General features: G+C 37.2%; 2 protein-coding genes across 2 annotated transcripts; both read left to right on the top strand.

The window, feature by feature from the left end:
- Positions 1-17,047: 17,047 nt before the first annotated feature.
- LOC309408009 (5'-3' exoribonuclease 1-like) lies at positions 17,048-19,444 on the top strand (the record flags this gene model as incomplete). The annotated part of the gene is made up of 5 exons (XM_082003712.1): positions 17,048-17,260; positions 17,477-17,590; positions 17,672-17,789; positions 18,803-18,954; positions 19,154-19,444. Exons 1-5 carry the CDS (start codon positions 17,090-17,092, stop codon positions 19,442-19,444), a joined length of 846 nt encoding a protein of 281 aa, XP_081859838.1. The 5' UTR covers positions 17,048-17,089.
- A 9,594-nt stretch (positions 19,445-29,038) lies between these two features.
- GK5 (glycerol kinase 5) lies at positions 29,039-53,971 on the top strand (the record flags this gene model as incomplete). Its single annotated transcript, XM_082003330.1, has 16 exons — positions 29,039-29,170; positions 30,247-30,340; positions 33,393-33,468; positions 33,894-33,987; positions 34,926-35,057; positions 36,604-36,679; positions 37,357-37,418; positions 37,507-37,580; positions 37,915-37,975; positions 39,132-39,258; positions 42,548-42,652; positions 45,257-45,342; positions 49,537-49,640; positions 50,783-50,842; positions 52,379-52,512; positions 53,835-53,971. 16 exons carry the CDS (start codon positions 29,039-29,041, stop codon positions 53,969-53,971), a joined length of 1,554 nt encoding a protein of 517 aa, XP_081859456.1.
- Positions 53,972-54,595: the final 624 nt, after the last annotated feature.

Genomic DNA, 54,595 nt, shown 5'->3' with positions numbered 1-54,595 from the left:
TTTTTGTTGCCAGTTTCACATACACTAATTTCTTTAAAATTTAGAAACGACTGCTGCAGGCCATGGAATCTTGTAATAAGTGCCTAAAAGAAGAGGAGAAACGAAGAAATACTCACAGTGCTTGCTTAATGTACTGGTATGACAAAGATGCAGAGTTCCAGTACATGTCACCGTGGCCAGAGAAATTCCCTGCAATAGAAAGATGTCATACGAGGTAATGCTGGCATAAGTATTTTAGAGTAAACTAAAAGTAGTTTGTATATGCCAATATATACACTGGAAAACCTAAGATGTTGAATTAGATGTTACTTGTTGTGGGTAGCATGGTAGAAGTATTTGTCCCTTTTCTTCAATGTTACTTTGCAAGACAGATGAACCAATGCTAAGTCAGCAAGAACACTGGAGAATTACAAAACTTTGTATGACACAGAGGGTGAAAGACTGGTACAAATATGAGATGATAGTGATGATTTATTCCCAACCATTTGTGTATTTAAAAAAAAAAAAAAAAAAAGGCGTTTGGATCCAGTGCAGATTGTTGAACACAAATGCGTTGTGAACTTTCCTCTCACTGAAAGTGCCCAGCTTCCCAGCTTTATTTAACACAGGCTGAGGTAGTCAAATTGGAAGCAAAATAGGGCAGGAATGCCTGTTGCAGGATTACACTTAGTGAAGAATGAGTAGTTGTGAAGACGAATGATACTGTATGGAACCGTTGCTAGTTTAGAATTTGACAATAACAATGAATTAAAATAGTGAGATTGGGACATACCATGGCTTGAAGTTTTGTCTCTCTTAATGAGTAGTCTCTTTGTAGCAAGAGCATGGGGTTTTTTCATTGTCCTTTGTATAGTTTCCAAGTGGCTTAAATTAACTGCCACTTTGCAGGAAAGTCAAAGGGTTTGTCAATGAATGTTGGAATGAGTAATGACAGTTTCTAGAGTTGACGGTCAATCTGCGTGAGCAAGTGTTGTGCAATTTGTTTTTTAGGTATAAGACAATACCTTTGGATGCTTGGCACGTAGAAATAACCCACAATAAGATAACTAAAATCAACAAGAGTGCATTATATTTTTGTGGATTTCCTACTTTAAAGCACATTAAACATAAGGTAAAAGATTTCTCTTCTGACATCTTCAATTGTATTTAAAAGATGACTGTTTAAGAATTCAAGTAAGTTTTATGTGCTGTTTTGTTTTTACCCAGTTCTATCTTAGAAAAAGTGGCGTGCAGGTGTTTCAGCAAAGCAGCCATGGAGAGAACATGATGTTAGAAATCATAGCTGATGAGAACTCAAAAGAACAGGTAAGCATTCAGCTCCTAACAAACAAACAGAAAAACCCCAGACAAAAAACCTTGTCAAAAAAAGACTGAATTTGTTAAATAGTCAGATTTGAAATGTTGGTTAGTGTATTATAGGAGAAAAACATTTACAGTAGTAATGAAAAAGTTTTTTTTTTTAAATTTAAAACCCAAATATTTCTTAAAAAAGAATAGTTAAATATATTGAGCAGTTCATATAAAAGAATATCTTTAGATGTTTTTTAAAGTTTATTTAACTAGTAATGCTTTGACTTAAAAATGAACTTTATGTATAAGTTGTTAAGACTTGACTAATAGAAAGGAAGGTGAAATACAGCTATTCACAGGCCATAGAATTAACTGCTGGAGTAGGAACTCTGGAATTCTTAGCTCCCAGACCAAAACTGAGACCATTAGGTGGTAGTATTCTTGGTATATCTTTTGAAAACACCAGCTGAATCAGTACACTGAAAACATCAACCGCATTAGTTCACACTGAAAGCTTTTGTTGACTATTGGAGTCAATAGTAAAAAAGAAAGTTCACTAGGATTGAAATGTTAAATTCATGCAGGGAACAGTCTAGAATTTTGGGAATCTGCTGAAAGATTTAAATTTGTCCTGCCTTCAGAATACTAAATGTCAGTCTCCTTAGTAGAGTTTCTGGCATTTCTCTGTGGTAGCCATCAGATGTTCTCAGGTAAGGAGTTGGTGAGACTCACTCCTGACTAATAGTTGGAAATTGTATAAATGCAAGGAAGCAGAGTCTCCAGACCAGTGCCCATGGTCTTTTGTGTAGCTGAGTATATAGACACTTTTTCTTTTTTAGTCCTTTTTCATCAACAAAGCAAGCTTACACCTTCCACTTAAAAAAGACTGTTTGACAGGGAAATTATAGGAAAGAGTTGATGCAGAGACACTAAGCAGCAAAATATTTTTTCTAAATGCTTTAAAGGCCAGCTCTGTATTGTAATCAAAAATATCAGGTAGCAGATGAAATCCAGGAAAAGAAAAAAGTTTCATAGATAGATAAATAAATAAATAAAACCAGGAAACGAGAGAGGAGGAAAACAACAAGATGGGATTTTACAGAGAGATAGGGAGAGTCTATATTCCAGATACGTGGCAAAGAGAATTTAATAAGCCACAAAAACAGATTAAAAAATAGCAGAAACTCATTGCATATATAGAACATAATGTGAAACTAAAATTACAGATGCTAGCAAAGTGCTGGACATAAGTGCTCTTTCTTTATTTCAGTGAGAAACAAAAGTAAACTCAATGGTACAAAATATTTCATTAATCTGAAATTGTCAGTTTGATTATAGACACATTTTGTGATTTAACAAAAAAAAGTATGTAATAAGCTTATACAAGAAATTTAAATCAATCCGGGTCTTACAATTAACATATGCTAAAGACCCACACTTGGAATACAATACTTTGTCCATAAAAAAAAGAAATATGATTCTCCGTTTCTAAATAGAGGTAATGCAATATGTTCAAAATTTAGTAAGCTAAAACGAGTTTTTCATTCTGCAAGACAACCTGTTCTATAACTAGAGTAGTTTTTATTGCAAAAACAGTTTGAAAATATTTTAACAAAAATCTTTTAATATGTTCAACAATTAGTAATAGTAACTTCAGCATTTTTTCAGATGGTCGAAAATGTTGCCAGTTTGGTACTTGGAAAGCGTGTTTTTATTAACTGGCCACACCTTGAAGAAGCCAGAGTTGTTGCTGTGTCAGATGGAGAAACTAAGTAAGAGATATTTCCTAGATAGTTGTTTGTCGTCTTTATTGTTTTATTCAAAATAAGCTCCTTAGACTGTACAGAAGTTTGGGGTTTGTTGTAATTGTTGCTAACAGCGAATTAGTCCAGGTGTATCAAAGGCGGCTTGGTGGAAGAACCTTTGCTTAACACTGTTCTGAGGTTTGGTTCTCTCTGTAGAAGTCTAGTCCTTCACTATTTTGCTATAGATTTAGAAGTTTGGGAGAGGTCATTCTTAACTTTGAGGGAGAAATGCATGCACAGAAATCCACACAGAATAATGTAAAAGAAAACATTTCTGTACAATCTTCCTTTCAGCACATGCAGTGGTAGTTTTTATTAAAAATATGCTATGACCTGTTGTGGAAGGGGTAGAGAAAACAGTGCTGCAAGTTTTCCATGTCCTTAACAAGTAATTTCTAACTATTTTAAGTTTTGCTCACAATTGGTTATATCTAGATTAATCTTATTTGATTAAATTCTTATCTGTCATAATATTTTCAAGGTTTTATTTGGAAGAACCACATGGCACACAGAAGCTTTACATGGGAAATGCAGTGCCCCCAACTAAAGTGGCATACGTTGGAGATAAGGAGCAAAGCATGTGGTTGAAAGAAGTTCAGGGCATTTCAGAGCAGTAAGTAACTTTGAAACTTAAAGTGTAACTTTCCATTTTGTAGTTTAGCTATGTTTCTTGCTGTATTACAGACCTAAGTAGTAGAGAAAAGCTGCTGGATACTTGATGATAAAGGTTAATGATTCTCTGCTGGAATTTTTAAAAACAACATAAAAGAGCATATGTGAAAATTTTGGAATATATGGAGTCGGTCCCTAGGTATTTAAAGTTAGATTGTGTTACAAAAGAATTCTCAGATGAATGAGTTTCAGTATTTACTCTCCCACTCAATTTTCTGTGCTGGTCTTAGTGATCTTCACTTGTAGGAAGTATATAGAATGGGTTCATACAGTATCAACTTACAACTTCAGTAGCTTAGCACTGTTAAACTTGAATACAGCTCTTGCTCTTCTAGAGTGTGCATGCTCAGTTGAACACAACTGAGTTACAGTAGCTTGCCATTTTATTATCTGTCATTTGAGTTAACTGCCTTAATTATTCCTAACCCTTCCCACTGTAAAGGGAAAATGTATCTAAACAAACATGCTTAGCTATGTAGTGATTGCTGTGCAACAATGGGTAAGAATTGGTTAAGCCATTTATTCTGGGTATTTTTTATAAAACAGGAAGCAAACTATTAGAATGCTTTTGTTAAGAGTAGTATTTTGTGGTTTTTTTATTTCAAGACATTAACTATACCCTCTTTTTTCAGTTCTGTTCATTGTAAATGTTCTGTTTTGTATTCAGGTACCAGAGAAGAAAAGGAATAATTATTCATGAAACGTCAATAGTTGTATATGCTCAGTTACTCACTGGTAGTAGATATCAACTAAACCAAAATGGGGAAGTTTACTTGGAGAAGCAGTGGTCAAAACAAGTTCTTCCTTTTGTTTACCAAACTGTTGTCAAGGTAAATATACAAGTTCAGTATCTTCTTGCACATAGCTCCTTATTCCATTGGGGCAGAGAGTGTTTGCTCCTTTAAAACAAAAGAATGAACAAAAATAAGCATCTTACTTTTTTTTTTGTAATACAATAAATTATATTAATTTAACATGCTCAGGCAAGTATATTGTTGCAAAATTTGGGACTCTTACACAGATGAGAGATCTCACTGAAAGAAAATGGCTTTTGTCATCTTTTTACTGATGATATTTTGAATGAAGTACAGTAGTGGTGCTCTATGAGGTAGCATAGTTGCTTGTGTAATACCATTTGTAATAACAGCATTAATTTCATTGCCTTTGAATTATTTCAGACTTAGTTAATGAGTTAGAATAAGCATTTGCTTATATGAACTTTTAAATTATTCTGCTGGAACTGAATGATATTTAACATTATCAATTTTGTCTTTTTCATGTAGGATATCAAAGCCTTTGACTCTCGTTTTTCAAACATCAAAACTCTGGATGACTTGTTTCCTCCTGGAAGTACAGCCTTTATGCTGGGATCTCCTTACTATGGCTGCATGGGAGAAGTTAGTTCCAATAATTTCATACTTTTTTTTCCCCTAGATTTCTTTATTTGCAAGCCTAAAATAATTGAAGATGTTGTGTGGCAGTAGCCATTTTCTAGCTCAAATTTTAAATCAAAGATTCCCTGATGATTTAGTCAGAGGAGGAGGAGTTCTTCTGCTCTCCCTATCACTGTTGCTGGCATGACAGGAAAAAGGTAGCACAGCTTGAATGCAGGATTATTTTTGTAAAATATTTGGGATAATTTGCAATACATAGAGTTCCCATTTTGGACCCTTTCCAGTTATAGGTTCCTTTGATTTGGTGCTGTTTGCCTCTATGAGGAGGCAGTGTACAGGTCATGGCAAGATGATGAATCTCAAAGCATCTCTGCCTACTGCAGCAAAATTATTAATAAAGTAGATTACAAGGTCTAGTATCCAAAGACTGCTGTTTTTAAATAATACTTTTAATATGTTGTGTTTCTCTCCAAGGTTCAAGATTCACGTGATGTGATCACAGAAGGTAGAATTCGTGTAGTTTTCAATATTCCATGTGAACCCCAGCTTGATCCTTTAATACAGAACCAGCATGTAAGTGCTTCTGGTTTTCTAGCAAAAGCTTAAACAATGTGTCAGATATATTTTGCAATGGTAAATGTCTTTAAGGGATGCTTCCATATTGTTCATTTGCCTTTTGGATAAAAATCCTTATACTTTGGGAATTGCCAATATTTTTTGTTTGTTTATTTTAAAGAAATATTCTGTGAAATACAATCCTGCATATATTTTGGCCAGCCGTCTGGGCGTAAGTGGATATCTTGTCTCCAGATTTACAGGGAGTATCTTTATTGGAAGAGGATCAAAGAAAAAGTAAGCTCTCTTTGTGAATTTGACTGTAGAGAAGCTTCTAAATTCTAACACAACTCTACAGAATTTCTGCTATGTTTAAATGCTGTTCTTATGAGGTGTATAACTGTTCTGTGATGTGAAGCTTTCTTTAAAGTATATTTCCTGTAAACTAAGTTCATTGCAGTGTTTTTTCTCTCCCATTATATATGTAGTCTTAATTTTTGTTTACTGGAGAGTTGTTCTGTTGGCATTAGTATTGTAGAAAGACATAAACTGACCTTCCTGATTAGCGATTTGCATAATTGAAGCAGGAGTTTGAACTGACTTTGCCACACGCAGAATAAAAAAAGGAATTGGGATGTAATTTCATTGTACTTATTATCTCTTTATACTAGCAGTAATAATTGTAAACTTTTTTTAAGAACTAGTTAAGACTAAAACTGCCTAAAATATATAAGGGAGGCAATCCCTTTATTTCTTTGAGTGTCAGAATTGTGGTTTCCTAGGACAGCTCACTAAAGAAGTGGTTGATTTATGGGCATCTTCATGTGATTTAACGTGTACGATTGTTCCCCACTGATTGTTCAGGGATTTCCGTCTACATCTTGGTAAATACCAGGTAGATTGTGGTTGATTAGATCTCATTAAGGAAGAAAGGCAAAATATTCCCTACCCTCCATGACAATAAGGTATGGGCATGCGTGTGGACAGCTGCTGTAGAACAGCTTATGTCCTGTAACATTTACAGCTCTTGCGATGCTAGCAAGTAAGCAATAAAATGAATTTAATTTTGCTGTGGTTTAAGGCTGAGGATGTATGTTTATGTGTTTTTTAATGTATGTACACACACACATGTATATAAAAAAATACATATATATTATTGCAAGTTAATAAACTTTTTCTTATTTCCAGTCCTCATGGAGATCACAAAGCAAATGTGGGGCTAAACCTGAAGTTCAATAAGAAAAATGAAGAAGTTCCTGGTTATACTAAGAAAGTTGGAAATGAATGGATGTATTCTTCTGCAGTAGAACAACTACTTGCTGAGTATTTAGAAAGGTAAATACTGGATATGAACTTCATCCAAATTACCCACGTTCGTATCAGTCTTCAGATTTTGTCCTCTGGACGCAGATCTTCTAAGAACTGATGAGTTTGCTTTTGGAGATTGCTTGATGGAATTGCTTTTATTCCAGTATTATCCTTCCAATAGTCTCTTTCCAAGAAGCAGCATGTTTTGGGATGGAGTAATTTTGTCAGTAGCTTACCCTTGACAAATTAATAGTATGACACTACACTCAGTAAAAAAATAGTCCGTCTGGGCTCTGGAAATTTTCAGCCTGTCAAAGTTCGTTTTGATGAGGCTTTTTTGTGGTCTATGCTAATGTGAAACTAAATTTGTCTTCCATTTATTCTTTTTTTTAGGGTCCCTGAACTATTTAATTATATAGCCAAGAATAGCCAGGAAGATATCTTCTATGAAGATGACATTTGGCCAGGAGAGGATGAGAATGGGTAAGCCATCTTTCTCTACCACCAACACCCTCCCACCCCCCACCCCTAGAATAAGTAGAATAAAGGCTGACACCACTGTGAAATTGGTGGTGATCGTACAGTGGCTGCTATGTAACTGAAACATTGCTGCCTCTTGAGCAGCATGATTATTCAGTGATGACTCTGAAAAAAATACCAGAATGTTGTACATTCCAGTTGTAGAGTCCAAGTATCTGTCAGACTCCTATCTCAAGTCCAATAAATGAGAAATCTAATTTTTGATGGGTACTTCATAATTCTTGCTTTTAAAGTAGCCTTCAGTAAGCAGTTACGAATAGTCACAGTCACCAAAAGATCATTTTTGGGAATAAGCGATAATTCTTTTAATTGTTTAAGATCACTTTGAATTTTAAAAATAACATGTACAGAATTTAAAGTACTTTGCACATTTTTAGTATACATTCAGTCAGTTTCATGGGAGACAAGGAGCAACCTTTGTTCCAGATCCAGTATAGTAACATTAAGAAAGCTTTTATTATTAGCTAGTAAGCCCTATTCACAGGCTTGAGTTGGTAAGTCTGCATGATGCTGCACTCTGCAGGACTCTTACCAGGCAGATATATACCATTGTGGGACTCTTCTGTTATAAGAATCTCAGATTTATGCTCCATTTTACCAGAGGCATGCCCTGAAGTTCACTGTGTTGTGAGAAACAACTGCTTACAGAACCTTTAATCACAGCTGGACATGGTTAGTTGGTTGGATGCAAACATAACTTACTGAATACTTTTAAATAATTTCATTTTTAAATTTTTTTTTTTTGGCTGAGACAAAACTTCAGGTTATAGTTTTGAAACAGTATTGCATGATTCAATTAGGGTTTTTTTTTTTTTAAACCCTTACTGTAAACTCATTCAGAAATCTTCAATTCTGTTACTTCATGAATGTATACAAGTGTTGTGCCTATATCATAAGTCGGGGTATGTGGTAAAATGCTTAGTTTATGCAGTTAAAAGTTTTAATTCATGTCCTTTTTTTGTTTGTTTGTTTAGAGCTGAGAAAGTTCAAGAAATTGTTGCCTGGTTAAAGGCACATCCTGTGTCTGCTTTGTCTCGCTCATCTTGTGACTTGCAAATTTTGGATGCAGCCATTGTTGAGAAAATTGAAGAAGAAATAGAGAAATGCAAGGTATGCAGCTTGACGACATTGTGAGCAGGAGTGAACCAGAAAGCAGCTGCTCATTATTTTCCAACTTCGTGAATTAGAATAAGATGATTGAAGATTACTTGTCATTCCAAAGAAAAAGAATACAGAATGTAATGTAAGACTGGAATTTGTAATGTGAATTGTCACATAAATTCAGAAGAGCTGATGATTAATCTCTTTAATTGACTCACTCTTTTTGATGCGATTCAGCAGCGTTAGGCCATACTCTGTCTTTTGGAGATTTCAGAAAGGAACACGTGTCAGCATATATTCTGAACTACTGAAGTGCTGTTTCTAAGTGCAATCCCATCTGTTCTTCCCTTGCAGTTTCTGTTTGGTTTGAGGAAAATCAGAAAAATGTCTTGTGAAGGCCACATATCAAAAAAGGGGCCAAGGAAATTACTAAAGCAAAAGGAAAAGCCACATGAAATAATGGGCTGACTTCTTTGAAATTACTTGCAAGGACATGATAATAAAGTCGGTGTAAATTCTAGAATTAGCCAAACCATGCAAAAGCTTTAGTAAGAAATCAGTCATGTTTTAAAAACTGGACTTAGTCATCCTAAACGCTTCATGAAAGCCATATACCTTTATCTAAAAGAAACAAAAGAATTCTGCATTATCTTTTGAGGTGTTTTGCTGTACCTGAAATCCACTGTTGCTTCCTATACTAGTTTTTAATGACTTTCTGTTCCTTTCCCTTAGCAGAGAAAGAGCAATAAGAAGGTGCGAGTAACTGTGAAACCCCACTTGCTGTACAGAGTAAGTGATGTGAAAAGTTATTGGGGTTTTTGGGGGTTTTTTTTGTTGTTGTTTTCAGAAGTTAAGTTGTCCAGATCATATTTGTTTTACCTAAGCTTAACAATTTAGGGCAGTATTGATGAAAGAATAAGTTTTATGATGCCTTCTAGAAAACCAATTTGAGAACAGAAGTCTGCCTTTAGAAGGAATTTCTACTAACTACAAACTCTGTCACGTATTATACTGACTTTCAGTTCTTTTCTGCCTTCTGTTCTTCACGCTTCTGTGACTCTTATTGTCTATATAATGAAGGCAAAATAAAATGTACTTTCCATTTGTCTCTTCCCTGTTTTGCTTTTTGTTCAGTTCTTGACATATAACCAACTGCTCATCTTGCGTTACTGATACAGACAGGTTACACCTGATGGTTTTATTTTGTCTAGATTGATCCCCTTGGTCTGTCTCGGATCATGTACAGTACTGCTGCTTCCCAGGCAGAAGCAGTGAGTGAGAGTTGCAAGAAAAAAGTTTGCTTTGGTCTGGGGAGGGAAGATTCTTTGTTTTTAAACTTTTTTTTTCCAGAAAGTTTGTTTTATAATGTGTTTCAGATACTGTTATAAATGCATTTTGATTGTAATCCATATTTTTTTGCAAACATTAACACAGTCCTTTGGTTATTGTCAGCCGTTAGAACAACAGAATGGGGTTGTTCCTGATCGAGATGCAGAGTATAGGCTGTTTGACCGTGTTGTCAATGTGAGAGAGAACTTTTCTGTTCCAGTTGGTCTTCGAGGTACCATTATAGGAATTAAAGGAGGTAATATTTCCATCATAATTGTAGCATTATAGTTATATAACAGCTCAGCTAGTGATGTGACAGCAGGCTTCAGAAAACTGTTTCATATAATGGTTGTGAATGCACAGAAATTTCTCACCTATGAAGCATATGCAACTTGAAACTGCTAGTGACATATTTACTGTTTTGAATTAAACCTACAAGTATTCTACTTTAATTTGTTACACAGCTGTACTTCAAATAAGAAATTACTTACCCTTTGTTCATCCTTAATATGAAGAAGGCAGAAAGATCAATGAGAGAGAGGACAGGCTGCAAAAAAGGAACAAAATGAAATTGTGGGAAGATACGGGCAAAGTTAAGAGTAGAGATAAAAACAAAAGTATTAGCCTTAATACTTACATTGAACATAAAATTTTATCAAATATGATTTGTCTCAAATTTTTTTATTTGGAATTTGTTTTTTACTCTGTGATACTTCATTTCTGTTAAACTGCATGGATTTATACTTTCTTTGGCAGGAAGATTATCCATAAATCTATTTCAGGTAAACACAAGGATTTACCAAATCACCTTGGTTGTAGCAGTTTGAGATCTAGTAATAGAAATTGGTTTCTTACCTGGCATTTAAGTAGTTGCTTTCTCAATCAGTTTGCATCCAGCAAAATCTTGAATAGGCTAGACTTGAGTGCAGCTTTTTTAGAGGGGTATTCTTTCATTATGCAAGAAGGTAATGCTGACTGTTTCTGTCTGCCTAAATGTAAAGATGTCTTTCATCTCTTTTCTGGTAGTTTCTGACAACTGTGACATGCTTCTGTAAGTTGCAGTTCTGTTAATGCAGGTTGATAAGTTGTCATGCATGGTACATTTCTATTAAAAGTATATCTAAAAGGGCAGCCATATATGACTTTGAGAAGGATTTCTGAGTTGCTGTTAATGAAATTACTTATTTAAGGCGTCAGGAATTTTTTGTTGCGAATTAGTTTTTTGTCTTTTAACTATTTGTTGCATAACTAATATAGATATTTACATAATTAAGATGAACACAGCTACTGTTACATATACGGGATGACATTTTGCTTCATTTTCCGTAGCCAGTAGAGAAACAGATGTGCTCTTTGAAGTTTTGTTTGATGAAGAATTCCTTGGAGGCCTAACTATAAGGTTTGTGCAGGCGTTTTTATAGTCATTTCATGCTGTTGGTATTGATGGCATGAAATTGTTGCCTTTAGTTTGGTCGAGTATTTTTAATGCCTCTTTTTAAAACTGATTCCTAATGGTGTTGATCGGTTGTTATTTCTTTTGTGTTTCTCTTCTGTCTTTGAGTAAGGATAATTTTTATGAAGCGTATTATGTTTTGGAAATGCTCTTTAGGCTTTTTTGTGTATTTAGAAGCTTCTAATTTGTAGAAAGCAAATATGAAACAGCAGAATAAAGCACTAGATCCAAATGTCTTTCTAAAAGAAATATGTAGAAAATAGGTTGTTACCAGTATGTCTTTAAAATCTAGATTAAAAATAGTCAGTAATCATCCGTTCCTCTGAAGGAGGGACTCTGAACTATCAATAATTGATACTTGGGCGCTAAATTCTAACTACCATTGAGAACCTAAACTGTTCTTCATGAGGTGGAGGCATGGTTAATGCTTTTGTTTTTAAAAGTGTGATAACTTTTCTGTATTTAAGCAAGCAGGTAAACTTCTAAGTGCACTAATTTTCCCAGCAGGCTTCATTTTACTTACTGTTCTTAGATAAACTAAGTTTTTTATGACAGAAATGAGAGAAGAATCTTACATAGTGTCTGCATTCAGCAAGCATAACACAATCTTATCACTTGCAAGAGTATGTCCTGTAACACAGATAATCATCAGTATTCAGAATGATGAAGGCAAATCAAAAACTGACTAAATGCTGCTTGACTTCAATTTATAATTCTGCTACTGGCTTCAATTTCTATCTCAGAAAAAGAAAATAATACTGTTTCCTGGTTCATAATTTTTTACAGAAATATTTACTACAGTGCTATGCTGTAACAATTCACTCATGTTTAAAATTTCTTTGAGCTCAGCACTGAGAAGTACAATATAAACTCAAGAGTAGTAGTAATTACTGTTGTTTTCTCATTTTGACAGCCAGAGGCCAAAGGGGAATACAGTGGGATTAACACTGTGTGTAATGGTACTAGATTTCAATATTGGATATAGTTTTCAGCCTCTGCTGTTCAAACTTGAATCATTATCTTTTGGGATAGAGGCAACAGTGTTGTTAAATCAGATATATTGAAATGTCAACAATTAAACTACATGAAACAACTATGTAATTTGCTTTTCTTAAGGTGCTCACCTGCCAGAGGTTATCGTCTGCCATCAAGTGCCTTAATTAACCTGTCTCATGGTAGTCGGTCAGAAATAGGAAATCAAAAACTGACGGCCATAGTTAAACCTCAACCAGCCGTGAAGAACTACAATTCATATGCATCTGACCTGTCATCTGTATGCTCACAAAAAGTGCATCTGGGAGGCCTCAACCATTCTCCTCGCTCTCTTTTTGTTCCTACTCAAGTAAGACTTCTCTTTCATTTGTACAAAAATGTTTTTCCATAGAAGCTGAATTATGACCATGGTTGTTATCTTCACTGATACAAACAAAATTTAATTTTAATGTCTGTGTATTAGAAGTGTGATAATCCTTATTTTGGAGAAATTAGTTAATCCAATAATGAAAGGGACCAAAAGTTTCTTAGTGACAGTTGTTTTGCTTTGGGTAGCTCCAGTTGCATTTCCAAGAGACAAAGATTTAGTTCAGATCAGTGACACCACATTTGGTGTCAACAAATGGGTTGTTTGAGCAGAGATGCAATTATTTCCTTAAAGCTGTGTTCCAAATAAAGCTTCTTGTAGCCTAAGCTTGTCCATTCTCAGAAAGAGAAGACATGATTTCCCTGTCAGTTTTGCTTCATGGTTATGATTTAATTTGAAAATACTATAAAGGAAGAAAAATGACATGTGAACTGGGGTTCTCATTGGTTTAATTAAACTTTATTTTTTAATAAGTGACTTCCTTAAAGAAAATCAGCTTAATGGGTAACTTCATGTTGCTGTAGGTGTGTTTGATTAGAATTGTTTCATGTTTCCTAAGTCTATACAAGAAAAACTACTTTCCAAAAGAAAATTTAAGGCAATGAAACACTTGTGATTTTTTTCTTTTTTTTTCCCCCCCCTTAATGATTTAGCAGCTGAATGGAAGACAGCATTATAATCTCAGGGCTGAAAATCAGGGCAACTCTAATTCACCCCAGAAAGGATCATTTCTGAGTGGCAATCAGAAAAATAAAGTGAGTGTTCTTATTCATTTAGTATTGGACCCAAATGTCTCAATATTTATTGTGGCCTCCTATTTAGAGTGTGTGTCCTTTTCTCATGATTAACAGATAGCTTTGTTTTAGTACATCAGATGTTTTAGTCTGGATACAGACTGGAGCAGAACTTCTCCCAGTTCTTGAATGAGTATAATATCCTGTGTTATCCTTGTTTAGATTCTAGATTTTCAAAAGTGTTGGTTTTATGTAGCTGGGCTTCAGTTCTGTGTAACATACCTGTAATGTTATGAAGCATAATATTGCTTCATAATATAAAATTGATAAGGCCTTACAAAATAAGGCAGTACTAGTAAAATTTAAGAATACTACCAGTATGAGAGCATGATTTTGAAACCATTTTGAATTATCATCTCAGTTTAATTCTACTCTGATCTTTCCTATGTTAATAATTTCTGTAAATAACAAACACAATCTCAAAACAAACTAAGCATGTTTCATTTTAATAGTGATTTTTAGGAAAATTTGTTACATAAATACAACCCACCACAGTAGCCTATTTCCTAAATTAAATACCTGCAAGACCTACTAGCGTCAGTATAAAAATTTCTGTTATCTGAGCACTGTGAAACTTAAACATTAGGAGTTTCACAATGTCTTTGTATATGATTAGCTGTTCAAAAGCTGAGTTTATAGCTGCTGAGCTTGTTGGAGGTGTTGTTTCTTATTTTGTCAGGCACAGAGTAAGCAAGATGATGAATTCTGCAGCATATGGCAATCACTGCAGAGTTCTGGGAAGTCTCACCACATTCAGCAAACCATGCATGAGAAGGTTAGTATATAAACTAAACAGATACCTAGGTTCAAAATATAAAGGTACTTAATTTTATACCTCAGTTCATTGCATCTGAAAACTTCCTAGTTAATGTTACAAATAAATCCTCTGGATGAAAGTATTGTTACAGAGGGTATGCATAGCTCTGGAAAGGGGTAATCATGTGGGACTACTATGTAAATGCTAGATATGTAGTTTTCTGGTTAAGGTTTGATGTTTGAAATCCTAGGGTTCAGTTCTACCTCAGGAAATCAAGCTGGGAACTGGCAATCAGTTCTATAAGCCAGGATTCAATGACAGCAGCTTTAAAGGTCAGCAAAGAAAACAGGACACATATAAAAAATGTAAGTACTATAATTAGAAACTTTGTTTAGGAAAACTACTTGCTTTATCTGATCTTCATTGAAATGCCTATTGAGTTTTTTGTAGTTGTCAATAGAAAATAGTTTATTATAGTTGTATAAACACTACATTGAACTTGTTATTGTCAAATAATGTTTCTGGTGTGCACATTAGGTTATTCCACACTTAATACTGAACCTTTTAATCAAGCTGTTCTGCATTATGTTGACTTTCCAACCATCTGATATAAAAACAAAACAACAAAAAAACCCACCTTGGCTTTGAAAATTTGCTTGTGATCATATTTGTAGAATGTAAAATTAGATATATTATTGCATATACTTCATTTTATTTTATCCTACAAGAAAAACAAATGACTTGTATGAATTCAACGTTCGATGCAACTATTGAAATAAATGCAACTCTGTGTACTTGTATGGAGTTGCTAATTTTTTTGAGTCTTGATTATTAGTACATTTTTTAAGAGCGTTTCAAAAGATTGCATTCTTTTATAGTTAAAGAAGATTCCAAAGTTACAAGAGGTGAAAGTCAGCCACCTAATAAAATGTCAAATAAACAGGTAATTTCTTCCGTACTGAGTAAATGTATTCTTTTCTTCTCATTTTACTCTGATCTGATTCATCATTTTACAGATTTCTTTTTAACTGGCATCTTAGTTCATTCTTCTACTAGACAGATTTTATTTTGGAGATGATTTTTCTTTAGAGATTTTATAGACAGAAAATGAGAGAAGGTGCATAAGATGTATAGTGAAGATACTAAATGATTTTCCTATTCCTCTCAGACTCTAAAAGCTATGCTGTAATAGGAGAACATAAATGCTAGGTTTTCAGTAAGATGGAATTCTTTAAGAATATTAGCTTGTGAAAGTTATTTGCAGATGCATTTCTACTGTCATTGTGTTAGAATGAGTAATGGAGTATTAGTATTCAATAATAAATGCTGTAGTTTATTTCAGAATTTTGCAGGTGTGAATAAGTACAATATCAAACTTTTGAAGAGGAATGAAAGTCCCAACATGCCTGTAATTCAGAAGGCTGTGGTTGATGGTCCCTGTACAGGTGTAAAGGTAGGATCTAGGTAGTTGATTTTCTTGTGCTCTTTCAATGACTTCCATTTCCAGTCCATTTTGTTCCAATTATTCCTGGCCACTTGTGTGCAAATTCATGGCTATAACAGATAAAAGACAAACCTGTATGACTTTGATTATTCTTTAAATCAATTCTCTATTGTTAAATACTTGCATCTTTTTAGTATGCAAAACTCAATTTAGTCTCTGGATATCTGTTCACGTGGAGCAGACATGACTGTCGTCTGCCCAAGCTAAAAGAAAAAAATCCTGAATGAGCATAAAATTAATCTCAAACTAATACACATTTTCTGTTGCATCTGCTAATATACTAAGTTGATGTACCTTTTTAAAATTTGTTTTAAGAAGGACAATGAAGTTGAAAGCCTTCTAGCTTCTTTGAACATTTCCAAAGAAAATGAACTGCAGACTTATTCCAGTGAAGCAAGAGCTACAAATGAAGACCATCTGTCACCACAATCATTTGCTATGGTCTGTATACTGCAGAAATCATTACATTGCAATTTAACATCTGCTATCTTGGCATCAGTGCTTCTATTTAAAGAAACTCCATGATGAACTCCTCATACTGCCTTTTTAAACATACTAATGACCTTTTAATTAGCTATCTCAAAGAAAATTAACACGCGCATTTGTTTATGCTAGGATGCTGTTACCTGTGCTTTGATAAAATGTAACTGATAGGAAAAGAAAAATTCAGATTTTGTTACCAATTATGATATTCAGAGTTAGATAAGAAGGTAGTGTTATCTGAATGCCATCATGTCCCTGAATCGTTTATTTTATTTTTAAAGAAAGGAACACAGATGCTCAAAGAGATTTTGAAGATAGATGGCTCTGACCTGGAAACAAGGAATGACGTGAAATCCCAAGTTAATGATGTTCCTGCTCCCCCTAGTAGACAGGATTGCCATGGAGCTGCCTTGCAATATAGACAGACAAAGAAAATAGGTATGTTTAGACATCAGTTCATAATTCAGAGCTTCACCTTGTAATGGCATTTTAGAACATACCTTACAGTATAGTAACGATTTCCAAATATAGTAGTAAAATGTCCATCTTTTTCAGTTCTACTTCTTTATTCAGATCTAAAAATCTCTTAATAATAGTGTCCTGGCTTTTGTTAATCAGATATGAAAATACCAGAAAAAAAATCAAATATGCTTTTTTTTCTGCTAATAACGAAGTTGCTATCATTTCAGTGCAGAAAACGTTTGTGATACAACTTTTTTTTTTTTCCTTTTGTCAGCTGCTTATATGAACAAGCCTCATAGCACTGGAGGCCCTCAGAACACACCAGTACTGGAAACAGGAGGTCACCCTTTTGCTTGTCCACAGCCTGCACTGTCTACTGCTTCTGAACTTTCTCGTATTTGTTCTCTTGTTGGAATGTCACAACCAGATTTCTCTTTCCTGAAAACACCACAGGTAAAAAGCTTTTTCTGTGAAAGTTAATAGTTCTCAACTTTGTTTCAACTGTCCTATATTAAACATTTGGATTGAGCACTGAAATCCATCTAAAAATAAACCTTAGCTCCTTTTGTTGCCTTTTTTGAAAAAAACCAAACAAATCCTCCATTTCTGTCTCACAGTTTGTTTGTCAGCAATACAAATTCCTTCAAAAATCTTATCTCATTTTTCTAGACCATGACAGTTTGTCACATAAAACTATCAAATGGTTTGTTGGTTCATGGACCACAGTGTCATTCTGAAGCTGAAGCAAAGGAGAAAGCTGCACTTTTTGCTTTACAGCGTTTGGTGAGGATGCAAAGAATCTTTTAAAATCTTTGTCTCTATTGCATTGCATCTTTTTGTAATCTTATGTTTCCCTCTTCATAGAGCTCTATAGGAGTAAACTTCCCTTTGCCTCCGCCTCCACCAGTGTTTCCAAATTATCAACCACTGGGAGTTCCTGTACCACCTGGATCTATTCCTCCAGTATTTGCGCAACCCCCTGGTAAGTATTTGACTACTATACGTTTCAAATATTGCCGTGATATCCTGCAATTGTAATAGTTCTTTATATGAAAATGAACACCTTCCAGAAAGCCCCATTTTTGGTCTTCGTGTATGTAGTTGTATGTCTGAACTGCTTTGAAAACAGTTCATGAACCTCTTCTCATCAGTACACAAATTAATTCAGTACAAATAATCGCGTATCTCCCAATTATTTCTTTTCCTTAAGAATGAAGAATGTATTTGTCCATTCAGTCTTAGTTGGTTTTCTGTTGGGCTTTTTCCTTCAAAGCAACAGCAATTAGATCAAAGCTGATAGTACCTGTCCAGAATTTGTAAGAAATCTCTTCCTTGATTCTCTACGTGGATTTACCACCTGCCCCCTTTGTATAGTTAATGGTTATCCATGCATTAGTGGTTTTATTTGTTTATAACCACCTTTCACTGAAGTGCTGCATCACTGCCAAACATCAGCATGGTAAGTAACACACACACACCCCCCCAACTGCTAAAAATCCTGCTGGTGTTTCTGGTTCACATGTATTTTGTATTTTAGTAAAGTTCACATTCATAGCTAGTAATTAATGAGTCAGCACCATTGTAGCATCCTAGTAACCCATAGAGCAGATGCTACATCTCTTCTCCCCAGGGTTTCTACATTGTTGACTTGTTTCAAAAGGATGGCCCAAACTTACAACCTTCTACTAATACAGTTCACTCAGCTGAGGGTGCAAAGATCCTAAGTTATGTGTGCTCTTAATGCAGGTGCTGTGACTTAGTGCTCTTAGCTGTGCTGTCATCTAGGTGTAGTTCCATAAAAGCAGAACTCTTTGGGATTTTTTTTTTTTACAATAAATAAATACTTATCTATTTTCAAGTAAATATGAAGAATATGAGGCTTTACTGGAAAGAGAAACAACATGCAGACAAATGTAATTGGGGTACTTTTGAGGTCTTGGGGAGTTAGTATCCTCTTTTGGAGGAGAGCACGCTAAAAGTTATTTATTTTCACAGCTAATATAATGCCTCCATCAGCTCACATGTTTGGTCCAGTGCCCTGGGGAACTCCAGTGCCTAAACATTATTATCCTGGCTCCTATCCGGGAAATGTATCTCTTGCAGGAACTATACCAGTTGGTTCTCACAACCAGTTTATACCTCTGCAGGTAAGATTGGCAAGTTTTTCTTAATGCTTTATTTTTGTAAAAAATGTGCCTACATGATGAATGCAACAACACCCCCGCCGTGAGGCACTGTTTAGTATTAGAAAATTATTGTAAAAAATTGTATGCATGTTTTCTAAAAGTGGAATATTTGCATTTTTTGAGAATGCATTCTGTTAAATAATATTTATTTAATTTAAAGGTAACTAAAAAAAGGGCTGCTAGCAAGAAAAACTTTGAGCTCAAGGAGTTTCAGAGTTCCCCTCAAGCTGCACCACTAAAGAATGAACAGCCAGTGTCTTCTGACCACATTCAGCAAGATAGTTCTTCAGCTCCTTTAAAATCTCCTCAAGCTGCTCAATCCACTGTTTCATTTCAAGACAATGTGGCTACTCCAAGCGTTCCTCATAACAAATCAACACCAAACACTTCCAGCAAGCGAAAGCCAAGAAAGCTGGCTGTCAATTTTGGCGCACCAAAATCTTCAGAATAAATATGGTAGCTAGGTGTATTTTATCTTTAACTCTTCCCCCACTGTTATGTTCTATCATTTAAAAAAATCAGAAAGCTCTATTAAAAAGACCAGCCACCTTAAGTAGTATATAGAATGAAATACATTTTATTTGCTATGATTTTCAGGTTCTTATGCAAACTATAAAAATTATGTTAAAACTTAATTATTTTGACTTAAATTAGCAAAAGCCAGGAAATGCTGAGTTAAGGTTACCATGCCATTCATTGTGCCTAGGTTTCTAAACAGTGGCTTACAGACTATACTGGGTAAGCAGCAATAACAGTGGTAACCTGAACTCAGAATTGCCTTGCTTTTTGGGAGGGATATGGAGCAGTAATAAGTTGGGCATCAAACATTGCTTAGTATGACATTTTGTATTCTAGCTTATTTTTAAATAGTGTAATGAGACAGAAAGGAAAAAATTATTTAAATGCAGCTTTTACATTGGCTCTCCGGGTCCTTCTGAGTCAAATCAGTGTGACTAAAACCTAACAACAGTGGAACTGCCAAATTCGCTTTAACTATGAACTGTTAGGTTTTATACCAGAGGGCAACAACTTTACAACTTTCAAAATGTAGGTATTAATGTATCTCTAGTGGCAATAAGTGGCAATAAGTGGTTGCTGATGCAGAATCTGTTCCAGGAGATTAACTTATAGGATGTACTGAATAAAAAAAATACATATTTGGAAAGTAGACACCTCTTTGGTAAAGTACATTTAATTTTTTTAATCAACAGCATTATCAATTTCATTGTATTCTGATGATAAAATAACATAGGGTTCTACTACAGATCTGTGTAGCCTCCTAAAATGTTAGTGATATCGTGATTTTTTTCTAAATTGTAAAAATGGCCAGAGTTTAAAGATGTCCATTTATATAGTATGGCTGTCAGTTATGTTTACTTAAAGTTCATTTATCCCTCTAATAGTTTGCACCCTGAAGCCTTCTCTATGGTAGGCTGTTTTTTGTTGGTAGTGACTTGCAATATTTATTTTTTAGTTTTGCTACAGAAGTTCTGCACAGCACAATTAAATTATCAGAAACTCTTACTCTTGGTTCCGTAAAACTATTCAGACAAAAAGTTGCCTTGTATTTTTGGAGGGAGCTGTGTTGTAAAAGTAGTAACTCATCATTCTTAGTTCATATAGGAAAAAAAGAAGGCTTAAAGGTCCCTGTACTATTTTTAACCCACATGTACTGTTCTTACTGACATTAATAAGAAATCTTCGGTCTAAGAGAAAATTTGAAGCCTCAGTTGGTGCTATTTACTATTTTTCTTCTTTATTCTAATCTGTTCCAGAAAAAATATTTTTCCTCTAAAGCCCAGGAAGCTTAGAAATAAAGCATACTTTAGTGATTCACTTTGTTGCCTCCAAACAGGTTTCATGTTGGATCTGCAAGTCTGTAGACTTCCTTTCAGTTCCCCTACCTTGTTCTTTGCTTCCATTTCTTGGTGTTATACCAAGTTCACATTGTTACCATGTTATAGGAATTCTTTTATGTATATTTCTCTGAAACAGGTGTTGCCTCAGTAGTATTTGTAGAATAGCAGCAAGCCCTATAAAAAGGATCACAGAGGTAAAAACAAGGTTAATAAGTTTTATTTCATTTTACTTAGCATCAAAAACCTTGTAGAATAGTCTATATACAGGCTTAAAATACATTGATTTTGTTGTTCTCTTTATAGCCATCTAGTCTCCAGAGGGTTTGAAGCCATACTCTGAAGGGAAAGTTGTACGTTTTGGTAATTTATTGTCATAAGCAACATGAGGCTGACACGATGCTGACAAACCAATATTTTAGAAGTGTTTATGTGAAATTTAGTTATGAGACACAGATGTTAGTCCCCCATATCCTATATGAATTATCTGATCATCAGAGAAAAGATCTGTTTAGAAATTCCTGTGATGGAGATGAGACTACGTTAGATTCTTATATCACACAATTTTGACATATCTGGATAGCCGATCTATGCAGAGTTTTTAGGAACAAATTTATGAAGGACACGATACTCTTCACACCAGTAAACACAGCAATTTTTATTATTAGTTACTTACTTCAGACTAAGACTTCCTCTCCAAGTAGAATTGCTATATTTAGTATATATAGCTGGTTAAACACTTAATTCTGTAGCTGCTGCATATTGTATTAGTCCCTGGTTTTTAGTTTACATATTCTATGATACTGACTGCCTGGTGCCCAGTTAATTACAGTTTTACATATCCTAGTAGATGTAATACCTGCATTGACCTATGCCATGTCCCCTATGAATTTCAGTTTTATATTTTAACAAAGTGATTATGTTTAATTCATACAGATATAAATTTAAGCGTTTGTTTTTCTCATAGATGTAAAGTATTTTGTAAGCACTGGAGTTTTTCATTAGATCTTATACAGAGCAGTATTTTACTAAAAATCCAAAAGGGAAGACTTTTATGTGCGCATTTTTGTAGTTTCTGATTTTTTTAAAAGAACTTTTCATTGTTTATCTGCCAAGTGAAATGTTTTAAATTTGCATATGAATGGATACAGAATGTATTTTTTGTGCTGTTTAGTGTTAAGTGTGCATTTGCAGATTTTTAGCATGTAGTTGCACAAAGGACTGTGCAAAGATATTTTAAAATGAATATATGATACACTGAAGGAAAAGCATTCATAAAAGTTAAATGCTATATAAAACTTTAATGCAGTAGAATAATTTTATAAATTGTGTCTGTGTCTGCTTGGATTAAATATTGAAACAAGAAACATCACTATTTTCACTGTTTTATTTCCAAATACTATATGGGAACTTCTGTATGCTCCAAACTGAAATTTTAAGATACGAATTTGATCTCATGAAGCCCAGTTGCTGTGATTCTCAGAAGCAGCAACTGCCCACCTCTAAGCTGTTTCTTGGTGGCTTTCAACTACTATTCAGTTAAAGATATGAAGTTTGCTAAAAAAGCTTTTGGTCACTTTGCACTTAAAAGCATTTAAACTAGATACTAACCTTCCAAAATTTCTTTGGCCTCTGCCACCCATTAGATTTAAAAAAACAGGGAAAAAAAAACGAACAAGAAAAACAAACCCTATAGAAAAGGCAGTAAGATTACTTTCCAGCAAGTTCTGTCCTAGTGGTTCTTAACAAGGTACAAAACCATCTGATGGCTGAAAAATAGGAGGAGCCATCGGTACCTGACCTATTTGACACCCTAATGTGAAGACTTTCTGTACCTGGAGCAAAACATTTGTGTTGAGATTTTTACCAGAGTAGAGTAAGAACAGTTACCTCATTTGTAACAAGGCTTCTCAATGAAGCATAATGACAAACTGTACTAAAATCAGTGTAACGTGTTCGAATTTCTTCAAGACACAAATGGCAAGTTACATTCCATAATTAGATTTCCTCATCCCAAATAACAGCAGGTTTTTTAAATTCAGAATAGCCAAATTAATGTTACTAGCTTTTAGCTTTGTTTTAGAGAGGGTAAATAAATTTCTTCACCTTTGTATTGTGTGTATATATACCACGTGCTGAGTTTTGTTCTCTTGACCTCTTAGTTATCTCTAAGATTATGTTCAAATCCTACTTGTTGTTCCTTTTTAAAGCATAATGAACACTGTAGTCACACCAGTTAATTCTTAGTATCTTTGGTTGTGAGTTTTGAACTTTGTTAGGATCTCTCTGTTGCCAACTGCAGCACCAACTTTTCATGTAGATTATATGTAGATTAATTTCTTATAGATTATTGTATCAATTAGGTTGTTTAAAGCAACTAGCATAAGAATGGAGTACACTCTTAACATGACCAGCCGCTGCAGCTTTGTGTAACGATATTCTGTATAGAACACCAGTTTGGTTGGTATATACATTCAAGTCATTACTCAACGTGAAGATACCGAGACACAATCTTGCATTTCTTAAGCTGTCTTCAAGTTATTAGCCAATGGACTTTTAAGTACTGCAGTTATTCTGCATGGCAAGTTCTCCCTTGTTACTTTTCCCATCTCAATATATAGCACTGAAGAAAATTAAAACAAATTAAGTAAAGGGATAATTTGAAAATCTATGGGTTTGTGTGTAATAAATCTTGCATGGATGCTCCCCTTCAAAAATTAAGTGATTTTTGTTCAGTCTAGTTTAGTTCATCTGAACTACTATATAGATGACCCCTGAAAGTGAGGAATCTCAAAGAAGGAATGGTTACTTACAGTAAGAGTTTGGGTTTGGGTGGTGTGGTGGTTTTTTTTTTTTTGAGATGTGATCTCCATATGTATTCCATAATCAGCCTTCCTTACTACTGAGAGACAGTTATGTTCTTCTCTTTCTGTCTCTGGAAAGGGGACACAGTGACACCAAGGGCATAAGGGCAGTCTGAATACACACTCATGGCCAAAAGAATCCAAATTCAGGTGCATGAGGACCCATGAATATTGAGACTGTAACTGATATGTATTTTGAAGAATCGGATATCGTGAGGTAAGTACCTGTTTATTAATAAAAGAATCTGGGGTTCCAACAACAGTTCCTTACTGCTGCCGATTTTTGGCAGGGTGTTTACTCTTATTTTTCTGTAATTTACAAAATTCCTGTTGAAAGACACAATACAAATCAAAGAGAACAGAAGGAGTTGCAATGCCATCAAATGCAAACAGTAAACCTGACTCCTGTTGTTTGAAAGGACAGAGAAAGCATTTTTCATTAAAACTTTTTTTTTTTTCTGGTGAAACTTGGTCAGTTAAGCATTACTGCATCAGCATTTCTTTATGAAAGTTGATAATCACCCTTAGTCCTGTATTATGTGTAACGGCAAGGAAGACAAAGGCTGGCAATCAAAAGCAAAAATGTAATTTCTGTGCCAGTAACAATAGCAGTAACACTCAAAGTCAGCAACCTTTAGCATGTTGAGGGTATGAGGTAAAGCAAGACCTGTGATTCCAGTTCAGGTAAGTGATCTATTTCAGAGTAACCTATGCATGTTTTAGATTTAGCAATAATTTGGGATAGAATGACACATTTACTATTAGCTTCTGAACATGTTAATTTGAAACAGGTGAAATGCTTTGTCAGTCATTGAAACTTAACTCAGCAGGGTAAATGGAGAGCAGTGTAGGCCACTGGAACCTCCGAGTTTACTGAGCCTGTGTTGAGATGGTTCATTCTTCTAGATTTTTCTGTGTTTAATTTTTGTCCTTTTCCTTCCCATTTCTTTTTCAATGTCTTTTTTTTTAAGTGGCTAGGTCTTACTGAAACAATAGTTCGTAAGTGCTTTTTCATCCCTTTAGCCTCTAGTATATCCATTCTCTTGTTCTTAAACTTCATTGATTGCCATTTTCCTCTCTTTATTTTTAGATTTTTTTCCTGTGAATTTCCAGACTTTGAAATCAATGTTCTTTTAAAGAGCTGTTCAGCCCTGGATTTTCTAGGTACAAATGACCATTCCTCACGTGTATATACACACATGCACACATGTATATATACAGATATGGGACTCAATCTCTGTGTTTTCTGAAAGCTATTCATAATTCTGTCTTTTTTAGTCCACATCATAATTCCTTAAGAGACATCCAGAGGATGATGGACATTATCTTGTACATGCACATTTCACATCTCCAAACGTAGATACTAGGATGGGTTAAAAGCATGGGAACATAATGACACAGAATAAGTACACCAGTTTTCACTTCCCTTGCTTGGTAGATAAATTCTTCGCTTAACACTTCATTGTCCTAAGTCCACCTCATTCTCTGGCAAAGATTACTTCTGTCACAGAGCTGGCTGAAAGGAAGGACTGCTTGTGCCTCGGGCACAATGCAAATCCTCACGTATGTGGGCACAGTTTTGATGTGCAATTCTCTAGTGAAAATGCTGGCTTAGCCAGTCTCTTATTACTTGTTCACACTGGCTTGTGCCAAACTGTTTGTATCACCACATTATGAACCATATCAAGGAATTAATCTGATTGAAACTCTCTCCCCCATGTTATTTTTCAGCCTGATAGTTCGCCATGGAGCCACAAGAACAGCTGTGTTGGTACAACAGTTCGCAGTGTGAGGGCGGGATGATTTAGCAAGAGTGGAACTGCTTAAGGAACATCCCATCGCTGCCTAAAACTCAAATCACCCACGAAGCTAAAATGCTAGATTAACTGATGTCATTGTATGTGGTTCTGTCTGTTGACTTCAAGGAGAGTGGTAAATTCTGGCAGGAGTACAAGAGGAACTGCTGAGAATGGTCATATGGTAAATTACTGCAGCAAACTTTGCCAAAAGGTCATTGCTTTCATTTTGGGCTGTCTGTTAAGTTTCTGGGCAAGGCGTAATGAATGATGTATGTGGGCTGCACCAACCAATGGATCAGTAGAAATTAGTGGGCTCGCTCTTATTTAAATGTAAACTGCCTAAGAACCTGGAGGTTAATGCTTTCATAATGTTAAAACTTGTTAAAATGGCAGTGCTAAGGAGGTGGGTAAAATGTTAAAGAGAGTTTGATGAGGCAGTAGAAGGGTAGATGTATCCTGGCAAAATACAGCTAAGGAAGGGAGGTTAAAGACAAAAACTTGCATAACAAGTTTTGGGTCTTACTCTCTTAGATTCCAGTAGCTGGAATTCTGTTAGCACTGCTGGTGGCAAGTTTGATTCATACGGGAAGCCCGGGGTGAGCAGAGAGTCTCCTGTGTATCAGTCGCACAACAGAAATGCACCTGAGAATACCTTTATTTAAAGAACAAATAAGTTACCTATTCCAAATACAGTTTAATTAATAACTGGAAAATTTTAATTAATAATCTGGTCCTAGAAAATGTCACGATCGCGTTTTCTTTCTAGTAATTAGGTCTGCTGGATCTGTAGCACTCCCATCTCCCAAGGCCTATTTTAACCTGGATAACAAGGGCAAACCCCTCTTGCTTGGCATCCTCTTAAAGCATATGTGTTACTGACTGAAACATGCTGAGCGTGATGACACTGCTTACAAATATTCAATATAAATTACTCTTGGTGTGGGTTTTGCCATCGCTGCCAGCAATGGATGATCTTCTTGTCCCTGATGTTCTGCCGTTTAGTTGGTTTTACTTCATAATAACTCCTTTCCTTTGCTACAGCATTGGATGGGTCCCTGGAGTGCCTCCACTCCTTCATTTGGTTTGATATTCCAGTAAAAGCTAAGATGCAGTCACGCTTCCCAGAGGCCAAAGAAGCTGAGGATTTCAGCGCGGAAGATGCAGAAGTGCGGGACATAGCTGCTGCGGCAATTGGTATGTGACCCCAGGCGTGTGCATTCTCTGCCTTCTGAACAGTGGCAGTGGCACCTGCATGCTCTCACTCGAACACGGAGGCTAGGGTGGTGGTAGAGGTAACATGGGCTTGTTACCAGCATTGCTGTGCAATATAAAATAGATTTGGAGGCTGTTGGTACATCATCACTTTAAACTGAATGTTTCTGGTCTGTGCTAAGATGAACTTGGGGCTTTTACCCATGTTTGCAGTAAGATTTTTCTCTGAAGGTGACAGAGGTAGACAAAGAGTACCTCTGTGGGAATATTATTTATCACAAAATAACACAAGCTAATGCCAGATAAGTCCTGTTGGGACATGTGTGGTTTTCATGTTTGAAAACCCATTGCCTCCTTTGTTGCATTGTTTTTATCATATTGCAAACAGAACAATAATATAAAATTCGTATTTCATAAGCCTCTCATAAATTGAGCAATTCTAATACATGCTATATAACTGAGATTACGTATGGACTGCAACTATGCAAGTTGGTTCACGTTATCTTTTTCCAATGTGTATATGGAGTTTCTTTTCAAGATGCGTCTCAGTTCTTATCAACATATTAAAACAGAGTTTAAGATTTGCATGAAGAAATCGGATTATGGTCAGTTCCATGCAATACAGTGAATCAGAGGGGTATATATTTGTTACATTAAGAGCTTGTAAAAGAAAAAAGTAGCCTGCACCTCCAATTTCTTTTTGAAGTTTTGCTTTATCTTGTAGTGAGATGGCCCCACTTGTATTGATACCGTAAAAACATGAGGGACGTCTAGATACGTTTTCCCACTTTTACTTAAGGCTTCTTAGTTTTTGAATGTTTTAGCCTTTTATACCAGTTACACAGGTTGAATCTTACTTAGGGGGCTTTCTTCAGGAGTTCTAAATAATTATTTCTTACCAAACCTAACAGAATAATTAAATCACTTTGAAGAAAAGTAGTCTTAGTCAGATATGAAGTACTTGATACCTTTTCTGTGACATCTAGCTATTAGCTGTATCCCAAGAGATTGTGACTTGTCAAAGACAATACAAAAGCCAAAGAGAGGATGGCTTTAATGAGCTGTTCCTCAAGGAGGAAAGGTCAAGCAGCCATTCCAATGTTTCATCTTTCACGTGCCTTCAGCCGCTGTGATCCCAGCCTTTGTCCCAGTGACCTCTGCCACGGCCCGGGTGAGGTGGGGGCCCTCTCCCTACGTGGCTTTCACTGTCAGTAGTATTCTTGGTATAAAGATCCAATAACATCAGAATGTTGTCCCACATAATATCCTGTTGTTGTCTATAGCGCAATGTTTCTGTTTGGCCCCTGGGAAAAATATTTGCTGTGTGTTTTTTGCTTTTCCTGCTCTAGTTAAATGAGGAGTTAAAACTAATTGACTAATTCTTCTAATTAAATTGGGGTTATAACTAAATTACTAGTTTGGGGTTGAGCATCCTCAATTTTGTTGCTTAACTGAGAATATTTCTGGTTGTTCTTGTTTAAAAAGAGCCACCCCTTCAAAGGGCAATATGGGAACATTTCTGCCACTAACTCTGTTCCAACAGTAAGTTGAACATGGTTCCCTCTGTGAAGGAAAGTGATGGCATAAGAAAATTGCTGCAGATGAAGACTTTGTGTACGTCGTTCACTGATGCTCACTACCTTCAGTGGCAAAGCCCAGCAGTGACCATACCTAGTTGTTTACGCAGCACCTGGTCCCAGCTGACATTTTGCCATGTGGCGTGGCCCTTGGGAGGAGTTGGGGTGAGGCAGTATGGTCGCGTCAGTATTGGCACCGTGGCGCTCGCCCAATTCTTTCGGAAACCCTTTAACACTTGGTGTTTAGTTAAAGGTCCTTTACTGTAATTGGTAAATTTATCCAGAAACCGCCCAGAGTAAACATGCGGTTTGTTTTGGTGTGTTTGCTCTGTCAGTGGAAGCCTGGGGCCCACGGCCCGGCCCCCCTGGGAAGGCGCCGTCGCTGCCGGGAAAGCAGTCCCCCGCCCCGTGAGGGGCCGCCAGCCCCGGCGGCAGGGAGCTGCGCCGCCCGGCCGCCCTCCCGGCAGCAGCCCAGCGCTGGCCTCTGCCGCGGGGCCGGGCCCTCGGGGGCCGCGCTGCCAGGCCGCAGCCTGCCGAGGCCCGCCCCCGCCGCCGGCGGCCGCCACCTGCCAGCCCGGCGGCACCTCCGCGGCGCGACCCGCCCCCCGCCGCCGCGCTCCCCGCGCCCATAGGCCCGGCCGGGCGCCCGCCCCGCGGCGGGGCCGGACGGCGGGGTGGCGGTTTTCAGGCGGGCGGCGGCCGCCCGGCCGCACTCCGCGACCCCTGCGTGGCGGGCCATGCCGTGCGGGCAGCAGGAGAGCGGCGCCGCCCCCGCGCGGTACGTGGTGGGGGTGGACGTGGGCAGCACGGTGGTGAAGTGCCACGTCTATGACCGGGCGGCCGCGGTCAGAGGCTCCAGCTGCAGGAAGGTGAATCCGCGGCGGGCGGGCAGCGGCGGGCGGCACCCTCACCTCGCCGCCAGGCCGAGCGGCGCGGGCCGCCCTTCCCCGGGCGGGAGCGGCCCGAGGCGGCATTTGCCTCAGGAGCCGCCGGCGGCGGCGGGCGCCCGCGGGCGGGCCCGACCGTGCCCGCTCCCCCGCCAGGGCCGGGCGGCTTTGAGCGGCGGGTCCCCGGGGAGGCGGCGGGCTGCGCGGGTCGGGGCGCGGCGTGGGGAGCCTTCACGGGCGCTCACCCAGTGCACGGGCATCCCCTGAACGGGGCCGGCTCCAGGGACGGATTCCCGAGGGACAGCCTGGGTGAAACGAAACCCCCGGCCTGGGGGGATACCGCCATTCAGCTCGCCCCGCTACCTCTCAGCGCTTGCTGCCGCCCACCTTGCCCTGTTACCTTCGCTTTAGTCGCTTATCCACTAATCCCTCTTCAAACAAAACAGCTTCTGTTAGCGGGACATAGTGGAGGCTTGTGTAGGACTTGCGTTTACATGCGTCCAATTATGTAACAGCGCCGTGTAAAAGAAGTGCTAACTTTGGAATGTGAGTTTTAGGGCGCTTTTGGTTTGCATGGTTCACGATTTTGGGATCGAGATGATCTCCAGAATTCAGATTTTTATTGTTAGCTATTGCAGTGAAAAGGTTGCAGCGAGGGGAAGTGTAAGAAGTCGGGCAGATTTTCAGAGGTGGAAGGGGATGTTCTTGGAGGCCTGCAGTGCCACACTGTTGGCGAGCTGCTCAGGGGCATCCACATCTGAGTTCAGCAGCGGAGCCAAAGGGCTCTCTGAGAATCCAGGTTTCCAGTTTGGAGCCCCAAAAGGGGTTTACAGGCTCCCCAGTATCTGGGGGTTTGGGCTTCTTTATTCCCTCTGAACAGAGGACGTCTTCTAGAGATCACACACCCACCGTTTAACCATGTGTTGTTTCTCCTCTTGCAGTAGTTTCAGAAAATTATGAACAGAAAAAAGCAAAACCAAAAGTGTACAAACTTTCAGAAGAATGTAGGTTTCTGTGAACTAGGGATCATAACAATGTTGTGTGTCTTTCGAGAACAGGTGGAATCGCTGTATCCTCGTCCCGGCTGGGTTGAATTAGATCCTGAAGTGCTGTGGTGTCAGTTTGTTGGTGTAATAAAAGATGCTGTCCAAGGTAATGGCTTATAAAATTTGAGAAGTTAATTATTAATGAAAATTAGTAAAATTAGTTAATTAGATAATAAAATTATTTTTTTAAAGTACTGAAAATTCATCGCTGAGCTCAGGTCTACAACATGCTTTAAGGCATATTCAATCATTATGTAAATAGGACACTTCAGTTACTTTTTTTTTCTTTTGGTCAGGCCAGATTAGAGTTGAAGTAGAAGCAGAAGCAGTGCGGATACTCGATTTACACGTCAGTGACAGCGCCTTGTTGCTCCAGCTTTTTGTATATCTGTCCTTCCCCCTTGTCTGTCTGCTTTCCTCCAGATGCTCTGTGTATGAACAGAGAATAGGCTTGTCTCCCCTTCCGATTCCTCATTGTTCTACTGCCGCTTTGTTTGTGCGGATGTGAGTGTATGAGAGAATGAAAGCAGGATGCTGCATAGTTATGCTCACTCGATTACAACCTGATACTCCCACTTTTCCCATCCAAACTATGAACAGTTCTTACCATCCGATTTCTGTATTACCATTCTTCTCTATTTGTACTTTAGCCGAAAGTTTCCTAGTACTCCACGCACTAAAACACAACCCCCTTTTCTGTCAAACTTCGGAAGGTTTTGTTTTTTCTCCCTTTTCTGGCTTCTGCTCTAACCGTGCGCTTACTCTCTGCTCTATGGCTGTCCCATTATGCCAACTCCAGCGTTCTGCCATCCAGCATGGATCACCTTCTGTGCCATGCTGATGCCGTAGACCTGTCAGCTGCACCCCAGCTCGCTTTCTCACAGTGCTCCAGCCTTCTTGTCGTGTGTGTGTGCGTCATACTCTTTCTTTCAGTGCCTAAAGCTCCTCCTGTTCAGCCTCGCTTGCAGTTTGGTCTCCAAGTGTTGCTCTGCCTCCAAGCAGGATCAAGGCAAAACTGCTCTTGGAGGGCAGCCTAGAGGGCAGGGAAAGTAACCATTACCAGGTGTAAGCTGCAGCTGATTATTTTGGGCTCTTGGTCTGTTTTCTCAGCAGCTGCAACTGTTCTGTCACAAGAATAGCAATGCCACCTCAACCCCTAAAGACCTTACTAGCTTCCTCCACTCCCACCCTGTGGGGCACAGTGGGAAGCAAGATTTTTCAACTAGTTTTAAAAGGGGAAGCTTTTCTTGTGGCCAAGCTGTGCACACTGTCAGCAAGTCATTTTTAAACGGTTGTGTAATATAAGTGAGTGTAAGCCCATACTGCTGTCAGAAGGAGCCGTCCCACCCTCCTTTTTACAGGATTGTTTCAAGTCTAGAGCAGCTTCCTGAGTCAAATCACTGTGCAGTTGTTTGTGCCAGCAGAGCTTCACAAGTGCTTGTGCCAGCGCAAGAGAGGGTGTGGTACCTGGGGCAGGAATGACTGTGTGGAAGCAGAAAGAAGGCATAGGAGCACTTCAGTTTACAGGCCTTGTAGAGCTAAGATGTGATTCCATGCGTGGGTGGATGAGCTGACTAGTACTACCTAAAGGAGGAAACTGCTTCTGTTTCCATGGTCTCACCCCATCTCACACTTTGGTACACATTCAGCCATTCCCAGAGACACCTTAGCTCACCGTCTTAGCTGAAAAGTATCTGTACTTTGTCTTCTGTTTGTTTTTTCCTTTAATGGAAGTTAGATCTACTCTCATTGGGGTCTAGAGAGCATGATAGTTGTCACAGGAAAAGTGATGGGAGCATGCAGCTTGTGGCGATGGGGAGAAGACAGACGTGCCACTCTAATCCACAGTGCGCTGCAGCTTTGCCTTTGGTTTAGACCCAGCTGCTACTGGAAAAGAAATGCTGCCGTTCTCAAGCCACCCACTCCCAGGTCTTCCTCCCGTAAGCTCGTGCTACCAGCAGCACTTGTGCAGGCAGTTGGAGCAGGTAGCGTTGCAAAAGCACCGATTTGATCTTCAGCTGGTTGAGGGCCTTGATACCACTGCCTGTGTGAATACAAGGACCAGTATGAGGGAAGGTGCAGAAGCACACGCAGAAGTCAGCAGAGCAAGACATGTCCTTTCTCTCTGAAACCACTTCTGTAATCATCACTCGGTTGTAGAGTCTGCAGTATATGCTTACGCAAATGAGTAGCTTTGCACATGAAAGTTAACATGAGAACATCTATGAGCAGAACCTACTTAACCTGTGATTTCTTCAAGTAGTGGGATTGAGAGCCCTTCAGAGTAACAGTACTTTGGACAAAATAGGTAGTCTGTCATTTAAGTGGAATTTCTTAATGTATTTTTTTTTTCCCATAATTTTGCTTCTGGAAGCATGCATGGAGGTACTTGGGAAGCTGACCAGAGCTGCTTTGAAAACAGCTGTGGACATATTTAATTATTTACAGTTACATATATTGGAAACAATGTTCTGTAACAGTTACGTGAAGGTAAGATTTAACAGCAAAATTGGTGTATACCCAAATGTACATTTTTATACTTCGGAATTTGAAGTATAGTTTGTTGCATTCAGTGATATGTGGTTTAAGCACGTTTGCTCTTAGGAATTCTGAAAAATTGTTTAAGGAATATAATATATAAGGTGAGATGTCATTATTAAAGCAATGTAAAAAATCATGGCGTATTGACATGAATCTCTTTATTGCCTACAGAATGAATTTAATTTTGTTTCTTTATGGAATTTCTTTCCGTAAGTTTGTAGAGGTACTTACTCCTTCTGTTTGTGCTTTGATTCACAGTCATCCATGTGAAATGCACATTTTGATTGATTATGTAGGCGTATGTAACCTGCCTGCCTGTCTCTGGGATTGTTCAAGTAAAGTGTCAACAGGCCTTTCAGAAAGTGTAAAGGATCAGTGTGCCACAGCTGCTTCTGTAAAATATGTAGGTTTATTCACCTGGTTTGGAATCAGTTGGTCTGACTCAAGTTCGCAGATATTTCACTGTTCTAGCCACTTAGTTTGTCAGTCCGTAGAGATTTATATTCTCTTAAATTAAGTATTCTGTAGGTTTTATAGTTATATTGGAAAAGCTGTATTTTTGTTTGTTTCTTCAAATAATTTTGTGTGTGTGTGTGTGGTTTGTTTTTCTCTTTTAGCTGCGGGACTTCACATGAGGCAAATTGCTGGTCTTGGCATCTCAACGCAGAGAGCAACTTTCATTACATGGCACAAGTATGTGTATTGTGTGGTGTTTAAAATGAATTAGTATTCATAGAAGCAGACTGTAGAAATGTTGAACTTGGTCAAGTCACAACCTGAAAGCAACAAATGTCAGTCACTCATGTTCTCTTCTGTTTGCACAGCCACACCTTACAGCAGTTCAGAACGGTTTATAAGTGTGTGTCCTTTTTGTTTTGTTCTTAGTACTTTGGAAGAGATGAATATATAGGTATTTTCTAATTCCGGTAAGAAGCCTCACACTCAAAATGTCCGTGCCCCTATTACTAATTCCTCAAATGCACCAGGAGGATATGCACTTGCTTTAGGAATTGAACTAGTTTTAGGTGTCCTGACTGGAAATGATGAATGATGTTGAATTTTTTGGGCAGTGTATGTTCTCTAGTTTTAAATGGGAATGTTCAAATACTGTTTTTCAGGAGGACAGGGAAACCTTTTCATAATTTCATAAGTTGGCAAGACTTAAGAAGTATTGAACTTGTGAATTCCTGGAATAAGTCCCTTCTGCTGAAGGTAAAACTGTGCTAAGCCAGCTACTGCTTGGACATATTACAACTATTTCACTTTTATGTAGAGTAAGGGCAATATATTAAATACTGCAAGTGTCCTGTTACTATGATGTGCTGTGGCCTAAAAACATTTAACTGAGCAAGATTTGCATGGATGATAGGACCAAGAAAAAATGCAGTACTGAGAGCCTGAAGGTAGTTAATTATGGGAAAAGGTACCTGTAGGTCTAGCAAGCATTTTGTTACTTTTTAGTCTCTTTGTTGTATTAAAATGTTGCATGTTAACACTATTACAGCATAATTTGTGGATGTAGGTAGTTATTGGTTGGCAGTTTTTTGTTTGTTGCTTTTTTAAAATGTATTCTTTGCTCAGATTATCTATAGAAGGTGCATTTTATGCTGCTCATAGCTTGTGCTTCTTATCTTTTGAAGACAAGGATTTGCTCTAAGTGGAAGAACTGAAGTTACTTTTCCTGTAAATGGAAACTAACTAGCACACTCACAATAAGAAGTTAAATTCTTGGGTTTGCCACTGATTTCTGATGTGAATGAAAACTTGATTAATGATTAAATTTTGGTTAATCTAGTAAAACATGACTGAGCCTGTCTACTGTAGGAGAACTTCCACTGGAATAATGGTAGGTAACGCTGTCAACCACCTCATGCGTTGTGCTCATAAAGGTGACCTGTCTTCATAATACAGAGCAGTCTCTATCAGTGTGACAGACTTGCTTAATGCAGCAGCATTTTTCTGTGGTATTTGTTGTGGGAAGACTCTCTGTTGAAATCCTATGTAAGGATTCTCTCGCAGAATTTTAGCTTTCTGAATCTAATCTCATGTCATCAGCATCATCATCTGTGTTGTCGTCTTTTAAAGATAATTGATCAGAAACCCTTAAAGGGAGACATTAAAAATTAAGTAACTGTTTTCTTTTGAAACAGGTAATCCATGTTATTTTTACAGTGCTTCATTTCTTGACCGGGAATGATCGATATTTGGCACCAAGTTTTCTTACTTTTTCAACACAACAGAGTTCTATGAAGTTGTCATGGGTTTTTAAAAACATACATGAGGTAAGCTGGAAAGGGAAAAATAACAGCTTTCTTAAATAATAATGGCTAGTAACTTAGGTTGGTTGCACCCTCTTCAGTTTTTTCTTGCTTGTTCTTTTCCTCAGAAGAACCAGAATGAAAGACTTTTATCTGTGTTAATGTTCAAAGCCTGTCTACATAAATATCCACTCATGTTTATAAAACTTTTTTCTCTGATTCTGGAAATGTGTAATAGTAAAATGTTTTCTTCATGCATAAATAACATAATCAGATCACCTTATTTAACTTCATATGACTACACAGTTAGTAATTGTACTTTGTTTTAAAATTGTTTGCACTCTAGTTTTGCATGGCAGTTGTATTTATTTTCAACTGGCACTCTTATCTTTCCACTCTGCATTATTCCAGTGTTCACAGTTTCACAAATAATATCATCCTGAACAATCAAACACTGCAGTTTGGTTTGCTTTTTGTTGCAGTGTAAATTGGAGAATACACGTAAAGTAAGTTGTGCTGGAATAATCTAATGGACTAATGAGCACCAAGCTATTTGTTGCTGTATTCTTTGCTCTCATGATTACCATTTTCCTTGTTTCTTCCTATTGTAACTTTAGTCATCTTGTTTTCTATCTTAATTTTAAAATTATTTTTGAAGAAAATGGTTATCATCCATTTTCTACCCTGTGTAAAGAAACTCTGAAATTTTTTTAGTTTTGTCTGGTAGTTTCTGTCACAAAACTAATTATTTAGAAGGTCAAGTATAATTTTTTACTGGCATCTTTTGGCTGGACCTGTTGAAAATGTGAGGGGTGAATTTGGAGGATTTTGGAATTTAAGGTTATGCAGCTGCTGAGTTTTCAGTGCGAGATGAATGTTCTCCCACGTTGTGTCAGGCACTGATACTTAAAATATATGACTATCAAACCAGGAAGCTCAAAAATTCATGGCTTTTAAATACAGAGGATAATGTATTCAGTCGTGTTTTGAGTTAATTTAGTTTGTATGTTCTTTTTCTGAATTCGGTAGTTGTACACAGTATCAGTAGAAATTAGATGAAAACTGAATTTCCCATTTTAAAGGGGAAAAAAATTCCAAGGAAAATAACATTTTGAACTCTTTACAGACATCATAAACCAAAAAACAATGGCTCTGTCTTTATTGTCTCAAGCACGTATTTTAAAGTAGATTTATTCCTTCTATTTCTGTTAATTTTTTAAGTGCAGTATGCAGGACTTTGTTTTCTTTGTTCACTACTGTTATAATTGTGACTATAAAGTTTCCCTTCTTAAGGCTCTGATGCCACCGCAGTAGAAGATTAATTACTTTTCTTTCCTTAGCAGGTAGTGTAAGAAACTGTGCTTATTCTCTATTAGGAGCATGAACTGTAGGATGTTAGTTATATAGCCAACTCGCCCTTTTTAGAAGAAATGTTAGCAATCAGAGACTTATTTTCTGGGGACATTATCATTAACCACAAAGAAAATGGGAAGAGGAATCGGGAAATACATTCCTCTCTATTGTACCCAGTTGCAAATACTTTTTTTTTACTGTATTTTTTTGTTCCCAGGCTGAAGAAGCTGCCAAAAAAAATAACTGCTGCTTTGGAACAGTTGACACGTGGTTACTGTATAGATTAACTAAAGGTGAACGTTACAGCTCCTTTTAAATATTAATAAAAGATACTGGAATCTAAGTAATGATGTTCATCACTGTTATTGATACACCCTAGAATTCAAATACTTTTTTAAACAATTTGTGCTTTTTTATAATTGATTAATATTGCAATATATTTACTGTTTTTAAAAAATTAATTCTGAATTAATTCTTCTTTGGGCCTGCCTGGAGGGCTAGCCAGAAAGGGAAATAAGTATTCAGTGTAATCAACCTTTTAAGCATTTAAGATTTGAAGAGGACTACCAGAACTAATTGGCCTTGACTGAAGAAAAGTACCTGTGAAAGCAAAAGAGCAAAGAATTGTTACAAATGTGGGAGAATTACCAATTTTCATCCTGAGGGCTAATGCCTGACCAATTGGATCGATTATGATAGATAGTGATGCAGTCAGTGTTTTACATCTTGCCAAAAGTACTGGCTCTCTTCCAGCCAGTTCCGTGAGGGTAAAATAAGGTAATTAATATATACACATTATAGTGAGCAGCAGGTAAAGTTTGTGTGCCCATTGTATCATTATGACTTTGCCTATAGACACTCAGTTTCTATTTTGTGGGAGCCACTGAGGTGTTTAAAGAAAAAGTATGTTTAAAATTACTCTTAAATATTTGATTATCTAAAATCTTTGTGGGTTTTTTTTTTATGGTAGGTTCTGTGTATGCTACAGATTACTCAAATGCCAGTGCTACAGGCGTTTTTGAACCCTTTACGGTATGTGCTGTTCTGAAAAAATGTTGTTGCTATTTATTGTGCTTCTGAGAGAGTTGCTGACATTTTTACCTTTTCCATATTATTTCAGAAATCTTGGAACCCTGCTTTGTGTAGTTTACTTTCCATTCCAATGTCTATTTATCCTCCAGTGAAAGACACAAGGTAATTATGAGGGCATATATGAAAGAACATGATAACTGTTAAATTAATTGCCTTTAAAAAAAATGCTACATAATCTGCACAGGCCAAGTAATATATCGATAAGCCAAAAAAGTTAAATTATTTTTATATGGAGATGAACTTTTTTAACACAACATCCAAAACTTTATTTTTACTATCAGTATTTCTTGAAGTGATAGTTTTAATGCTTTCTTTAAAATAAATGGGTAGTATTACCTTTCATATGTGATGCAGATGCAGGCCTTGTATCTAGATTTCATTTTAACAAAAAAGTCAGTTCAGTGTCGTGATGTTTCTCCATAACATTTGTTTTAAGCTTCAACTTTGGATCGGCTGACTCTGAAATATTTGGGGTACCTATTCCAATAATGGCAGTGGTGAGTGAAAGTGTTTTCTTACTTAAATCTGTATATTTGTACATATATTCTTTTTATCTAGATTTTATTTAACACTTGCTTGTTTAGTAAGCATTCTCTATTCTGTCTCTATGACTTAACTACAGTAGAATTGATTGTTGAATTTTTCTCCAAAAACTCAGTTTACAACCTTAGGGGGAAAGGAGGAGAGAGGAACAGGAAGGGAATTTTAGAGGTTGAGGTCCTTTCAGGTTAGATGACCAAATGATTAAGCACTGAATGTAGGACTTAACAGAGATGGGTTCTGCTCTAAGCTCTGGTAACATGTCTCTCTGGCTTAAAAGCAGTTTTTCTAGATAAAGTTGTGCAATGGGGTCCATCCTGGCTGGACTTCAGTAAGACTGTATGCAATGCTTTATATAAGAGTATTTGTTAATAGATTCACTTGTGGTACCTTTTATTTCTTCACTAAAATTAAATAGCGATTAACACGTTCTTGCCTCAGTAATTAGGATTTGGATAAGAAAAACCCATTATTTTTGTAAAGTGATGATTTGCAGAAAAATCTGCTTGAATTGAGCTAATTGGAAAAAATGTCATCTAGCTAACATGAATTTCTCATGCTATTTTTAAAGAATTGTAGACTCAATTTATCTGTAAATTTACCGTTTCACCAAGACACAAACGTAAGTAAATGCCTTTAAGAACCATCAGCATTGTTGAAAAATTGGGCATGGAATAATTTGGTACAGGAGGGGTAGCAGAGAAAAAGGAAGGTGAGACCTCAAAAATTCAACTTTCTACTTGGGAGGAAGAGGAATTCAAGCCAAGCTACTCTGTTCTGCTCCCTGGGATTGCAAATGCCCTGTTTATCCTTGTCAAATACTAAAACATAAAATATTTCTTTTGTTTCCATAACACATTTCTGTGTCACAAGCAATACTACAGATGTTCACGTAGTGCCCAAACCTGATTTAATTTGATTGTAGTGATAAATCTGACTGTTGGAATGGCCTGCAAATACTTAAGAAATGGTATATGAGTCCTCACTCAGTTCCTTTCTGAATAGTTATTTGTATTCAGAACTCTGAAGTGTTTGTAATGATACTTTAAAATCCAGCAGCATTTTAAGTTGGTACTTGGTAGCTAACTTGTATTTGTTTTGTTGATGTGGCAGGTAGCTGATCAGCAGTCAGCGATGTTTGGAGAATGCTGCTTTCAGCCAGGAGATGTTAAACTCACCATGGGAACAGGTGGTTTCTGGAATGTGAATACTGGAGAGCATCTCTTCGCATCACAAAGAGGTAAAAGTGAAATTTTGGTTTTAGAGTATTTGACATTACTTGACAGCCCTTAATGATGAGGGTACAAAACAGTCTAAAACAGGGCTGTGCTTTTCCTTCTGTCTTTGGCTGTAGAAAAACAGCTTGAAAGTGTTTTCAGAACAGACTGTGGAGTTTTTTAATTAGAAATGTAGATCTTTGTTATCCTGAAATAAATTCTCTTCTTGAGAAGCATAAGTAACATCGCTAGTAATTATGCCTACTACCTGCATCCCTGCTTCCCCCCGCCGTGTTCTTCTTGATAGCGGTATTATACAATACAGGGATGGAGAAAAAGGGGGTTTGTCCTCTGGTTTCTCACATCAAAATATGCCAGTGGGTTGCTCTAAGTGCCTCTTAAGTTCCTCTTTTTGAGCCCTTATGCTTTGAAGTACCTGCAGTGAGGTAATGCAGGATTAGTAATTATTAGTTTTATTTTAAAATGCTAGAAATGGGATCCCCAATGTGTTTCTAGTATTTAAAACTTTGTCGTTCTGAACATTTGTGGTCTGTCAAGCTTGTTAATTTGTCATAGATGGCTATTTGTCAAGAGAGCAACAGACGATACTGAAATAAATTTGCCTGCACAGTCTCTTTCTGTCTGTCAGATTTTTAAAGAGTTACTGATTTTGGGAAGCCTACAATTTAAAATGAGAGGGCTGGGGCAGAGGACAGCAGTGTGCTAAGAAGACTTTTACTAGCTGAAGTCTGGAAGGACCTTGGCAAATAACATGAGATGTGTCAGAACTGAATAGCATAGACATTGAATGCCCTATGAATGCAAATGCTTTTTAGGCCTACTTAATTTTGTCATTGTGATGAGACTTTTACGTAGGAAATCATATGTATGTAGTCTGTCGAAATGTAATAGCAAAAACATGCTGTAAGGTTTTTCCATTTCGTTCTGTTCTAAGAAAATATTTAGCTATTGTGATCTGATAGGAGTTGAAAACTTCAAGGCAGTGCTGTGAAACTTTTACTGCTTTAGGCTGTTATTTGTGTTAAAATTATTTTTGCTATGTTCTTTGGCTGTCGTGTGGTATGATTAGTAGGACAAGTTAAGTACCTAGCTTTCTCGGGGCCCTGGGCATGAGATGTAACGTGTTCAATCTTTAAAGTTGACATATGTATTTAAGACTGCAAGATGAATCCCTACAGCATCCTTGTGCGTGCTATTCATTAGCTGCTTTTCGAGTTTCTGGTCTATGTTTAATTGCTATATATGACAGTTTATTAAAAAAAAAAAAGTTCCTTCAAGAACAGCACTTCTCACAATTCGGTGATGGAAGCATATTGCGTAGATTTAAAATCTCTCTCTCTGGCAATCTGATAGTTCTTATTAACACTGGTCATGCCAAGTGTCATGTTGATCTCTTCCCTGGAGGTAGATTATGTTACATTACAAGAGACTCTGGTGTAAGCATCTCTAGGAAGGCCACCTGATGGACCTCTCTGTCCCTAATTAGCTGTCCTTCTCTAGGGCTTTCAGCTCAGTGAATTGTTCGGTCTTGCTTCTTTGCAGATTCATCTTTGGTAGAAAATAAAGATTAGGGAGACCTGCACCAGTGAGATATACATATCACTTTTTCTTTTCAAGAGACAAATACAAACCTTAATATAAATAGGTGCTGCTGATTTGTTTTCCCTTATAAGCACCGGAGTGCCTCCAGCACTAACCAAGTTTCTGAAATTGCACTAGTGCTACCATACCATTCTTTTGAACACTGGCAAGCAAACTGGAGATGATTGTGTGAGAGACATTGTATATTAGCAAAGTCACCTTAAGAAAGTGGGAGAATCCCTAGATCCTTCTGACGCTTTTCTGGTCCTTTAGTTTTTTTGGGCTCATTTACCTTTGTGGCATTACCCATGATATCTGGGTCCTGAGCAGGGTCCCATAAAGTCTGGGTGCTTTCTTCACTCCAGCAGTTACCATACTTGTGTTGGGAGAACTTTTGATCACAGTGGCTAGTGAATGCTTAGGTTCTTACTGAGTGACCTGAAAACCCATTTGTCTAGCTGCAGTGCTGGAGAACAGCTATTGTTCAGCTAAATAATGAAGTCCTTTTGCGTTAGCATTAAAAGCAGTACTCTGCGGGACTTTTATTCATGTTCTTACTAATACAGATATCAAACAAAAAGGTCTTGAGTTCACACTGTTTTAAGTAGTATGTCTCTCCTTTCTTTAAGGTTTCAACATATCGGGGGGAGGGGGCAAAGGGAGAACAAATCAAATTTATCCTCATTATTTGCTGTTTATTTCTAATGTAATAGTACCTTCAAGGAGACAGCTCTTTGAAAGGTGCTGTACAGTGTTTTCAAATAAACTAACCGTGTTTGCCTTAGGTATTTCTGCCTTTCTTATGAGGAAAAAAAGGAAAAAACCTTCCAAGTCATTGGTTTTGTGGGTTTGGTGTTTTGGTTTTTTTTTTGAGTCACTATACAGCCAACACTACTTAGTGGAAGTCGTAACTTCCTGCACATCCCATCATGTTAACCATGGAAGTGCTCATCTTTTGTAGTTACAGACAACATAGGTCCCCAAATATTTTTAATGAGTTTGGGTGCTTGGTGTTTATATTAGGCAAACATACAGGTAAAATGCTATAGTTAACTGACAGTAGCCTTTGTTGGGGACAAGGATGGGCAAACTGTGAAACTTGCTTTCTTTTTTTGCTTTCTATGTGAGGAGACATTGTATATTGAAAAAGGAATCAAAAAGTATATCACTTTCATCCTCTTCTATGAATAGGATCTATGTTCTAAGTTTGTGTTGCTTTTTTTTCTGTGTATGTCTGGTTTAGTATTTGTGCTTCCCATTTGAAAGCCCAGCCTTCACGTTTTATGTCTTGGGGAAATAAATTCTGACCTTTTAGAAACCATTGGGGAAAATTAGATGGATTGAAAACAAATTGAAAAGTATTGATAAATTTTTAAGCATATACAATCTCTTATCATTTAAAAAAGAAGTAGGTGTAGATAGCGTTTCCCGTTAGCTTAAAGAGGGCGTTTTTGTAATTTGATAGTAATTTTTTTTTTAGGTTAACGTTGGCTTAACAAACTTGTTTGAGTCTTGTAATTCAGTCACTAAACTTTTAAACAATACTTTTAACCTTCATCGATGACATTTTTTTAAGCTTGAATTCTGCAAAGCAATTGGAATAAAATCTATTTTTTTTTAATTAGTGGGTTTGTTGGGGGGGTGCTTGTATATGTTTTTCTGGAAACATTTAACTAGGTGTTTTGTTTTGTTTCATGGAAAATAATTAAGGTCTGTATCCACTGATTGGTTGGAAGATTGGGGAAGAAGTTGTTTACTTAACTGAAGGCTGTATGTCAGACATTGGCACTGCCATAAAATGGGCTCAGGATATAAGTAAGTAGTTCTTTAATTGTATATAGTGTGAAATATTACTACTTAAGAAGCTGTTTTATAGGGTTATAGTTATGTTATTGGGCTTGGTTTTATTGTGCATAATTGAAGAAAATAGCCTACATGTGTTGGACAGCAGAAAATGCACAGTCTCATTAGTAGGTTCTCTGCTGAGTGTGTTTAGTGCAGGGAGTTTGGTTTACACAATCATCTCCTCATCAGACTCTGCCTCTCAGACCCTCCCTGCATTTGGAGGCTTTTATTTTCCTGAAACATTTTACTCTTCACTTGCTTTCTCTTGAGCATGACAAACTTCTTGATGCCCTCTTTCTTTCTTTCTTTTTTTTTTTTTTAACATGGTATCCAGGCTTGAATAGAAACAGTGTAAAGGAGACCCATCTCAAGTTAGTTTTATGCCTTCAAGATATTTGGACGTGAATGTTTAGCTGAGAAGCACAGAAATTGACTACGGGTTAAGTCTAGGTAGCATGATTGTAAATGCAGTATTCAACAAACACTGGCTGTAGTGCTTTTGAGAGATCTCTAGCTGTACATCTCAGAATTAATAACAGATTTGAGTTATATGAAAACAACATTAAGAACTTTTAAAAATAAATTAACGGTGGTGTTTATGTTGCTTCACATAGAAGTAATGTGCCTTTTGGCTGTGACTATTATGTAATGAAAAGATGTGCATTCCAATTTAATTAAAGACTAGAGAGGAATACTAGATCTATAGTAGTTGATGTTCAAAAGCACTGATTTTTTTATAGGACAACAATTCTGAGTGTTCTAATAAACTATTAACTTGTTTTAGTTAGAAATTTAGTACACCTTTACTAGGATTCGAAAAAGGAATTAGTGTCTCAAACTTTGGGTTATCTGAGAGAGGTTTTCCTGAAGTGTAACTCACCACAAAATTCCACATTTCTTGATTGTCAATTTCTGGTGCATATGTGCATATACATGCTCATGTATGTGCCCTTAAGGATTAAGTATGACTTAGATTGGTCCTCAGATCTTCAACATTTGACTGAGCCTAGAGAATAACAGCCACTAGTCTTTTGAGGAAGTTACTCAATTTGATACACAGTTCAGTGCTGCAGCTGCAAGTGTCAGTGGTACATATATCAGCTTGCTACTTCAAATTCCGTACTTAAAATGGATACTTACCCATATGGAACTTAGCCATACTTAAAATGGATATTATTGCAGAGCAATACTATGAAGGATTTTTAGCTAGCCAATAGTGAAATGGACATGACCTATAGTTGTTACCACAGGCAAAAATTGGGGAAGTTTTAGAGGGAGATAAAAAACATAGGCACACTGCTATAAACTCTCTAATAAGTAAGACCTTTATTTTCTGGAAATATGATTGCAGAGAAGCAGAATTCAGAAACTTTTATCAGCTTTACGAATAAAGAGAAGGGTAAAAGTTTTGCTCTACAGAAGGAATTGGGCCAAAAGACAAGGTAAGCTAATGGCCTCAGTAAGGATGGTGAGGGTCAACATCGATGAAGATGAGACATATAATAGTGGTAACGGTTCGGAAATAGGAATTTCTGCAGCAAGACAAACTTAGTTTAATGGGTTGCTTTTAGTGGGATCAGATCACTTACAAGAATTTTGAAAAAGTAGTATGTGAAATTTCAGGGTGAAGTCTATCTTATTTTTTTCATTTTCTGTCATGATATAGAGGTACTATATATAGTTTAGTAATAGCAAAAAAAAGAAGAAGGAAAAGATGTGATTTAGGCTTATTAGTCTGAGTACAGTAGGATCCAAAGCTTTCAAACAAATCTATGAAGGTTGCAAAGGTAAATTGAAACTCTGGTAAGTTACCAACATGGGTTTTTCAAAAATGAATTGAGCTAGATTAACCTAATGTATATTTGATAGGAGAATTTACTTTTTAGACAAGAAAAAGCAATAGGTCTCATTTATGGAAGACTTCTAGTCATCTGTAAAAATATACTATGTGGCCACATAAGGACTTTATTAGTTAAAACTACAGAAGATGGGTGTTAGTACTAAGAATTGCATGTGGGTGAAGAACAAGCTAAAGAGCGATGTCTATAGACTTAGGAAAGGAGACATCTGGCTAGACAGAGAATAAAAATGTCTATCAAAGAGGTGATATTAGGACCTGCCTTATTTATATTTATGTGTCAGTCACTTGTAAAAATATTAAGGGTGCTGATAAAATGCTGGGTATTAAGGACCTTCTCTGTAGTCATTTGGTGCTTGGGCTGACACTAATGTCTTTGGGGTTTTTCACATACTTAGGGTGCCATTGTTAGCATTCTTGATTTCCATTTATGTCTATTTGGAAAGCTAATAACCTTTTACAGGATGTGAAGATTAAAAGGCTGTAGCATAACAGATGCGAGAAGATCCTTTTGAATTTAGTCTTCATCTGAATAGGTTGGGGTTTTTTAATGTGACTGATAGACATAAAATACAGGAGAAGTGATCACTTCCCTTAGAACATGTAGTTCAAGAATATTAGAAAAGGAAATAGTCCAACTCTAGATTTTTGTCTCTTGTAATATATGAAGAAATTGAAGTAAATAATAAAAGCACGTGATTTATGAATCTTTACAGATCTTTTCACCAATGTAGATGAAACAGCAAAAATGGCACGGAGTATTGTTGATTCTCAAGGCGTTTGCTTTGTTCCAGGTTTTCAGGTAAAATTTTTATTAATATAATTGAGAATATATTTTTAATAACCCAGTTAAAATTTTAACTTTTACATGTTCAAATGTAGTCATTTCATCTTATCACAGTATTTATTCTGTACTACTTGGGTTCTTATTGTCTGTCCCTCACCACAACACATGAAGATCACTGTCATATCAGAATGCTTAAACAAAACACACACCCACCCACCCACACACACCCCCCCACCCACCCACCCACACACACCCCCCCCACCCACCCACCCACACACCCCCCCACCCACCCACCCACACACCCCCCCACACACACACCCCCCCACACACACACCCCCACCCCCCCCATCCCCCCCCCCCCACACCCCCCCACACACACCCCCCCCCCCACCCCACCCCCCCCCCCCCACCCCGCCATGAGAGAAGCTGTATGAAATAGGAAAATTACTTCAATTACTTCTATTTTGCAAATGGAGGCCTGGGGGACAGATAAACTAAATTACTTGCCCACAGTAACTCAGGCAGCGCCTGCAGAGACAGAAACTGATCCCATAGCTTTTCTGCCTCATCCACAGCCTTCATTGATACAATACTTCTAAGCACTGTTCTAAAATAATTCATTTTATTCTGCCTGTTTTCAAGACGTAGGTTGCAATTCATCAGAATACTTAAATGTACTTAAATAGATTGCAAGTCCTGGTGTTACGAAAAGCAAAGATAGTAATATTTAGATACTTCTTTGATATGCAGATTTAATCTGAATTAGATTTTCCCCTTTAAAATAGGGTTTGTGACATGTTGCTGAGCACAGTGTGTATAGTAAGGAGTTCCTGGCACTTGTTCTCCACTTTAGTCCCGTCCATTTCCCTCTCTGTTTGAGGAACTTAACTGCAATTACTTGATCCTGTCTGGGTCACAAGCTCTGGATTCTTTCTACTCGCTTTCCGTTTATGCTAGAGACTTGTGTATCCTCATGTCTGTCCTTTCCACCTATGATTCATGATCCCTCTTGAGTTTCATTTAAAATGTGAGTTACTGTCCCTGTGCAGAGGCAGCAACAAAGGTGATATTGATGCTGCAGTTCCGTCTGGCATATTAGTCTAGATTGGGATCAATGGGAATGCCAGTTAATACATTACATTAAATGACAAATTGTGATAGCTGGGGAGTTGACATACTCAGCTACAAAGCAGTTGCTTCCAGTATGGGTTTGACAGTTGGTAAGTTTGTAATTTGTCGCCACAAAATATGACAGAGCTGCAAGCCAGAGCTCTTAGGCTTATCATACAGAAGAGTATCTATTCTTCATACAGAATGAAAATAGACAGGTTTTGCTAATGTAGCCATTGCTAGCTTAGAGACTGTGCAGCACGGCAAAACTTTTTCGTCTAGTTATGCCACTTCCCTAAGCAACATCAGATAATCTGACTAAAAAGCACGCTTTCAAGCAGCATAGCTGTTTCTACATTGTGGGTTTGTCAACATGAAAATACCCATGTCTCTGCAGAACTTTGTTTTTCTAATCGGTGTTGCTGTTCAAGAGAAGCTCTGCAGTATAGCCCTGGTCTCCAAGTTGTCATTTGGAATATTAGCATTATAAACTGCATTGGACAGATGGACCAGGCAAGATGAAGGGAAAGCTGTTGCCGTGCTGTGGGGGTTTAGTAATGTCTGCCATCAGCTGGTTCTTTGATGCATAGACAACTGATGTTTGAACCTGTCAGGTGTTCAAAAGTTACTATTTTACCCAAACAAAGAAAAGCCATTAAGTTGAAAACGGTATTCTTTTTTCTTTTTCCCTCAAAAATCACCACCACCTCTTTTCTCTTAGAAGTCTTAGATAGTAATTTATTAGTTTGAATACATACATTTTGGATCTAGACAGTTTTTGACAGCTCCTTTCTCTATGTGTGTCCAAAAGTGAGTTGGTTTTTGTTTGGTTTTTTTAATCTTCATTGATCTACCATACTCGGTTTGATCATTGCCAGGACTAGTGTCTTTTTCTAAAGAAACTTAACTTCTCTAACCTTACCTTTGTATAAGTCCTGTATGTTAATGGAACAAGGCAAAGAAAAATTCAATTTCTTCTGCAGGTAGCCTAGCTACCTTCTCTCTCAAACAGCTGACTTAATCATTATATTTATTTTTAGAGGTATAAAGCTTGATTATGCTGTGATGTTTCCATTTAGCGTTTACTGTGAGTAATTGTGCTGTGAATAAGCAAATGTTGAGCCATGCCAAATTTCAGTATTTGCAGACAGGAATCCTGAGGTAGACAAATGTTAGTCTGAATCTTTTTTGAACCTTTAGTTCTATTAATATTCAAGTTCTAGAGATGATGGTTAATCCTCATTTTTGTTTGTCTGGTTTTGGTTTTGCTTTGAGGGTTGGTCTCCCCCTTGCTTTCTTGACACTGTCTCCAGAAGGAACCCCAGCTAGCTTCTTGGTAAACATTGATTCGCACTCTTTTTCCCTAATTCTAATATTCCCAGTACAAATTTAGAAGCCGTACTTAGAAAACTGAACGGATTTCTCTTTAACTGTGGCATCTTCTTACCACTAATAGTATTCACCAATGTGAATTTCTTTGCCTTTTAAAAGCCCTCCTTATTTCAGTGGAACGTGCTTAGCTAGTAGACTCATGGTAACATAATTTGTATCAGTTTAGAAATTGGGTGGATTAAGTGGTATGAAAAGGGACATTAATAGAGTTGAACACTTCTGGGACTGTAATGTGTCTGTGTAGCTTCACTGGCTAGATACAAATTGGTTGTATGGTAATGGTTCTTAGACTTCAAAATGATAGTGGTTGCGGAGGGTTCTTATGAAGTCCGTATGTTCATTTCCTGCACAGAGTAAAATGTTTCTCTACTCGTTCATGTTAAAGACAGTAAGAACAAGTTTCTTTCTTACTGAATTCTACTGCTGTGATGCAGTGCACTGAGAGGAGCATCATTGTGAAAGGGTATTTCAAAATGAGTGAATATGTGCATTAATCTTTTTTCCTTTTACTCATTCTGCTGGAAACAGGGGTTTCCAGGCTTAATTTGCTGTGGTAAATAGTAACCTTAGGACTCTTCATTGGGGTGTATGCATATATATGCACTGCCTCTTTTTTCTTTAATGATTGATTCTTTCAAAATACTCACCCCTATATATAATATGAGTCTGTGCTTTTTAGCTTATTATTTTGTATATGAAAATCTGTAAACTTGTAAGCCATGAATCTTTATTATGCTACTGAGCTGGACAAGTGGTTCCATTCTTAGAATGAAAAGGGTACTTGTATATGGAAAAAAAGAATATTTTATTTGACTTTAATGCAGAAGTTTCTATTTAGGAACTTCTGCAAAACGCCAGTTTTCCCTTTGTCTACCTATCCATACATAGTTCTTTTTTAACATATGGTAGCATTTTCTTAAATTGTGCTTATACATGCATATACATATATTTATAAAGTGAAATTCAAACTTCTGGTAAGTGTTGTCATAATTGATATTTAGCACAACACAACTGGAAAGGATTGTTTTAATTTAAAAATTACTGTCTACAGTGAAAATAAGATTTTATTTTGTCACAAACAAGGTACAGACCAGCAAACTAGTATTTTGTGATAAATTTCATCAGAGGAGTGGAGACGAGATTCATCAATCGGTTCTCTAGTTTTCCTGAAAAAAAAAAAAAAAAAGACAACTTAGTGACCACTAGAATTTTCGTTGGACTCTCTTTATCAGTGTCACTGAGAACAGGCTGTGCTATAAACTAATAAAAAGTATTACCATCCTTTTCAGTGTTACTTTTAAAAGTAATTTCATCTTTCTTTCAGCAGTTTAGGACTGTTTAAAAAAGAAAAAAAGGGGGAGGGTGGTGAAATGTTCCTAGAGAACAGCAATATCAGTGTGCCCTGTCCTAGACACTTGAAGCATACACTACATGTATTTTAAAGAGAAGTCATAGAGATTAGTGTTATTTATTATGTCAGATTCGGAGGAAATCACTTGAACTTTTTGCTGTTGAAAGAATCTATTTAAACTGTTCACTGAGTTAGCTAAAATAACACAATATACCTCTTACATACTGTTTTCAATTTTCTTCTTTCACTATGCTGCCTGTCGTTCTCGTAAGTTGTTTTTTTTCTTACTATTTGACTCCTTTCTCAAAAGCCTACAAATACAATTCACTGAACTCACGGTGAAATCTTTCCTGCAGGTTTCTGTGAATGACCCATATTTATGTGCCTCTTTCATGGGGCTGAAACCATCCACTACCAGAAACCATCTTGTACGAGCTATACTGGAATCTGTGGCTTTCAGGTACTGTTTGCTTAATTTCTTGCTTATATTTTCTTCTGTTTGTTTTTACTTTGATCAGCAGTGTTAAATGGATACATGGACTTCTGCAGTTTGTAAAATATAAACTGTAGCAGTCCATTACTGTTACACTGAAAAGGAGTTTTAACTGCTTCCCTTTTTTTTTTTCCCTTAACACTTTACAAATAAACTTGTGTGTATTTATTAGTTCAGAGGTTTTGTTATTAAGTAACCAGATAGAGACAACAACTTCCAGATCTAACCTTCAAGGCTAAAGATATTACTGGTAGTCACTGATGATGTCACATCAGTAGCTCACTGTGGAACAGATTGGTTCTGCCTTGCAAAACTGCCCAGCCTGCCTCAAACTGAAGTTGAATATGGTTTGAGCCTGGCTCACGCTGCACTGTGGCCAGTTAGGGAGCACTGATACGATTCCTTCCACCTAGTCACCAGCTCTGCTTTGGGCATAATAACCTCCTGCAAAGAGGCAAGCAGGGTGTCTGGAGAAGCGAACGTTCTGAATTGCTGCAGCTGGTTCTAATGCATTTTTTCCTCCACTGTAAGAGGAACGTGAGATGCAGTAATGCCTGAACTGAAGCATGGGTCTCTTGAAAACAGGGATGTTAAGAATCTCATCTCATTCAAATACCTAGCTAGAAAAGGGTAGAGATCCTTTGTGTTTAGGTTTTCTTCCATTAAATGAAATTAATTCAGAACAAGTCAAATTTTCAGCCTTCAGATGTTCCGTTTAAAGAACAGCTGGATAAACTCTGATTAACACTCTTGTGCAGCCTACTTTCCTCATGCTAAACCACTTGTTACAACAATTGTATCTTGTCTGTAGAAACCTATCAGCAATTTCAGGTGGGGAAAAATGTACCTTCTACAGTGACTTGTTATAGAATGGACTGTGATTTAGCCATAGGTGTAATAACCTTTGTAATGGTGTATAACAAAGACCAGTTTCAGGGTTTCTTTTTTTTTTTTTTTAATTTATGCATTCTGGAAGCTTGCTAGCAATTGCAGCAGTTCTGACACAACTGAGGCATTTTTTGCCTTGTATTTTATTTTCTGACTATGTAGATACTGGAAACACTTTATGGAATATATAATGCTTAATTCAACTAAACATTTTTTTAAAGAAACAAACAGCTTTATGATATCATTGTGAAGAAGGTACGCATTCCTCTTCAAACGATTCGGTAAGTTCTGAGTAACTTTTAAATTTTATATATTGGAGTTTGATTACAAATAGGTGTCAACTTTATTATGCATTTTATCTTACTGTAAAAATTCTGCTGCTGAGAAATAGATGATTACCAAGTCAAATGTTAATGTAACTTAAGTGGCAGTACAGTCTACCCACAGAAGGGTTGGTTCTTATTTAAACTATTAGCATCAGTGATTGTCAGTGGATGAGTGCTCTAATTTATAAAAAAAAAAAATGGGGGGGGGGGAATTCATGTTTTCAAGTAGCACTAGAATGCTTACAGCAATGCCTACCACAAAGCTCATTCTACCCTTTATTATTAGTCTTTTGTACTGAATTTTTTTGTGCTGGGTCTCTCACAGACTGAATATTTTTTGAAGACATCAGGTAAAACTGGATCTATTTGTGAGGGAAAGAGGGAGACTGTTTTTACAATTCAATTGTTAAGACATTGGTTTTGCTTCAGTCTTTAAGGAAGCAAATCAAACTTAGTGAGGTAACTGTGATCCCTAGAATATGCTTTTCATGATGTCTTGGAAAAGTTTAGCTGAATTACACGTTGCTGGAAAACTATGTTGCACATTTTGGTAGGTACTTCGTTTGAACACACCAGTTGTCTTAGAGCCTCAAGCCCTCTCACACTAAAGCTCTGCAAAATTCCTCCTTCTGGCAGCCAGGGGTCATGGTGATACCACAGTCAAGAACAGAGAGGGGAGTGTTCCTGTCCCTCTTGTGGCTTTTTTTCCAATACCCATGCAAAGAAAGAAATAGACTGGCAGGCATGTAGACAGTTGAGAAATCAGACTTCTGAGTACTGGAAGAAAAGTGAAAGTACAAAGTTGGGGGAGGTAAAAGTTTTTCTGTCTTCCATCACATCCTGGGACAGAGTAGGGAAAAATGAAGTAACAGCCAGGCTTAGGGTTCTTAATGAAGAGGAAAAGATGAAAAGTACTGGAATTTTTTATTCCTTAGGAAGCCTTTTTACATAGAAATATTGCATCCAAAATTTGAGAAGCTGTATTAAGACTGCGAACTGAAAAATGGGAAGTGTGGAAGTACTGCCTAGGGCACGTTAGAATTCTGATCCCATTTACATTGCAATGTAAGCTTTAAATTGTTCCTGTTTTATTCATTAGTATAAAATTGCTGTTTCATATAGTGACTGTAACAGTTAACTATGATCAGTAGCAATTCAGCTTGTGGATTAAACATTAGAAGATAATGAGGTAGACTTAATGGGTTTTTTTAGTAGGATTGTAAATTGCTTTCCGTTGTCTGTCCTATGTCTGTGTCTGTCCTATGTCCCTGTCTGTCTGCCATTCTGCCCCTAGGTTATAGGCATTCTTTTTTTTTCCCTAGGAACCTTGTGCTGGCTTCTAAATTTGCGCATAAAATGGAAATGCATTTGTGCATGAGTGACAGGAAGATTTATGCATAGGTGTGAAACCCCAGAAGTTGTTTTCTGAAATGTTGGCAATAAGCATTTGAACTAAATGATTTTTTTTTAATTCTTCCCCTCTCCCTATAGAGCTGATGGAGGTGTCAGTAATAATAGTTTTGTCATGCAGATGACTTCAGATTTAATTAATAAGAAAATAGAAAAACCTGCCAATACAGACATGTCTAGCCTTGGTGCTGCTTTTCTAGCAGGCCTTGCTTCAGGTATGTATTCATTTAAAGGGGTTTTGCTTTTCCCTTCATAATGCATGTTCGTAAATACGGAGAAAAAAGAAATCATAAGAAAACAGAGCATAACTTCAAATGATTGTAAAAACTCCCCAAAGAATTACTTTAGCCATTTTTGTGGGAACCCAAGGTAAGTAGTGTTTATGTTTCTCTGCATAGTGCTTTGTACCCACGTACTTGTACTTGACAGACCAAAGAAACAGATGACAATGTCATACATAAACCAAATCAAGGACCTTGTTTGTATTTCTAACAGAGTGACCCAATTTGCTGAGCAGTTATATATTTGTTTAGTTTTACAAAAGTGAATAGTGACAGTGAGTTCTGCACAAACGTTTGTAAGATTCATGTACATTTAGAAGGATATACTACTGGAGAAGAAAGAGTTGAACCTTGTCTTGCGGCTTCCCTCTTCCTTGGCCAGGACGCTGCATCCCTTCCCATATTGGCACTGCCTGGAGTGGTGCTCGGTGGGGATGGATCACGTGACAAGGAAGCTGCTGTGCTTACGTGCAGCCGTGTCATTCCTGCTGAAGCTGTCCCCCGTCATCTGTGACCTGAGCCTTTATTCTTTAGGGTCTTCACGGAAATAAACACAATGGAAGTACAAAATAAACTATTAACAGGGAAAAAAATCCAACTCTACTCACACAGAATTCTTGTATGTAATTAACCAGGCTTAAAACTACAAACTGTCAATGGTTTTGCTTAATGGAAATATATTTAGTAGGTGGATATTAACTTCATTCAGTTGCTTTGGTATGTAAATAACACAACTGTAAGATAAAAATTGTGTGCTCAGGTAAGACTTAATTCAGGAATTAAAACTTCAAGAAAGCTGCAGCCTTTGATAGACAAGAATGATTCAATAGTACAGATTAATCTGAGTATGTAATACCAGCTGTTTTCTGCCATTTGTGCAATTTTTTAAGACAGTAGGAAAGCAACTAGTGCCAAGTCTTGGTTTCTGTGGCCCTTCTTCGTGGAGAGGGACCTGCAGCCGAAAGCACAGTGTGGATGAAACCTAAGGGAGCTTCAGTGTACCAGAACTGTTCCTTGGAAACTGTCCCAGTTAAGCAGATGTGCTGTTGTCAGGATTCCAAATAAGTGGATGCTATTGGAAGGGAGTTTCACAATGTTAAAAATATGCTTCCCTCTGAGAAAGTTGTTGGCTGAGTAAAGAAAAGCTGTCATTATTTCTTACTGTGTTTCTGCCTTAAATCTCTTGGAAATAAATTAAAACAACTCAAAAATAACATATTTGCAGTTAAGCTTGAGAATGAACTTTCTGTTTATAGGATTTTGGACTGACAAAGAACAACTAAAGAAGCTAAGGCGAATAGAAGCCGTTTTTGAGCCCCAGAAGGACTCTGAGGAATACACACCTGCTATGGATACCTGGCTACAAGCAATGAAATGCTCCCTGCACTGGTAGAAATTGGCATTTTAATTGTAGAAGAATTAAAATGTTTTAATTCATTTATAAAATCTTGACATTAACAGGACAGTAAAAACCATAACTGAAACTTGTGATGGTTTATATATACAGTTACACGGTACTTCAGTTACCCCCCTGCTGCTAGATTGCTTACCACACCATGATGAACCTTCATATCATCCCTATGACAGCTGTAGTCCAGCTGCAGCATTTGTGTCCCTCTAGCGACCTCCTTTGGGTGGCCCAGCCGCTTGAATCCTACTATGTACTAGAGATGGGGAGTTTTTCCTATGACGGGTTTTCTACTGAGGAACTTGCCTCCCTTCTGATCTTTAAAACCTTTGGTATGTTAATGGTCAAGGAAGGGGTAAAAGGCACATATACTTCCCTAGGCATTTCTAAGAAATGTAAGTTGATTGGGAGGGTGAGTTGTGATGAACTTGATTGTATACAAAGATATTTTCTTATTAGTAGCCTGTTACCACCTTTTGGTTGACTTTCTAAGGAAGCATTTGACCCAGCTCTGTGATGACATTTTTGTGCACTAAATTAAGATGAAATACAACAGCAAATAGGCTTTCAGTACTCCATTTAAGAAAAAAAAAAAAAATCTAGGATTTT

The sequence above is a fragment of the Phaethon aethereus genome (genome assembly GCF_964289735.1).
Source record: "Phaethon aethereus genome assembly, chromosome: 9".
NCBI classification, from domain to species: Eukaryota; Metazoa; Chordata; class Aves; order Phaethontiformes; family Phaethontidae; genus Phaethon; species Phaethon aethereus.
The sequence above is the reverse complement of the archived record's forward strand: the minus strand, read 5'-3'. Positions and strand labels throughout refer to the sequence as shown.